Source organism: Artibeus jamaicensis, unplaced genomic scaffold, assembly GCF_021234435.1.
Source record: "Artibeus jamaicensis isolate MK-2021 breed Jamaican fruit bat unplaced genomic scaffold, CSHL_Jam_final contig_335, whole genome shotgun sequence".
Classification (NCBI taxonomy): Eukaryota; Metazoa; Chordata; class Mammalia; order Chiroptera; family Phyllostomidae; genus Artibeus; species Artibeus jamaicensis.
In genome coordinates, this window is record NW_026521800.1 from 7,276,281 (window position 1) to 7,348,369 (window position 72,089).

Below are 72,089 nucleotides of genomic sequence, written 5' to 3' on the forward strand. Positions count from 1 at the left end.
GCAGGTAATGCATTCCGTAGCAGCAATGATAATGACTTCCCAGCGCATGCTGAGCTGGAGACTCTGTAATGAAATCCATACTAAATCCAACCAAATCCATTACATGATGGAAACCTAGAAGCTTAAGATTCGTCCTCCCTGTAGGTGGCAAGTTTGTGTTTTATATTTATATATATCTCTATCGTTATCTCTATATCTATATCTATCTACCTAGATATATCTGTATCATCTAAATATAGACATACACTTTCAGATATAAACTGTATTACATAATTCAAAATATAAGTATATACATTATATATTATAAATAATATATATTATCTGAAAAGAAGCCTTCTATACATTTTTCTGTTCTATTAAATGTGTCTTCAATAAGTGTGCATTTGTAAAATAATGAGAAAAATATAGACTCAATAAATTCAAAAACAGAAGGATAATTAAAATTACATGAAAACTCAGCACATATGTTGAGAAGGCTTTTTTTTTCTAACACTCGCAAAAATTATTTCAGGGAGTTCTGGTCAAGATGGAGGAGTAGATAGACACCGTACTCAACTTCTCCCATGACCATATCAAAATTACAACTAAATTATAAACCAGTCAACCTGGAAACTGTCAGAAAACTAGCTGACAGATGTCCTACAACTAAGGTTATAAAGAAGAAGCCACAGTGAGACTAGTAAGAGGGGTGGAGACTCGACATGGGCCAGCCTTACTCCCCTGTGTAGCAGCTGAGAAACTAGCAGAATCTCAGCTGCAGAGGCCCCTCTGCAGGAGCAAGGGGGTCTCAGCCCCATGCTGGGCTCCCTAGTCTGGAGCACCAGTGCTGGAAAGAGAAGCCCCAAAACTGTGAAAATAAGTGGAGATGTCCATCTGTCTAGATAAGATGAAAGGCTACTGGAAACCTAGGCTTCCTCTTAAAGGATACTTGAACCGATTCTCACTTGCAGACATTCACCCAGGGTTCTGGAGGAGAGACATTGACTCACAGGGCAACACACACACACACACACACACACACACACACACACACACAGAGAAAATCAGAGAAAATGAGTTGTGTGGCTCCAAGGTAGGGTTGGAGGGACAACTGCCATTGCCCCTGTGTTGAGCCCTGCCTTCACATAGCCAAATCTGAATCTGCCTTAGCCTGGTGAACTCCTGTAGATCCTGAGCTCCTCATGACTCCCTGAGACCCTGCCACATTGCAATAATCCACAGGCCCTAGGCACATGGTGGCTGGTATCAGTGTATCCTGAGACTTATGCTAAAGAACCTCAGGCCCAGAACTGGCACAGAATCTGAGTCCTAAGCTGGTGAACAACATTTGCCCTCCTCATCCAACTCACATATCACCCAAAGCTCTTTTAGTGGCTGAGCCTTAAGAGGAGTTGGCAGGCAATGGCAGGTCTTCTTGGAGTGCCTGTGACTTTTTTTTTTTGCCTGTGACTTTTATCGATCTACCTCAGGCCCATTATTGGTGGCAGTGGCCTTTGTTTGCAGCATGGCCTCTCTCACATGCATCCAGGCCTAGAACAAACAGATACTAACTACAGAAAGAGAAGAGGAGAGGAGAGGAGAGGAGAGGAGAGGAGAAGAGAAGAGAAGAGAAGAGAAGAGAAGAGAAGAGAAGAGAAGAGAAGAGAAGAGAAGAGAAGAGAAGAGAAGAGAAGAGAAGAGGGAAACTATTTGAAGAAATAATCACTGAAAGCCTTCCTAACCTTGTGAAGAAGAGAGATATATAAGTCCATGGAGAGCAGAGTCTCAAACAAGATGAACCTAAAGAGGCCTACACATAGATACATTATAATTAAAATGGCAAAGGTTAAAGGCAAAGAAAGAATCTTAAAAGCAGCAAGAGAAAGACAGTTAGTGGCCTTCAAGGGAGCTTCTATAAAACTGCTACCTGATTTCTCGACTGAAACATTTCAAGCTGAAAAAGATTGGACTGAAAATACTCAAAGTAATGAAAAGCAAGGACCTACAATGAAGACCATCTATCCAGCAAAGCTATCATTTAAAAATGAAAGAGAAATAAAGAGCTTCCCAGACAAAAAAAAGAAAAGCTAAGGAACTTCATCATTACCAAACCAGTATTACAATAAATTTTAAAAGAACTGCTTTAAGAAGTAAAAAAGGAAGAACATAAATGTGAATAATAACATGGCAATAACTATGTACCCATCAATAATCACTTTAAATGTTAATAGATTAAATGCTTTAATCAAAAGATACAGGGTAACTGTATGAATAAAAAAAACAGGATTCATACATGTACTGTCTATAAGAGACCCACTTCAAATTAAAAGTAAAGGGATGGAAAAAGATATTTCATGCAAATGGAAATAAGCAAACAAAAAAGCTGGGGTAGCAATAGTTATACAGTGGTATCTTGGTACTTGTCATTAATTCATTCCAGAGCTCACGACAAATGTGGAAACTGAGGAGCACAGAACAATAAAGCATTTTTTCTTGTGGTACAGAGCTAGCATTGAGTGCTGAAACATTTATTTCTCATCAAAATGTGATGAGTACAGGGTCTGATGAGTTCTGAAGCCAACGACTACTGAGGTATGACTGTATCAGACAAAAGAGACTTTGAAACCAAGACTGTAATAAGAGACAAAAGAGGACATTACATAATGATAAAGGAATCAGTCCAACAAAAGGATATAGCCTTTGTAAACATTTAGACTACAAATAATGGGAGCACCTGAATATATAAAGCAAATACTGATGGACATAAAAGGAGATCAATAGCATTCCATTGTAGCAGGGGACTTTAACACTCCATTGACATCAATGAGATCTTCCTGACAGAAGGAACATATATACAGAACCAATGGACAAAGACAATGGGTGGTGTGTAGGGTTCAATGTGGGAGGTGAGGATCGGTATGGTGGAGGAGAGTAATGGGAAGATAATAGGGACAAAGGTAATTGAACAACAATAAAAAAAGAAAAGAAAAAGAATTCTGAAACACTTATTCAAAAGAACCTATGCACACTAATGTTCATAGCAGTGTTATTTACAATAGCCAAGTGCTTGAAACAGCCTAAGTGATCACCAGTAAATGAGTGAATTAAAAAACTGGTACATTTAAACAATGAAATACTACATATCAGAAAGAAGGAAGGAACTCCTACCCTTTGTGACAGCATGGATGAAAGTAGAGAACATTATGCTTAGAGAAATAAGCCAGTAGGTGAAAGACAAATAGGGTATGATCTCAGCTTTAAATGGAACCTAATCAACAAAACACACAAGCAAATCAAATAGAACCAGAGACATGGAAATAAAGAACAAACTGACAACCCTGGCTAGTGTAGGTCAGTGGATTAAGCATGGGAGGTGAACCAAAGGGTTGCTGGTTTGATTCTTAGTCAGGGCAATCGAGTACTGAAACCTTTATTTTTCATCAAAGTGCGATGAGTACAGGGTCAACCTTGAATTCTGCAAACTGAATTCATCAATACATTAAAAAGATCGTATATCATGATCAAGTGGGATTTATTCCTGGAATTCAAGGTTGGTTCAATGTCCACAAAGCAATGTGATATACCACGTAAACAAAATGAAGGATAAAATCATATGATCATATCAATAGATGTAGAAAAAGCATTTGATAAAATTCAGCATCCATTTATCATGAAAACTCTCAGTAAAGTGGAAATAAGGAGAACATACTTCAGTGTAATAAAGGACAGGGGTGACACAGAGCAGGACACTGGGCACTCTAGTCCCCAGATCCCTGAGCCACTGCCCCTGGCAGGACACCAGAGTGCCACCTTCTCCAACACCTGCCTGAATTGCTTGGCTGAGGCCCAGGGCATTGCTCTACATGCCGGAGGGGCATGTTGTTAGATGTCCTGGAGGGCATGAATATGTTCATCCTTGAGTGCTGCAACTGGCCCAGAGTGGGGGTACCTGATTGGGGTCGACAGGAGATGAAGAAAGACATAACACAGGTAGTTTAAGGAAAAGTGGGGACCAGGTGGCACATTGCCCTCTGATGGAGAGACAAAGACCCTGAACATGGTTTGCTGGATTTATTTTATAGGAGTTGGTTAAATAATAAAGCTCAAGGATGTTTTGCAAACTTAGGGAGATGCTTCAGGCACAGATTGTTCCATTTCCAGGTTATTTAACTGATACATATGTCTTCTGCAACAGTTATAGTCACATTTAGCTGAAGTTTGTAGTTATCTCCAGCTCACCCTCCTCGGGTTCTGGTTGTATGATGCCAGCCTTCACCATCCCACACACTTGAGTTTGATCTCTGAGGGCCCCTGAGAGGAGTCTTTTGTGTATGGAGAGCTATTCAGCCAGGTGCCCATGACTGGACACCATCAGACAAGCTGCTCCTAGGCCACTGGTCCCATTAGAGAGGGGCATAGCCTGTCCTGGTTGCTTGCACCATCTCTCCTGGGGGGGGCGGGACCACATCTCTCTTCATAGTTGATGAAGAGGGGGCTCTGAGAGGTTGATAGATGGGCCAGAGTCCCCAGGTTGGGAAGCTTTAAGACACTGAATATGCACACATTCCCATGTGGGTCCCCGGGTAACCCCCAAACCTGAGTGCTCTTCCCCATGGCTCACTGGCACAGCTTGGGGTGGTACCTGGGAGATGGGAGAGATCTCAAGTGGGGCTGCTTATGGAGATGGACATGAAACCTTTTTTTTTTTTTTTTTGAAATACAAGACAACAGAGGATACTAATGTGGAAAGTTAAAGGAAGGTGGATCTTAGTTTAATAAGAAAGCAACTCTTTGGTCCTGGGAGTGATAGTTGGTAGAAGGGTGCCCTGTGATGTGTGTGCACATGGATGGTGTGGAGCTCTGAGCTGGGCATCTGCATGTTCTGGTGTGGGGTGGGAGCCCACAGCCTCAGATCTACCCACCAGCCAGCATAGTAGCCAGGGGCCCAGTTTCCTCGTGGATTCACTGGTGTGTTCTCCCTGAATTTTCTCTTCATTGAACACATTTGCATTACCTACTCCCCACTCCATTTCTCCTGTGAGGGACCTTCTGTGATCAGACACAGGGCCTCTGATTTACAGCATCATACTGGCATGCACTTATATGAGCCATCCCCCTCATGTCACATTGGGGAGGGGGCACCAGTGGCGAGGATGCACAGCTAACTAGCTATAAAGTCAGGCCCCTGTTGGAACCTAAAACCCTGTTTCCTGCACTGGAAGCAGAAGAAATACTGGGCTGCCTCCTCTGTGTTTTTGTTTGGTAACAAATGTACATGCCTGTGCCTGTGGTGGTGCCTGAGTTTACTGTGGCTTTAAACTTGACTGTTTTTTTTCCTTTTTTAAAATTTTATTGATTATGCCATTACATTTGTTCTATTCCCCCCTTCATTCCCATCCCCCTGCATACCCCTCCCCACCATCCCCCCTTTAGTTCATGAACATGTGTCTCAAGTTCTTTAGATTCTATATTTCCCATACTATTCTTATCCCCCCATCTATTTTCTATCTACTGTCTATGCTACTTATTTTCTGTACCTTCTCCCCCCTTCTCTTTTTCCCACTCCCCTGTTGCTAACCCTCCGTGTGATCTCCATTTCTATGGTTCACTCCTGATCTAGCTGTCCTCTTAGTTTGCTTTTGTTTTAGGTGTGGTTGTTAATAACTGTGAGTTTGCTGTCCTATCACTGTTCATGTTTTTTTATCTTCTTTTTCTTAGGTAAGTCCCTTTAACATTTCATATAATAAGGGCTTGGTGATGATGAACTCCTTGAACTTGATCTTATCTGAGAAGCACTTTATCTGCCCTTCCATTCTAAATGAAAGCTTTGCTGGATAGAGCAATCTTGGTTGTAGGTTCTTGTCTTTCATGACTTGGAATACCTCTTTCCAGCCCCTTCTTGCCTGTAAGGTCTCTTTTGAGAAATCAGCTGACAGTCTGATGGGAACTTCTTTGTAGGTGACTGTCCCCTTATCTCTTGCTGCTTCTACAATTCTCTCCTTCATTTTAATCTTGGCTAATATAATTATGATGTGCCTTAATGTGTGCTTCATCTTGGGTCCAACATCTTTGGGACTCTCTGAGCTTCCTGGATTTCCTGGAAGTCTATTTCCTTTGCCAGATTGGGGAAGTTCTCCTTTATTATTTGTTCAAATAAGGTTTCCACACGTGATTGTTCCTCTTCCCCTTCTGGTACCTCTATAATTCGAGTGTGGGAGTGTTTAAAGATGTTCTGGAAGTTCCTTAGTCTCTCCTCATTTTTTTTGAATTCTTGTTTCTTCATATTTTTCTGTTTGGTCATTTTTTTCTTCCTTCTGGTCTGCTCCCTTGATTTGATTCCCAGTCTCCTTTACATCACTATTGCTTTCCTGTGCATTTCCCTTCATTTCAATTAGTTGAGCCTTCATATGTTCTTTTAATTTGTGACTAAAATCAACCAGTTCTGTGATAATCCTGATCACCAGTGTTTTGAACTGCGCCTATGTTAGGTTGGCAACTTCCTCATTGCTTAGATTTATGGTTCTGGGGCTCTGAGTTGTTCTTGAGCCATGTTTTGATCTGTTCGGGCCTGTTACATATGAGGAGGGGAGCCTTAGGTGTTCACCAAGGCAGGGCCACCCAGGTCACTGGTTTGTTTTTTTAAATTTTATTTAGTTATTTTTCAAGTACAGTTTTTTGTCTATTTCTCCCATCCCAGCTCCCCCCTGCCCCATGCTCCCCACCTTCCTCCCTCCCAGTCCTCATCCCGGTGTCCTTCATACTTGTTCTTCCAAATCCCTTCCCTTTTCCCCCCTTAAATTCCATTCTCTCTCACCTCTTGTCACTGTCCCCTTGTTCTCTATTTCAGTGTATTGGCTTTTATTCTGCTTGCTTGTTTGTTTTGTTGTTTAGCTTCCTGTTAAAGGTGAGATCATATGGTATTTGTCTTTCAACGACTGGCCTATTTTACTCAGCATAATGCTTTCCAGTTCCATCCATGTTGTTACAAAGGGTAGGAGCTCCTTCTTTCTCTCTGCTGCATAGAATTCCATTGTGTATATGTACCACAATTTTTTGATCCATTCATTTACTGATGGGCACCTAGGTTGCTTCCAGCTCTTGGCTATTGTAAATTGTGCTGTATGAGCATTGTGGTGCATAGGTTCTTTGAAATTGATGTTTTAGGATTCTTAAGATATAATCCTAGCAGTGGAATTGCTGGGTCAAAAGGCAGATTCATTTTTGGTTTTCTTAGAAAAATTCCATACTGTTTTCCATAATGGTTGTACCAGTCTGCAATCCCTGAACTAAGGTCCCCTTTTCCTCACAACCTCTCCAACATTTGTTGTTTGTTGCTTTGTTTATGATAGCCATCCTGACTGGTGTAAAGTGGTATCTCATTGTGGTTTTAATTTGCATCTCTCTGATAGCTAATGATATTGAGCATCTCTTCATGTGTCTCTGGATATTCTGTATGTCCTCCTTAGAGAAGTGTCTGTTCAAGTCCTTTTCCCATTTTTTAATTGGGTTAGATGTCTTCCTAGAGTGGAGTCGTGTAAGTTCTTTGTATATTTTGGAGATTAAACCTTTGTCTGAGGTATCATTGGCAAATATGTTTTCCCATACAGTTGGTTGTCTTTTTAATTTAATACTGTTTTCTTCAGCCACACAGAAGCTTTTTATTTTGATGAGATCCCATTTGTTTATTCTTTCCTTTATATTCCTTGCTCTAGGGGACATATCAGTAAAAAAGTTGCTGCGTGAAATATCTGAGATTTTCTTGCCAATGTTCTCCTCTAGGACTTTAATGGTGTCACGGCTTATATTTAAGTCTTTTATCCACCTTGAATTTATTTTGGTGTATGGTGTAAGTTGGTGCTCGAGTTTCATTTTTTTTTTGCACGTACCTGTCCAGTTCTCCCAACACCATTTGCTGAAGAGGCTATCTTTACTCCATTTTATGTTACTGCCCCCTTTGTCAAATATTAATTGACTTTAGAGAGTTGGGTTGATTTCTGGGCTCTCTGTTCTGTTCCATTGGTCTGTGTGCCTGTTTTTATACCAGTACTAGGCTGTTTTGATTACAGTAGCCTTGCAATACAGTTTGATATCAGGTATTATGATCCCTCCTACTTTTTCTGTCATCAAATTAGGGAAATTTTCTCTCATTACTCTTTCAAATGTTTTCTATCCCTTGTTCTTCTTCTTCTCCTTCTGGTATTCCTATTATTCGGATATTATTATGTTTCATATTGTCTTGCATCTCTCTTAATCCCTCTTCATGCTTTCTGAGCCTCTTTTCCCTTTCCTGTTCTTTCTTTGAGATGCTTTCTACTTTGTACTCCAACTCACTAATCCGATTTTCTGCCTCATCTACCCTATTTTGAATGTTTTCTACTGTGTTTTTCAATTCAGAAATTGTATTCTTCATTTCCTCTTGGCCCTTGCTAATAATTTCCATTTCCTTTTTCATGTTGATATAGTTTGTAGTGAGATCATTATAGCTCCCCTGTAGTTTCTGGTAGCTGATGTGAGCTCTTTGATAACCAGTGCTTTGAATTCAGTATCTGATAGTTGACTTGCCTCTATTTCATATAACATTCTTTCTGAGGGTTCCGCCTTTCCTTTCATTTGGGGATTGTTTCTTTGTCTTCCCATTGTTTGTGAGACTCTTCTTGTTAGCCTCAGCTTCTTAGATTGATCTGTTTTGACTCCCTGGGTTTATGGTATAAACTTCTGTGGTGGAATGCCTGTGAATTTCAGTAGTGCAGTCTCTTTTGTTTATCCTGTCGTTCTCTGCTTCCACCTACTCAAATATGCAACAACTTTTGGCTTCTCTCCTACAGCAAAGTGTGATTTGTCTCCCTGACTCTACTATTGGGAGGCCTCTTCTATGGGTCCAGCTCTGGTCTTTTCATATTTTCAAGTTGATTGTGACTCTTGTGGGTAAAAGAAAGAAAAGACAAGGAAAGAAATAAAAGGAAGAAAAAAAGGGTAGGAGAATGGAAGAAAGTGATAAGTTTAAAAAGAAAGGAAGAAGGAATAAAACAGAAAATCTGAGAAAAGAGGACAAAAGTATTGAAAGATGAAACAGTAATAAAATTTAAAAGAAATAACAAATTACTTTTAAAAAAGCAAAAAGATAAAGAAAAGGAATGGAAAAAGAAAGAAAAGTAAGAAAAAAAGAATAAAAATAAAATAAAGAGAAAAACAACAACAAAAAAGGAAACGTCACTTGTTGGTTTCAAACTAGCCGAACCGATTTTTCTGGCTGCATTTGGCTGAGGGTGGATTGTTGTGATTTTTCTGTCAGCCCTCTCTCAGGAGCCAGACACTTGACGCCTCTCCCCAGCTCCCTACAATGGGGAACTAGGACTTCCTCACAGCGCTCCCCTCCCAGGGGTTCCTGCTATGGGCTGGTTTGCTGTGCTTGCAGTGCCTGCGCTGGCCTAGTTGCCTGGTTCCCTCTGGATGGAGCACGGACCTGCCCTCATTCTGTGGGGAAACTTTAAGCCCTCTGCCCAATCTTGGGTTCGCTGCCAAGCTGGGTGTGGAGCAGACCAGGCTGTTGTGTCTATTGGATTCAGAGCCCCACGCTGTACCTCTCAGTTCTCCTGGACTGGCAACCACAGAGTCCTCAGTTGGGGCCCTTTGTCCTCAACACCCTCTCCGCAAACTCTATCAAACAAGTCTCTCCTGGCACCCCACCTTGCTTGGCCAGAAAGGGAGGGGATTGAGGGTCTCAGCTCTTTCCCCAAGACCCCTCGGCACCCGGGGCTTCCAGATAGTCTGAGGGGGATGGACTGGAAGCCGGGAGCCAATCTGAGGACTGGGCACTGACCTAGAAACTGTGCAAACGTCATGGCATGCTGCGTGGTGTGTGCTGATCCCCTGAACTGTTCGCAGGCTGAAATCCCTTCTGCTCCTGTGTTTGTCTGGGTCCCCTGGCCAACCTCGGTCGAAAAATCCTAGGAAGGGAGCAGCTCGGGGAACCTGTCTGGGCGCTGAACGCTGTCCCGGGCGCCATCAGGCACTCGCCCAGACACACTGCGTGCCAGGCGCTGGACCCCCTGAACTGTGCGCAGGCTGAAATCCCTCCCACTCCTCTTTGCCTGGGACACTAGGCCGGCCCTGTCCCTAGCCGAAAAATCCCAGGGAGGGAGCCATCTGGGTGCTGATCCTTGGCCCAGGTGCCATTGGGCACTCGCTGCCAGGTGCTATTCCCTCCCGCCATGTACCAGTGGAGATCCCTGCTGTTCCTCTTTGCTCTGTCCCCGAGACTACTGTACTGCTGCTGTCTCCCTACCGTCTGGTTCCTCCGTGACCGTCGAGGTTTCTGGTCCCTTATTTTCATATATGCTTGGCAACTGCTGGCTTGCTGGCTTCTCCTCCTCCGATCTGACAGGTTTCTCCCCCTTTTGTACTAGGAACTGGTATCTGCTCCATCCTACTCCATCGCCATCTTCAAAAAACCAGGTCGCTGGTTTTTGTGATGCTGTATGTGGGGGTGGGATCAGAGAGGGAGCAACAGAGGTCCTCTCCGCTACCCTCCACCCCCCACCCCCCGTTTATCTGTGCGCAAATGTACGACGGTGGTCATTCTGTCCCCTTGGGCCGGGGCCTGCACAGTCTGTCTCAATGCTCATCTCTTCACTGGTTTATTTGCGTGCAAATGCATGACCCCAGTCAGCCAGCCACCTGTGTCTTCACTGGGTCTGCCTGTCACTACTCCACACCTGGGATTCGAGCCCTCAGCTGCCTGCACACCTGGGTCGGGGGATCTTTTTTGCCCAACCTGCTCCGCTGCTGGCTCTGCCCCTCTCACCAGTTTAGCTGAGCGGTTCCTTATTGTCGGACTCCATATTGTTCAATTTACTGTGGCTTGGCTGCGTTTATTGTTGTTAAAATATTGTTGTTTCTAGATTTGGTTGTGCGAAGAGGCAAAGTGTTTCCACCTACGCCTCCATCTTGGCGGAAGTCCTTAACTTGATGTTTATGTGTTAAATTTAAAGCAGTTATCTCATTTCTCAGATGATATTCAGAGCTTTCAGACGAAAACACAGGAGAAGACAACTTGATTTATGTTCATCTTTATTCATGCTTTATTAAACTATTTAATTGAGGTATGATGTGTAAAAAGCTATACATGTTAAATATATATGACCCATTGGGTTTGGAAAGAAGTATATAACTGTAAAACCATCACCACCCCACAAGGCCATAAACATGTCATTTCCTCCCGGAGTTCCCTCCTGAGGCCCTCACTATTAGTATTTGTGTGTATGAACACTATGAGTATTTGGGTTAAGAACACTTAACCCAAGAGCAGACATTAGGTATACAACATGTATTATTAGCAGCAGGCACTAATCTGTATAGCGGGTCTCTAGAATTTCTTCAAACTGTTGAGATTTGCTATTTCTGTATCTAATTTTTTGAGAGTTTTATTATGAAAGGATGTTGAATTTTGTCAAGGGCTTCTTTTGAATATATTGAGATAATCATGATTTTTATCTTTTGTTCTGTTAATGTGCTGTATCACATTAATTGATTTGCACATGTTGGTCCAACCTTGCATCCTGAAAACAATTCCAGTTGGTTGTGGTGTGTGATCCTTTTAATATGTTGTAGAGTTTGGTTTGCTAGTATTTTGTTGAGGATTTCTACATCGAAATTCATCAGCAATATTAGTCTGTAATTTTCTTTTCTTGTGTCCTTGTCTGGCTGGGGTATCAGGGTGATTGATGCTGGCTTCCTATGACTTTGGGAAGGTTCTGTTCTTTCCAGTTTTGGGGGGAGGGTTTGAGAAGGATTGGTGTTCTTGTTTGGTACAAAGCCCTGGCTGGGTAGCTCAGTTGGTTAGAGCATTCATTCCAATATGCCAAGGGTTGCAGATACGATCCTTGGTCAGGACACATACAAGAATCAACTAATGAGTGCATAAATAAATGGAACAACTAATCGATCTCTCTCTTTCCCTCTCAAAATCAATCAATAAAAAAATTAAATCTTTGGTAGAATTCACCAGTGAAATCATCTGGTCCTCATTTTTTTCTTTGTTGGGAGGTTTTTGATTACTGATTCAATCTCTTTAGTCATTTACATTTTCTGTTTCTTCACTACTCAGTCATGGCAGGCTGTATATTTCTAGTAATCGCTCTATTTCTTTTAGATTATTAAGTTTTTTGCATATAGTTGTTGTTAGCAGTCTCTTATAACCCTTTGTATTTTTGTGGTATCAGTTGTAATGCATCTTTTTTCATTTGTAATTTTGAGTCTTCTCTTTTTCTTGGTTAGTGAGCTAAAGGTTTGTGAGCTTTATTTACATTTTCAGAGAATCGACTTTAATTTAATTAATATTTTGTTATTTTTCTGGTTTCTATTTTATTTATTTCTGTTCTAATCTTTAATATTTCTTTCATTCTGCTAACATTGGGCTCAGTTTGTTGTTTTTCTCGTTCTTTGAGTTTTAAAGTCAAGTTGTTTACGTGACATGTCTCTTTCTACTTAACACAGTCATTTGATATTCACCTTTGAATTCTATGTACCAATTCTCTTGTAACATAGTTGATGTTGTTACTAATTGAATAAATAAACTTAATTCCAAAAAGATCTGTACCTGATATAAAACTGTAAGAAAGTTTAAGAGAATGCAGTTAAAGAATGGAATGACAATAATTAGACATCCCTACAGCTGGTAGGTGTGCAGGGCAGAGGGTGTGCGATCTGTCACATGGGGTCATGGCCAAGTAGTAGTAAAGCTATTCCTTCAGCAGATGTATATTGGACTTCAGGTGCTATGCTAAGTACTAAGTACTAGGAGCCTTCTCCCTGGAGGGCTCACAACTTATTGTGTTTGTTTAAAACAGTGGAGGAGGATGTCAGTAAGGGCGTTTACTCCAGGGATCAGGACCTGAGTCTGGGAGCCCCATAGCCTCCCAAAACCCCTGGCAGGGGAAGCAGGAGAAGAGAGCCTGAGGTCTCTGCCTTTTGTTCCAGCTCCTCTGTCCTCCGTAGCACAGGTGACTCTCACAGCATCTTGAAGGTTCTAGGGTTGACCTTGGAGTCCAGGCCTGGGCAATTAAAACAAGCTTAGCTGCTGTGCAGCCTGAAGTGAACACAGACCTCATCTCAAGGGGGACAGTGGAGACTTAGAGGGGTCAGAGCCACTTGGCTCCGCAGCCTGGCACACTTTGTCTTCATGACAGTCAGACATCCTGCTGTGGGGATATGTCCATGTGACCTCTGTGACTCCTTGCTTAAAACCACTAACATGTGCTACTTTGGAAATATTCAACATGTTGGTTTTGATTAAACAGAAGAAAGATTAAGGTGAGCTACTATTTAAAGCTCCAGCCTGTATACTTATTAAGGGAAGGGACTCAAAGTGCTTAAAAGTCATATGGGGCCAAGAATATGTTGTAGTTCAAAACACGATATATTGTTGCAGTTCATGTGGAATCCATCATAGGTTCTGTGAGGCAGGCACCTGTTGGGATCTGGACAGGAGCCTGGCCACCTAAATCACTGCCAGGAGATAGTGATGCACCCTGACTGTCCTGGAGGCAAGCTGTGGTGGGGACTGCTGAACCAGCAACCCTTCTCTCAAGCTCTTTGAAACTGTCCTTCAGACTGTCCCCAGCCAGTAGCCAAAGTAGCTGATGACTAGCCTTCAAAGTGGAGATGTTCCATTTGACACTCTTTTTCCATCTGGCAAAATCCTTCTCTTTAAATCTCTCTTCTTATGCATAAAGCACATCTCAATTCAGAAACTGTGGTCCCCTGTGGGACAGAAGCATTCCAGAGCCAAAACCACACAAGGCACAGGCATGAAGGAGATGGAAAACTTAACAGAAAGAGAAGTGGGCTTTTGGGTCAGATTCTCCATGTCCTTGTTGTGCAATACCCCTGAGCAAGTATTTTCCTTGGCATCAGAGGATAAAACTTGCTCTGCCTACCTAGCAGGGTCATGGCGTGAGTTCAGTCCAACACCACTGTTTAGAGAGCTGGGGTCCAAGTCACACCTCTGCCTGGGTTTTGTATCTGCCACCTACTCTAAGTGTCCCTGTAAGAAAATGACTCACCTTCAGGAGTACCTCAGTTTCTTCATTGGTAAAGTAGGGATAATAGTATCTACTTAAATAATGGTGTTATCAAGCTTAATGTTATAATTTATGAGAAGAGAACAGTGTCCAGCCTAAGGCAGAACCTCAAGAAATGGTAGCTATTTAACAAGTTATTACCAGGATAGTACACTCGACCCTTGAATGGCACTGGGGCTGGAGGTGCTTACCCTCCTCAAAATCAAAAATCTTTATGTGATTTTTGACTCCCCCAAAACTTAGGTCGTCCCTTGATGTCTGGTTCCAGGGCATTGGTTTCAGGACCCCATTCTGATACCAAAATCTGTGAATGCCTAAGTTCCCTATATACACAATGCATAGAGCAATGCAGACTGTCCATCTTCCACATCAGCAGACTCCCAAAGGCAATAAAAAATAGAACAGGTATTTACTGAAAAAAAATTCCTAAATTCAAACCCACATTCTTCAAGAGTCATCCGTGTTACCATTACTCTGACTACTGCCTTCATTACCATCACTCAAGGACATGGTGGGGAGCACCCTTTGGAACCTGTGGAGGCCCTGCAGTGGGGGGTTGTTACCAAGTAATGTCCAGGTTATCCTGATGAAGGCCGGTAATACCCAGGACTTGCTGTGGAACACCCCCACCTGGAACTCTTTGCGTCACAAATCATAGGGACAACTGTTTTCTTTCTATGAGGTGGCCTTTGAGTGCAGAAGTGGAGTGCATTTCAAGGTAAACTGAGGAGGGCTCTTGTCAGTTTTTTTACCAACTGGTTTCTGCTGTGGTGGGTCAGTGTTGATTTGTATTTGGAGCTACATACACTGGCTTAGGTACCTGCAGGCCCACTGCAGGTGCATTTGGACATGGCTTTCTGTGCCTTCACATGGCCTAGTAAAATATCCCTGGCTCCTCCCACAGCGACACCACCCCACCTTTCCCTTCTAGTTTCAGGTCTCCCTACCATCGGCTTAGCTTTATTCTCCTTGACCAAGGTGGTGACGAGTTAGCACAGCCATTCCCTCACCTCAGCCACTGTTTCCTAAGTGCCTGCAGCCCCAGCCATGCCAACCTCCCAGCCCATATCTGGTGCCCATCTGGGAGGAGCTGCCTCAGGGCCAGGGACAGTGAGTGGGGCGCAAATCATAACCCCTCATGGAGGTATGGTGGGAGTCGCCAGTGCCAGCCACTGCATTTGGCTTGGGGCATGGGTACAGAAAAATGTGACATAGTTTCTGTCCTTAGGGAACTCACAGCCTAGTGACAGGAATTCTCTCCTTGACCACAATCTATGCAGTCTCCCCTCCACTTTTCAACAAGGCCTCCACTTTGGGGTTTCTGTGTTCATCTCTGCATTGTCCAGTTTTAGCAAAAATCCTGCTGAGCTGCTGAAAAATGGACTCGCCCATTTTTCGCATACGACCAACCTCCATTTCTAATTGAGTTCCTTACCCCTACCATCCCCAGGTGATGTCTGACTCCCCAGCCTGCCTTTAGCGCAGCATCCTGCTGGCCTGCTTTACCCCAATTTCCCTCAATCCCAATGTTTCTTCAGTGATTTTCCATCCGCTGACCCTACCTGCTCCTCCCTGTAAGTTCCCACTTGCCCACGCTGTGCTTGGAGTGGGGCTTGGTTCTGTCCTGATGTCTCTTTTCTCCACTTTTATTCCTGAGTAAACTCTGTTTTTATCACTTTACTGTCTGGCTCTGGTTTTTCTTAGACAGTAGATGATACAGACACTGGTGAACAGCTGGTTTAATCCCACGTAGAATTCAAATAGGTGCAAAATATGAAGGGTTTCAAAAGAGGGCATAAAGTTGATTGGCCAAGGGGCAAATGACGGCACTTGGGGAAAGCCTGGAGCCGGAAACAGGAAAAACAGGTATTGGGGCCGGAAACAGGGGTTTCTCTGGCTCAAGATGCAGCCAGGGAGGCGTAGGTCTCCTTCATCAAGGCACAAGGGGGTCTGTGTGTGCACGCCAAGCACAGGAGCATAGGTTAGAGGAACATTTTTTACCTGTTAAGATGGCAAGGGATAAACAGGACCAGCCAGGGGGCTATTGTACTACTCACAGGAAATGATTCAGTCTGTGTGGATCGGTGGGGTTGCAGGAAATCAGAGAGGGAGAGGGCAGAAGAGGGAAGGGTGGATGTGGGAGATGGAGAGACATCAGAGACTTGGCCCATCTCAGCAACCTGAGAAGACACTCATGCCAGCTGCTTCTGTCATAATAAAAATGCATCAGAATTCAATCTTCCTTAGTCGGGATTTCACCCTAGCACCTCTTGCTCCCACATGCGAAAACACTGATAATTGACACTGGTTATCATGGCCAAGACTCAGAAAAAGCAAATAAATTAGTTTCAATAAAAATTTAGTTTTACATGTGTTCATCTGCTTTCTAATTTATTGAAATCAGGAGACTGCAGTGTAGTCGAGTGAATGCTCTAAAGATTTCCAGTATCTGAACACACATCCCATAGCCATTCCAGCAGCCAAAGGGTTTCCTAACTCGCTTTTAAAATTATAACCACAAAATCATAACCCTGCATAATGTAAATTGTTCTGGTATATAAATCAAAATCTTTCTTCTTGTCCTCTCTTCTATAAGTAAGACAGAATTCTAATCTACTTACCTTTCCTCCTTTGGATAAACTAATTTTTTTCTTGTTACGAAAAAATGAATTCTAGCCCTGGCTGGTACAGCTCAGTTGGTTGGACCACTGTCCTGTGACTGAAAGGTTGTGGGATTGATTCCCGGTCAAGGTGCATATGGGAGGCAAGCAATCAATGCTTTTCTCTCACACTGAAGTTTCTCTCTTTCTCTTCCTCTTGTCCATCCTCTCCAAAAGCAATGAAAAATTGTTCTCATGTGAGGATTAAAAAAAAAAAAAAGAATTCTAAATTGCTGCCTTGGAACCGAAGAATAGACCTGAATCCACAGCAGAGTGAAGATTACAGAGTGAAGTTCAGTTGACCTCACACCACAAATTAAGCTGCAGTCTGCTTAACTGCCAGCAACAATACATTAAGCAACTGTGCTTAAAGGGCGTTGGGATGGCACTGGGCAGGATGCAGGCTCTATTAATGAAAAGTACTCAGTCCGTCACTCCTGCCGCTGTCCAGTGCAAGGCAGCTGCCTCCTGCTGTCCCTGCGATGTATCATGTTCCAGCTCCTACTGTAGTATCACCAGAGAGGTGCTTCAAGGTGACCGTTCATATTTCTCTGGTCATTTGATAGTGGGTGGGGTTGAGGGTGATAAAGTCAAAGAAATTACTGTTAAGAAGTAACATTAAAATGTTCTCAAGTAGACCTGTGTGTAGTCAGAGATGGGCTGACTTCTAAGACACATCAAGTCAGGGTACATATTAATTTTCTTTCACTCTGAGGTCATTTCAGCTGGCATTTCCTATCCCCTAGGCCAGTAATGGTTTTACTCATTAAGTGACCCAATGCATAAAGAATAGGGAACTTGCAGAGGGGGAGCAGAAGTGAGCAAACCTCAGGAGCTGAAGGCTTCCATGAGCTGGTTACAAATGCCATACTCTATAAATGCCTCAAACACAATGGAATCTGGCAGAAAGTTCTGGTCTCTCCCCCAGCAAATTCTCACTGGGGATAAGGGCAGAAAAGGGACCATATGGATGTGCAGGCATTACTTCCTACCTATAGTGTGACTCAGTGCTAAACCATCCCACGTGTCACGGAAGGGGAGGTGTCACGGAGGACTCATGGAGCCATTCCTTGAGGAGGCCTGTTACCCATACCCGTCCCCTCCTCACAATGATGACAGGAATAGAATCTCCCCCTGAGATGTCAGAATGTCAGTGAAGCCCACATGACTGAGAAGTAGGGTGCTACACCTGAATACGCGCAGAGGGGCATGGATTTGGTCCCAGTAGCTCCACATTTACCATGTGAACCAGGACTGGTGGGCCATCAGCAGGCTGACCCCACCTGACACACCCAGTTAATGGCACAAACAGAACTTTGCCTGGACTCCCAGGAGGGAGGTGGTGCTGAGGTCCGGCTGGGCTGTGCCTTCTCTGGAACTTGATGTGAATTAGCACCTCCCTCCCCCAGCCATGCTGAGGGCTGAGAGCTGCTCTTCACTTGCTTATGTTTACCTTTCAGACAAGAAATTCAGTCTTAGACACAGGATCATAAGAAAGAAACTGAAAATGCAAAAGAAAAATAGATTTGCACAAAATAAACTTGTTCTCAAAACTAGAATCCAGGGCATGGCAGGTTTGCAGGCTGGGGCTCCAGAGCTCTGGCCTTCTTATGCTTGACCTCTGCGCCCATTCAAATTCAATTGTTTTCTCCCTCAAACTTCAGGTGAAGCTAGTAATGTGTTGCCCTTAGTGGATGGGGTTTCACGGTCTGTCTTCCCACCACTTAATGGCCAAGGTTGAGGGACCACTGTTTGAGTCTGTGGGAACATTAAGATCAGACCACAGTTCCGTGTCAGCCTGTGCTGGCCTCTGGGGTGTGTTCTCTGTGGACCCAGCTCCTGTCTTCTCCTGCACCGGATCTATCGGCTAGAATCTGTTTCTCTCAGAATCTTAGATTCCTCTCCCCTCCTGCCCCATGCAGGGACTGTACTACAGCTTCCATAACTGAGTGGTTTTCAAAACAAAGTGGCAAGAGAAAAAGAGGGGGAAAATAAGCAGGATTTTTCCAAATTCTTTGGAGTACAGGATTCCTTTTCCCAGGTTCTTGCCAGAGGCAGGTTTTCATCAGCATTTTAGGAGATTATACCCCAGCATGGCTGCAACTTCAGAGTAGGAGCAGAACCAGGAAAGGAGAAGAGAAAATGGTCCCTGGCAGTCCCCCACTCTGGCTGCAACAAGCCTCTTGTCCAGTCCTCTCTGAGTCATTCCTGTCCTGCCCATGGAGCAGTGCTGAGATTCACTGTCTTTAGGACAAAGCTGATATCAAGGAGGGAAAACCTGTCAGGTCACCACTGTGCTGGTCTCTTCGCTGATGCTTCCTTGCCAGATACCGCAATTACCAGCCTTTTCTATTCTGTCCCGAGCTCATGGTTGTCATCAGTATGGGGATGGCTGGCCATGGACCTGGCCCATCTAGGTGGCTCCAGAATGATGTGGTCTCTTTTTCTGAAGAAGGAAAACAGAAAGGAAGAAAGTTGGTATGGACAGCAAGTAGACTTTCTTTAGAAATAAGTGCACAATGCTTTCTTTTTTCATAATCCTTTGAGGTGCTATGTTGGCTGCCATGACATCCTTTTATTCTTCTCTCTGATATTCTTCCTGAAGGTGGATGGAGTTGGCTGTACAGATACAGAGGCAAGAGGTTGGGTATGCTTTCCTGACTTCTGAGATGCATGGTGTTTGGACTGTCCTGCATTTCCGAGCCTCTCTTGCCTTGCAGTTCAGGTCTGGCCAGAGGAGAGAACAGCCATAAATGGCTCCTCCCAGGCCTTCCTGATACCACCCATTCATCCATCCTGCACACTGTTGCTCTGTGGTCATTGCCAACTGAATGCAGAGGGTCAGCAGGCCTCCAGAGCACTTGGTGGAGCCAGATGTTGGAGAAGCCCTGAGTCCCTGAGTAACTGTGTGGAAAGAACAAGAAGTGTGGCTCCCTGACCCACATTGTGGGACACACAGAGCAAGTAGATGTCACTGAGTTCAGACGCTCAAATGTTCATTATGACAACTTAACATAATTACCCTAAAGGACAGAGTCTTCAATGGGCAATTAGAATCTCCCAGACTTGACCACTGAGTGTCAGACTTTTGACGAGTCACTTTCTGTCTCTCATCTTTGTTTAACCCCCTAAAAATGGGGGGTGTTGATTTCACCCACCAACGTTAAATTTTCCCTGCTGAAAGATAAACTGGAGCCATCTCTGGAAAGAGAGAGCATAGAAGACAAGGTATTATTATTAGCATAATTTTGAGTACCACTCTGCCAAGTACACAGAGAAAAATTATTAATCATCCCTTAACTTTGACAGAGTATCTGAGTATCACTTCTGCAGTTGTGATCTGCAGATAATTAGGAAGGACACATTCCCACTGATTAAGCTGCCTTTCCTGATCATTGCATATCCGTGAGCAGGATCATTCATGGGCACTGTGCCTGTGACAGCCACCAGGACCCAGCCAAGGTGCCAACAAGTGGATCTGCTCCCAATAGGACCCTGGCACAGCCTTCTGCGAATGGCATACCAGGCACATCTGTGTCGCTTGTTAGATGTGGGTCGATGCAGAGAGAGGGTAACTGTTCCTGACTGCACTGCCCGCCTGCTCATTTCTGAGATGGTTAAAATGTTTGGAAACTCCTTTAAGAAACCAGGTGATAAGGTGAAGAAGCTGTTCACCCTAGCGATAACATTAGAAGTGACTGAGGCACATCAGCTTTATTAAAGGCACTGGAACCTCCTGTGATTGGAGGAGACAAAAGCTGTGGAGGCTGGTACTCTGGCTGGTGGCCCTCAGACCCACTGACCACCAGGTTCCCTGGGCAGTTACTTACACCCAGCCCAGGCCCCAGCCAAACCTCCTGGGACAGAATCTCTGGGGCAAGGCAAAAAAAATCTGGGTCCCCTGCTCCCTGGTTCCGACAAGAGTCGGAATTTCTGGTCTCACAACAGGGAAAGGCAATTAGAAACCCTAGGGAAACACTCCATAATAAATGCACAGCCCAATCTGGTTCAGGGAAAACAAGGGTTGGTCTGAATACTTAACAAGGTGTAAGAAAGAAAAACTCCTGAGTTTGGCACTAGGACCTCTCCTGTGAGTAGAAAAGTCCAACCCACAGCCAGGTCAGGCACTTGGTCCCCTGATGCAGGGGTATGGGTTGACAAGCTTCAGGAGGTTGGCCAGCAAGGGGATTTCCCACCTGGGAGGTCATGTGACCAGGTGCCACAACCCATGTGGGGACCTTGCATGGGTCCTTCGGGCAGTAGCTGAAACGGGATGACTGAGGATGGCTGTGGAACTCACAGGGCCAGGGAGGCAGAGCCTTGCATCTGGGGTCCCGTGTGGCTGCTCAGAAACCTGTTTACCTTCACAAGCAGGTACACAGGAAACAAATTATTGTGTTTGTGCCACTCTTCATTTTGGGATGTATGTTACAGTAATTAACTAGGCTAATTCAGGTTAATTGGTTTTCAACTTTTAAACTCTATACACAAAGCACCAGAGACTATAAGGACTGTCAACCTTAACAAGGGGAATTGTCTGTCATCGGCAGCGAAGTTGGGGAGAGGAGGGTGACCATGTGGCCACCTTCACGTGCATGGTGGGGCATCAAGGGAACCTCATTAGGGGAAAATGTTAGGAATTGATGGTTGTGCAGATTACCTGTAAATATGCTAGACTCTGATGTGCCTGTACTGGTGGCTGAGGCAATCCACATTCCTACCTGTCAGCAGGAAAAGCAGTGACGCTGATTAAGGTGTGTTAGGTTAATCAAAAGGTACGGAGGTGACCCCTGGAGATATGACCTCAGAGCCAACGGAAGGAGTGCCTCTGAGAAGCAGGCCTGGAGGTGGGGAGGGGGGTGAGTGGGCTCCTTCCTCCCCCTCTTCTTGCTCCCTTCCCCTCTCCTCCCCTCCGTCATCCCTTTCTCCCATCATCCATCTCTCTCCTTCCCTCCATCGCTCCCTGTCTAATCAGCCCTCTGCACGATTTTGTATGTTAAACATGTGCACTTATTACTTTCCTCAGGGGAAAAGGTCAGGTTCCACTCTCCACTTTTGACCTTTCTAGAGAAAGATATTTAACCCTCAATTTCTGCATCTGTCCAGTGGGGTAATAACTGATTACAACATAGGCTGTTTGAGGTTTAAATGAAGTCAGTTCATGGAAAGCCCATAGTATGGCACTGGACACATGGTAAACGTCAACAAGTATCCTGTCTTTCTTGCTACCATCACTGATTTGTCAATCTGCCCGATCTCCCTTTGCTACAGTGACACTGCATGTGCCTTGTGCTGTGTTGGAAACATGGTCCTACATCTGAGTCTACAACACCTGTTCTAGTAAATGCACATAAAAGGAGATAGACAGGGAGTCTGCTAGGGCAGCCTCAACACTCACATGTACATCCCTGAGGAGGGAATTAGGCTGCATCCCCCCTCCCATCAGCCAGTGGCAGGATTGGGGCTGTTTTTTCTCCTCTCATCAAAAATGCATTTCACGTGACAGAAAGGGAAAAAAGAAAATTATTCATAAAGGAGAGGTTGGAACACAAAGATTCTACAGAGCTCAGCATTTTCTTAAGAGCTCTTAATGATCCTATGAAATGTGGGTTTCATGACTTTTTGTCCCTTCCTCTTTTCTTATTTTGCAGCTGTCGTGCTGCTCGTCATCTGACAAAGAGGCCTGCCAGCCTGGGGGAGGGGCACACTGGTGCGGCTGTGGTTGAGCTGGAATGCCTGCACCAGGAAGGAGTTTAAGGAAACCCAAGCAAACTGTCGATAATGTTTCAGAAGCCGGAGATCTTGACATGGGCCAAATCTGAGAAGTGAGCAGGACACATTCCCTGGGACCAACAACAGGTGCAGAGATGCCATCGACCCCAGCCCCTCACAACAGATGGGTGTGTAAGTGGATGTGACTGCGTGTGACTATGAATGTGTGAATGTCAGTATGTATACATGACCATCAATGAGTGTGTATGAGTGTGAGTGTGTGTCTATGCACATGCCCCGGGGAAGGGACTTTTTTCATTGTAACCTCAAGGCCTTAAATTTAGACCTTTGGTCTTACCTTCAGATGAAGCTAAAGACACTGACAGCCTTGATCAATGATGCCATCTGCTTCTAATGTGTGTCCTGCAGTGGACACACACCAACACCGCTTAAGGAGTTATTACTTTAGAAAGTAAATTCTACAATTTTCTTTTGATAGAACAATTGTATGGAGTCAGTTGTTTGGGGTTAAAATATGTATTAATGTAAATGTTGAAAATAAACCACCATTTTGAGCGCCGTTTGGCACTTCTCAGCTGGCTCACGCATGGGTGACTCTGGCACTGCTGGCAGGTGCGGTTGCCATGCAGGGTCCCCACCCATCAGCTGCAAGTGGCTGTGCATCGGGTGAGCTTGCTCAGCTGTCCTCAAATGTGTGAGAAGGTAGCAGCTGGCCTGATATGCAGCTCTCTGCACCTGCACACAATGGCGACTCCCCACACCGGCACCATTTGGCTTTCTTAATGTACCCATAAGGTAGGAAGAAGAGAACCCAGGCTTGTCCAAGACTGCTCAGCGGCCCTCAGTCCCCAGACTCTTCTCACTGCTGCATGTCCATAGGCCTCATGAAAGTAGGAGTTCAGGTAGCGTGAGCACAACTCACCCCAGTTCTGTTTGTAAGGCCTGGCCTGTTTTTTCTTTTTCTTTCATAGATATTTTTATCACAGTAAAATATGCACAATGAAATTGATCATTTTAACTATTTTTCAATGCACAGTTCAGCAGTGTTAAACACATTTATATTGCTGTGTGGCTGACACCACCGTGATCTCCATCACTGCTTCCACATTCTCCAGCTGACACTTTATCCCCACAGAACAACTCCTTGTGCCCCTGCCCCACCCCCCGTGACCTCCCTCTTACCTGTCTCTAAGACACTGAAGACTCTAGGGACCTCCTACGAGTGGAACCACACACCATTTGTCTTTTCGTGATGGGCTTATTTCACTGAGCATAGTGTCTTCAAGGTCCATCAAGGTGGTAGCATGTATCACAATGTTCTTCCTTTAACAAATGGAATTTATTGGAGTGACATTGGTTAATGTAATTACACAGGTTTCAGGTAGGTGTACAATTGTGTAACACATCCTCTGTATACTATATTGTGTGTCCATCACCCCCAGTGATGCCTCCTTCCATCACCATTTATCCCCCCTTTGCCCTCTTCTACCTCCCCCAACCCCTTTCCCTCTGGTAATCACCATGCTGTAGTCTGCATCTATGAGATTTCTTCTCTGCTTAATTCCTTCACTTTTCACCTAGCCCCCCAACCCTCCTCTGACATCTGTCAGTTTTCTGTATCTATAAGTTTGAATTTATATTGTTTATAGTTTTGTTCTTCAGATTCGATCCACATAAAAGTGAAATCATATGGTTACTTGTCTTCCTCTGACTGGCTTATTTTACCTAAACAATACTCACCAGGTTCATCCATGCTGCCACAAAGGGTAAGATTGTCTTTTTTTGGCCTAGTAGTATTCCATTGTGTAAAGGTATCACTGCTGTTCCATTGCTCATCTAATAATGGGCACTTGGGCTGCTTCCAAATCTTGGCTATTGTACAATAAATAACACTGCAGTGAACATAGGGGAGCATATATCCTTTCAAATGAGTGTTCTATACGTTATTAGCATCTTTATTTGTAAGAATTGTTTTTTGACTCCCCCAGACAAATGTATACACAGAAAAATCAAGCCCTCATGAGTGAGGGTTTGATTCAGTAGGATCAGCATGTTTGCCATTCTCTATAAAATTTTTCCTAGTAAATATCACATTTTTATTATTTGATTTAGAAACTGCCACCCTTCTGCCTCTACCCTGAGTTACTGCAAAGACACAGAATGGAAAGCAGGACATACCTGTAAGGAAGAGGGAATACAGATGAGGTTCAGGTTCTCTTGTTTCACTCTTTCAGCTGTGGAGACAAAAGCTGTGTTGGTGGATTTTCACTCTCCTCACTTTATTCTTCCTGTCATGTACACATTTGCTCAAATCCAACAGAAAACAAACGCATTACCCCTGATGGCTGCCTTTCATTCTGTGTCCCCACTCTTGGTGAAAAAGTTGGTGAACTTAACATCTCACATCACAAGAATGGGGCATTATAAAGCCTAAGGAAGTGAGTACTAACTACAGAAAGAACAATGCCAGTGGTTGCTATTATTATTATGTGCCTGGCAGCATTCAAAGAACTGTGTACAAATGAACTCTTTCAATCTTAAAGATTAAGTTACAACTAATTATCTCCATTTTACAGGTGAGCAAACTGAGCCTCAGAGAGGTAAAGTACAATGATGGGGTAGTCACACAGCTAACAAGTGGCAGAACTGGAACATGATCCCAGGCGGTCTAGCTTCCCAGTCTTAAGTATTTCCCTATACTCCCTTTTCTAGGGAAAAGCTGGAACTCAACTTTTACATTAAGTAAAAATATATAATCATTTGTAGACCCCAGAGAGTTGTTAGAGTGGGTTTATTTATTCATCTGGGGGATTGCACATCTCAGGAAAACATGATTTTTAAAAAAGTTTTAAGAAAAACACTGTCTTATTAAAATTTAAGTCTTTTCATCACTGGGTATGATGTATCTTGTGAGGTTTGATATCAGTATTATGAAATCCACAGTTAATTCCTGTGCTTAAAATTCTTCACATGCTCGGTGCTAAGGCAGCAGTGCATGAAGACCACATCAGGCCAATGAGAAGGCTCCCAGGAGCCAAAACACGAGCACCACAACCACCCCTGAAAGACAAAGCACTACTGGGCTTTGTCTCCTGAACACTGTCCCCCTGGGACCTAGAAGAGGTCAGCATTTGGGAAAGGCTCTCCTCTGGGCTTTGTTCTTACACACAAGAGTAGAGCAGTAAAAACCTGGTGAGCAGCCACAGGGGCTGACAACTCTTGAGTCTTTTATTTTAACTTTTTTATTGATTATGCCATTACATTTGTTCTATTCCCCCCTCCCTTCCCCTCCACCCTGCATACCCCTCCCCCACCATTTCCCCCTTTAGTTCATGAACACATGTCTCAAATTCTTTAGATTCTGTATTTCCTCTACTATTCTTACCCTCCCCCCATTTTCTATCTACTGTCTATGCTACTTATTTGCTGTACCTTCTCCCCCCTTCTCCTTCTCCCACTTCCCTGTTGCTAATCCTCCACGTGATCTTCATTTCTATGGTTCACTCCTGATCCAGCTGTCCTCTTAATTTGCTTTTGTTTTAGGTGTGGTTGTTGATAACTGTGAGTTTGCTGTCCTTTCACTGTTCAACTTTTTTATCTTCTTTTTCTTAGGTAAGTCCCTTTAACATTTCATATAATAAGGGCTTGGTGATGATGAACTCCTTGAATTTGGTCTTATCTGAGAAGCACTTTATCTGTCCTTCTATTCTAAATGAAAACTTTGCTGGATAGAGCAATCTTGGTTGTAGGTCTTTGGATTTCATGACTTGGAATACCTCTTTCCAGCCCCTTGTTGCCTGTAAGGTCTCTTTTGAGAAATTCGCTGACAGTCTGATGGGAACTCCTTTGTAGTCATCTACAAAGGAGTTCCTGAGTCTTTCTAAGCACAGAGACACCGTAATCCAAGTAAAGTCAGCGCCTGCGGGAACCAGCTGCCAACTGCAGGCACCTTATATTCTTTCTAGGGTCAAGCCTGCAATGATCTGGATTTGTTAACCTGAGATTGCCTGAAAAACCCACAGACTTCAAAGCTTGCCTGAGGGTCCCCGAGACCACACACACACTGGGTGATGATTAAAATTCTGTTGAGATCTCACCATGTGTTTCCTCCTCCCATCTAGCTGAGCAGAGTAAACAAAGCAAGGGCAACTCCGAAAGGTGGCTGAAGAAGCCCAAGAACCCCTGTCCAAGGGAAGTGCAGGAACACTCGGCTGACCTCAGACCAGCCCCCACTTCCTCCCAGCCTCATATCGTTGGGGTATAGGTTTGGCACTCCCCCACCGCTTCTACCTCCCCACATCCACCACGCCACACAAAACATCTAGAAGACATCTCAAGAACATATCTATTCACTCACAGCATGGAACAAAACTTATTAATACCATCTTTTATTCCTCTTCAGCCCACTTCTGAGAGCTATAAAATTATTATGAACACTAATTTGCCACCCTGGGTGCAAGGCAGGTACTGTGCCCATTTTACAGAAACAGCCACTGAATTTCAAAGCTGTGCTTTATTATAGTGCCCAGTGGCAATTTACCAGCAGAGCCCTCCTCCTTTCGCTTCTGACACTGACTTCACCAATTTCTCCTGTTGAAAGATAAACTAAGCAATATATAAAATGTTAAGTGTTTATTTAAGCAAAAACTGGTTTGAATTGGGCAGCATCCAATCTAGCAGAGAGAAAGAAGCTCCAAGGAACTGGCCCAAATCAAAAACTTTTACAAACTTTCTAAGAGATGGAGGGTCTATCAGCAGATTACTGACCTAGCAGGTGATTCCTGACTGACTAACTTAAGATTCTATTTCTGGGAGAGCCAAACTGTAATTAAGAGAGTGTGGTGAGCTGGGCTTAGCATAAGTGACTCTGTTTTGGGCCTTTTGTCTAATATTTAACATTTCCTACATCATACCAGACAAAAAGCTTGGTTTGCTTACAATGTACAGCAACTTAAGCCAGCCTTCCAAAAATAGCCAGCAGGTGAGCACTGGGTGATCAGAAAGGAAAGACGGTTGGTGGCAGGGGGTGGGAGTGGGGGGGTGGAGCGGGGACGAATATAGCCTAGGTGCATCCAAATAACAGAAAACCAAGGTTTCTGGCTTCAGTGTCTTTTCTGTTCCTTTTTAAATTTTGTTTATTGCTTTTACAGGGAGAGAAAAGGGGAGTGAGAGAAACACCGGTTTGTTGCACCACCCATCCACGCATTCACTGGTTGATTCCTGTATGCGCCCTGACTGGGGATCAAACCTGAAACCTTGCTGCTTTGGGACGATGCTCTAACCAGCTGGGCTACCTGGCCATGGCTTCAGTGCACTTGCACAAAACCTTAACATCTAGAAGTCAGGGGACTGACCACAGATACCTTCACGTCTGTGGCCTCACAGAGAACATGAGGGACACATCCAGCCCACCATCTACCGCTTCCTCCCCCAGAGTTAACAGAAGAGGGTAGAGTCTGAAATAACCTAAAAATAGCAAATCACACTAGCATCTGCCCAGCTGATGCCAAGGAGTCCACATTTTACATAAGCCTGTTTGAAAGAATATGGAAAGGGGGCAAAAACTTAGAAACATGAGAAAGTCTTCGTCTGCAATAGGAAGGACTTACAAAGATGTACAACACTTCCTGAGTGCAACAGACAAGAAACAGACATTGCTACTGAGCCTGTCTTCTTAAAATAAGGGGGAAGGACCTATGAGTAGACTAGGGGCAGACAGGGACCAAGCTGAGGTTAGTTGGAACACAACACAACATGGTCAGGTTACAAACAGTCAGGAACTAATGTGGAGCTCAGTTCCCAAGAAACTTCCTGGAAGCAGTCCCCTGCCAGTCCAAAGCAAAATGGCTAAAAACCAGAGCAGCAGCTACCATTTATTAAGCAATGTCAAGAATATTTATAAATGTTATTATAAGGCATATCTCACAACAGCCCGTTGTGATCTCAAGACCCATTATCCCTACTTTAGAGATGAATTCGATGCTCTAAGAAAAAAACTTAAGACTTGAAAATAGACAAAGGAGATCACTGGATATCCATTCAATGACAGGCTGGAGCCTGTAGGTACTGTTTTATCTGACCCTGCAGGGGTGTGTGCTTTTACCTTTGAGACAGCAGAGGCACCTCTTCCCAGGACCCCAAGGGCACCAGATGGCCAAAATGAATGCAGGATTCCAAAATATTACTATCCCTCCACTTTCTACTCAAAAACACAGAAATAGCTGATTTTATCTTCCTTCTGTCTTCTTCAACTGCTGACCCATCTGCACAGTGGATGAAGGTTTGTTGGCCATCTTGCTCCCACGACTAAGGAGCCAATCACCAAACAACAGAGCTGGAAAAGGACATCACCCAAACCTGAAATGGGAAATTCTGCGAGCCTGCCTTTTCCAAAATGCCCTCCTTTTCAGGCAAGCCCAATTTGTCCCCAGCTTATAAAAACAGCCAAGCAGGGCCAGCCCCTGAGCCATTTCAGAGGATTGTCCTTTTCTCTGTACTGGAGCATAAGCTTAATAAAATCTGCCTAGAACGTTCTATGGGGTTTCCTCTCAATTTCTATCTTGGGGAACCCAAGAACCCCAAAGCCAATAATATCTTGACTAAGCCATTTTACAACTCTAGAGATGGACTTAACTTGAAGAAAAACATTAACAGTGCAAACAATTCTTTGCCAAATTCATTTATTAGATTTAGTAGTTTTTTTCAAGCCTTCAGGGTTTTCTATGTACAGTATCATGTCATATGCAAAAAAATGACAATTTTACTTCCTCTTTTCCAATTTGCATGCCTTTTATTTCTTATATAATTGCTCTGGCTAGGACTTCCAGTACTATGATGAATAAGAGTGGTGAAAGCAAACAACCCTGTCTTGTTTCTGATCTTAAGGCAAATGCTTTTAGTTTTTGCCCATTGAGGATGATGTTGGCTGTAGGTTTTTCATATATGGTCTTTATCATATTGAGGTATGATCCCTCTATTCCCACTTTGTTGAGAGTTCTTATATAAATGAATGGTAGATTTTATCTAATACTTTTTCTGCATCTATTGATATGACCATGTAATTTTTACCTTTCATTTTGTTCATGTAATTTATAACATTTATTGATTTGCAGATATTGTACCAACTTTCAATCCCTGGAATACACTGCACTTGGTCAAGATGTATGATATTTTTAATACATTGCTGGATCTGGTCTGCTAACATTTTGTTGAAGATTTTAGCATCTGTGTTATCAGGGATATTGGTCTATAATTTTCTTTCTTTGTAGTGTCTTTATCTGGTTTTGGAAAGAGGATACTGCTGACCTTGTAAAAAGAGCTTGAAAGTCTTTCCTTCTTTTGAATTTTATGGAATAGCTTGAAGACGATAGGTATTCTTCTTTGAATGTTTAGTGAAATTTGCCTGGGAAGGCATCTGGTACAGGACTTTTATTTGCTGGGAGTTATTTGATTACTGCTTCAATTTCATTATTTGTTATTGCTCAAGTTTTCTGATTCTTCCTAGCTCAGTTTTGGTCAGTTATATGTTTCTAGAAATTTGTCTGTTTTTCGCAGGTTTTCCAATTTATTGGTATCTAATTGTTCATAGTATCTTTTTTAACAATCTTTTGCATTTCTTTAATGCTGCCAAAATAGCAGGATATGAAATTAATAATCAGAAATATGTGGCACTTTTATACATTGACAACTTTCAGAAAGAGAAATTAAGAAAACAATCCCATTTACTATTGCAACAACAAAAAATAAGGTACCTAGGAATAAGCTTAACCAGGGAGGTAAAAGACCTATACTTGGAAAACTTTAATACATTGAATAAAAAAAAGGAGAAAGATACGAACAAGTGGAAGTGTATACCGTGTTCTTGGATTGGAAGAATTAACATCATTAAAATGTCCATACTACCAAAAGCAATCTATAGATTCAATGCAATTCCTATCAAAATTCCAATGACATATTTCACAGATCTAGAACAAATATTCTAAAAATTTATACGGAACCAAAAAGACCTCGAAAGGTATCAGCACTCTTGAGAAAAAAAGAACAAAGTTGGAGGAATCACAATACCAGACACCAATCTATAATACAAAGCTATTGTAATCAAAACAGCTGGGTATTGACACAAGAATGAACATACACATCAATGCAACAGAACAGACAGCTCAAAAACAATCCCATGACTTTTCAGTCAATTAATATTTGATGAAGGTGAGCATACAATCGAGTAAAAACAGTCTCTTCAATAAAAATGGTGTTAGGAAAATTGGACAGGTACATTAAAAACAGTGCGACTAGACAAACTCAAAATTGATAGATGTAAATGTTAAGTCATGAAACCATACAAAATCTAGAAGAAAACACAGGCAGTAAAATCTCAGACATATTGTAGCAATATTTTGCTGATATGTCTCTTTGGGTACGGGAAAAATGGGAAAATAAACAAACGGGACTACATCAAGCTAAAAGCTTCTGCGCAGCAAAAGAAACCATAAGTAAAATAAAAAGGAAACTCGCCATATGGGAAAACATATTTGCCAGTGATACATCTGATATGGGGTTAATCTCCAAAATATAAAAGAAGTTGTACAACTCAACACCAGGAAAACAAACGATCCAATAAAAAATGGGTAAAGGACCTTAACAGACACTTCTCCAAAGAGGACATACAGATGGCCAATAGCCATAGGAAAAAATGCTCGACATCACTAATCATCAGAGAGATTTAAATTAAAACTACAATGGGCTATCACCTCACACCTGTCAGAATGGCTACCATCAATAAATCAACAAACAACAGAGCTGGCATGGATGTGCAGAAAAGGGAACCCCAGTACATAGTTGGTGGGAATGCAGATTGGTGTGACCACTGTGGAAAACAGTATGGAGTTCCCTCAAAATATTAAAAGTGGCACTGTCTTTTAACCCAGTGATCTACTTGTGGATATATTTCCTAAGAATCCTAAAACACCAACCAGAAAGAATCTATATACCCCTATGTTCGTAGCAATGTTATTTACAATAGCCAAGATCTGAAAACAGCTCAAATGCTTATCAGTAAATGAGTGGATAAAAAAAGCTATGGTACATCTACACAATGGAATACTGTGCAGCTATAAAAAAGAAGGAGCTCTTACTCTTTGCCATAGCATGGATGGACCTGGAGATTACTATGCTAAGCAAAATAAGTCAGTCAGAGAAAGACAAATACCATAAGATGTCACTAATATGTGGAATCTAATGCACAAAATAAGCTAACATACAAAATAGAACCAGAGGCATAGATACATGGAACAGACTGAGAAATGTCAGTGGGGAGGGGATGGGGGAATAGATAAAATAAGATGAAGGGATTAGCTAAAGAACACAAAGAACTGTCTAGAAAGTAGCCAGCCATGTTAATATGAAAAACAGAGACATTTATTGAAGATCCAAAATACAAGAAACATTGTACATAGAACAATGACACCTCAGTCCCTTTCAAAGTAAGCACTTTGGGACTTCACACAGTTCTCTCAGCGTCTCTTCCACTGTTCAAAACACTCTGCAAAATCCTTTATCAGAATCGCCATCAGCTGCCCTGTCATATTTTCCTATATCTCATCAATGGTCTGAAATCTTTCCTTTCAAAGGTGATCTTAGTTTTGGGAAAAGCCTGAAGTTGCAGGACACCAAATCTGGGCTGTCAGGGACCTGAGTTGCCTGAGTGATTGGATGTTTGCCAAAAAACTGTGCATGGGACATGATACATGATTGGACATGTTGTTGTGATGAGGCTGCCAATCACCAGTTGTTCATGGCTGCAGCCATTTTCATTGTATTGCATCTCTTAACTTATGTAGAACATTGAGGTAGTACTCCTTATTAATTATTTGGCCTCAGGTGTGTACTCATGATGGACAACCAAAAACAAAGTTAACGTGGTCTTACTGTGATTTTTCCACACCTTTTTCAGACATGGAGAACAAGGCAACTTCCATTGGGACAACTGGGCCTTTGTTTCCAGATCACAGCCATAGACACACGATTCATTTCAGGTTATGACCTTCTTGAGGAAACCTGGTTCATTGGTAGTGGTGTGAATCAAGTCATTAGCAACTGCAGCACAAAGTTCCTTTTGCTCTGGAAGCAGAAGCTGTGGAACAAATTTTGCAATGACATGTTTCAAGCGAAGATCCTGCATGAAAATCTCAGACTCAAGTTTTTGAATCCCCAGATCAGCTTCTAGTTCTTGTACTGTCAGTTGCCAATCTTGGTTGACTGAAGCCTGTATACATGCAACATTCTCAGGTGTTCTGCTTGTTGCAGGTCTTCCAGACTGTTGATCACTTTCAACAGATTCTCGACTATCTTTAAAGTGTTTGTGCCACACTTTTATTTGCACTGCATTCATTGCATTGTCCCTGAAAGCCTTCTGAATCATCTGAATACTTTCTGTGGAAGAATGTTCAAGCTTAACACAAAATTTAATGCAGATGCATTGCTCTAGTCACCCAGCCATGTTGCATGGCATGGTCACACAGTACATTCGCTCACTCAATAGCATCTACCACCCCCACTGACTAGTACAATTCATGCACATTCCAGTCCACTCTCCATGGCTGCCAGATTATATGTTGCCCAAACCATTCTCAACAATGGCTGGACTTTTTCCGGACAGACCCCATATATACATAGGCCATGGACACAGATAATAGTGTGGTGAAGGCCAGGGGATGGGAGGTGGGGGGTTGGGTAGAGGTGGGCAAAGGGGAAGAAAATGGGGGATATCTGTAATGGTATCAATAAAAAACTAAAAAAAAATATAAATAATTCTCGTCCATAGCAATGCAAACCAAAGAACTTCTGTTTTTTTTTCCTTCTGGAGGACAGTACTTCTGACTGGCATGCTCTGAGACTGGCCTGACAGGGCAAAGGTGGGGAGGGCAGGACTGTGTCCTTGCGGGTGTATCTTCGTTTCTAAAGGGAGTGAGATTTAAGAGTAGAATTCCACCATTTTTCTAAACCTATGTAACTTTTAATTAAATTGTTTCTTTCCTTTTTATCAAACTCTGGCACCGTGAGCCACACTTCCTACCAGTGGCAGGCACAGAAGAACCATGGTATGAAAAGACTTCAGGTGGGATGTGTTTCTGTTACAAGGGGACGAGATAATGTTACAGGGTGCAGCGAAGAGGGGGGCCCCAAGAGGGGATTTGTAATGGGGTCCAGAACTCAAGGTGTCCAGAAAATATTAGAAAGTTGTAAGATGTCCTCACCCCTGCCCCCCACAGGTGTGAGTTGGGGGAAGGGACGCATGGAGCAGGAACAGGCAGAGCTGTTTTGTACAGCCACAGGTTTGCAGCTAACCTCTGGCATGGCCATTTATCATATCTATAACCTTTAACTAGTTGCATAGACATGTTAAATAGCTGTGGCCATGCTTTGAGCCAGAATGATGGAAGGGACATCCCCCCAAGATGTAACTGGAAGGCAGGTCCCCAGGTTATGGCACCTATATGAGAGCGCGGAAAAGAGTGGCTCCACGCCATGGGGCCACACCTGCCCAGACTCACAATGGCAGCCCAGTAAAGCTGGAAGGATATGGGAGTGCTGGCAAGTGTAGCCGATTGTGGGAGGAGTTGGAAATGGGGCTGCAGAGGAGGACTGGCGCGAGGATTTATGCCAGGATTTAAACCCTGGGGGTGGCAGCCACTGAGGGGAGAGCCACATGCAGCTTTGAGAGGGGAGAGGACCTTGTGGCTGTGGCAGTGCAGGGGGAGAGCCACGCACTTCTGGCAGAGTGCAGACCCCCTCAGCCATATGAGAAGAGAGATGTGCTTTTGGCCAGAGTGGTGACCCCCCCACTCCCCACAGCTTTGGTGGAGAGAAGAAGACCATTCGGTATTGGCCAGAGTGGGGACTTCCGCAGCTTTGGGAGAGGAGAGGACCACGTGGCTTTGGGGTGCTCCCTTTGGCCATGTGGCCTGGGAAGCAGGGGAGACTTTGCCTAGAAGAAGGGTGAAAGAACTCTTGCCAGTAGGCCATGAGAAGGTGCCACCTGGCTTTGGATTAATTAGAGATCCTGCCTGGATGGCAGCACCGCTGACGGTGCAGGCAACCTGAGTCATGGAGATCTATTTCTTTTCCTGAGTTACAGTACCCCAAATTAGGGCAGGGGGAGAAGGAAGCACTGTGGGTGTCTGTGGGTATCCAAAAGAACTTTTGATGTTTTAATGAAGACATCAGGTCACTACTTTAAGTCTGTATAGCATTAAAAAACATTTCCTTTCCTTTTCACAAATCTCTGGCATTGAGAGACGTCTTTCCTATCTGGTGGCGGACATAATGAACCTGGTAGGGGGTCCTTTTGGTAATAGTATATCATGACCCTCCTTGGCCCTGTATGTGTGGTCTGTTCTGTAACAATAAGGGCAACTGCTATCATCTGTTCCTGGGGAGAGCCAAAACTGGGTGAGCTGGTAAACCAAAGTGAAGGGTCAGCTCTAAGAACATTCCAAAGATGGCATCAACAGCATATATCCAACCCCAATAATCTTATACAAGTGAGTAAAACAAATCCAAGTCACAAAATACTACAGGAAAACATAGCCTTCAATGGAGCAAAGGATACCCCCTGTAGAGAGCAACTAAGTACATGACAATTTAGTACAATATGCTCAACAAGTGTGTGGATCTGAATTAGTTATCCCACATGAAAACTACCCAGGACCAGAATCTTCTTCCTCTAGCCACATTTCTGGTGACCATACCAACTGCCTGACAATGCTGGACACTCAAAAAAAAAAAACATGGCAAGCAAATAAAATGAATAAATCTGTATTAAAGAGCAGAAAATACAAAATTCAAGTAGTGTTGGCATCTCAGGAAAGAACGTTGGCAGGGAAAGTGAGTGCTACTCAGATTGGGTGAGATGCCCCCAAAGGCCAGTGGCGATCTCCCAGGATCACCTAGTTACTTCATGGAATAATGTTTTGGAGGTTCTAGCCTGAGGTGAGGACTTGTAGATTTTTATTTAAACTAATCACAATTATGAAACAAAGGTCAGGGAGACATGCACAACCAAATATTAATGTAAATAGGTTAATAGAGAAACTAAGATATGGGGCTTTTTAAAATTATATTGATTTCGTGTGCCGTCCATTAGCTATTTACTTGATTCAGACATTTTGAAACCTTGGCTTATTGTCCCAATTTTGCAGCTGAAACACTGAATCCCAAAAGTAGAGCCAGATTACACATTTTACATCAACAATGAATTCCCATAGGAAATCCTATTGCTAACAGGCTTGGAACAAGTTACACCAGGACAGGGCAGCCGTGGAACTGGTGGAAGGATGAAGGAACAGGAGTCACTCCTTTTGGGTTCTGGAGGACCCTTCCCTATTCCATCTACAGAATATGCTGAGCCAGTTTGCCTCACAGTGGCCCCTCCCACTTAACCAGGGTGTTTTGGGGGGTCAAACGTCATCTATGCAAAATAACTTTGTAAACGAATGCATTATAAATAAAAGGAACTATCATTAGAAAATGATACCATTTTCTAAGCAGAAAAGAAATGCAAAAAGCCAATAAAGCCAAAAGAACTCCACCAAAGGACAGAGCTACTCCACTCGGGTTCCAAAGGTTCCCCTTGGACTCTGTCTCCCCTTCCTTCTTGGCGGGTGCGCGCCAAACTAAAACCTACTTGGAGAGAAATTTTAAGGCAGTTTACAAGCCAGCTTTCCACTGGCTTCCCAAGAATGTGAGACTACCTTCTAGGCAGCTCAGAACTCTTCAGTGTCCATTTGTTAAGGAAACCTAAGGCAAGTCCCTTCCTTAGGGACTTGAGTCCCACTCAATGCCAGAGACCACCAAGCTTCACTTTGCAAACCTGTTGTCGTGCCAGACTGTAGTCTTTAGAAAGCTCGCTCCCAGTAGATCCCACATCACAACGGCCTTCAAGGAACAGGGAAGTAAACCCGGAGAAAATGCACCCCCCTCCCTCTCACGCAGCTCAAGCCCTTCTAGGTAGTAGGGCGCCCTAGCAGAGCCCAACACAAGCCTATCGCACAGCCCAGAGCTGCTCACCTTCACGTGAGTCTCCCCTGCCGCCAGGCTGCAAACTTCTTTACCTCCTCAGGAAGAGGCCACCGTTCCCAGTTCGGTCCCGGGAGCCCGAGATGCCACAACTGTTCCAGCCTTCTCCAGAGACCGCGCCCCCGACTGCCAGAGGAGTGAGGCCAGCACCCGCCCACTGAAGGTGTTGAAGGACAGAAGGCGCTGCACACTAGTGCATGGGTCCAGTCTGGGCAAAGATCCTACCCCGGGTTCTTTCTGGAGTCTGGTCCTGATGCGCACAGCACGCCCAGTCGCTGGACTACCAGCCCCACAGTGCTTTGTGACGGACGTTGTAATCTCGGGCAGCCGACTAGGTGCCTGGACCAAACCGTGGGGAGTAACGCTGTTTGGACGAACCCTATTTTTTTCTGTCTTCCCACACTGCGGAAGACGGAGTGTTAGGCCTGACCCTGTTGTTTCTTGCCGGCAGTAAGAATGCGGCAGTGGACGAGACCTTAGGGTAGGGCAGTCGCTCTTGTGGAGATACATCCATGTGGGAGCGACTTCATATTTTATGAATGCCTTTAATTTTTATCCCAGATGTCTTTGAAACAAGTGAGCTTATCCCAGATCCCATTATCCACTAAGGAGAGAAGTCGCCATCTGCTCTTCTTAATTATATTCAACTGCTTAGACTGGCAGCCACCAGCAATGGAAGGGGCCCCAAATGCCAGCATCCCACGAAATTTAACACAAATTCTTTCCCATTATCAAGGTAACTTTTCCCTCTATTTAAAGAAGTCTGCCCTCCTTTGCCCTCATTGAGAATACATCTCTCCCTTATCCATCTGTTTTAGCTTAAGCAGATTTTCAGCCAATTGCCTCAAATGTTCACTCAATAAATATTGATGGAGAATTTACTATCTGCTGAGTGCTGTCCTAGTTACCAGGAATACAAGGATGGGCCCCACAGGCAAACGCCTGTCGTTTTGAAGCTCACATGGAAGTCCAGGTTTCTGTCTCCAGTGCCAAGGCGCCAGGGCATCTTCCAGTGGAAATGATTCCATTCCTTCAAAGGTGGACAATGCAGTTAAAAGAATATTCTCCAAAAAAAGGTAAAGTTTGACTCTCCTACAGGCTAAAAGTGAACATGCTAATTATTTCATTTAATTCATTAACGAGGAAACTGGTGAGGTGTTACAACCAGTTTAATAGAGAAGTCAGAATAATCAAACACACATGGAGCAAAGAAATGTTGAAACGAATGTGCCAATGGAAACAAAGCAAAACTTGTTTTATGGTGGGAGAGGGAAGTCAGTTGCATCTCTGCCTGTATTGCTGTGGGTTAGCTATAATTTATAGACCTGCAAAATAACTTTTATAAAACGAGACTCAAAACCTGGAAGGGATCCTCTACAGTAGACAGTACACAGTTTTCCACTGAAGCACAAAATTTTCCCTACACTGCCAACGGCAAGGCTTCTGTTTATTCTCTCTCTCCAAAGCTACAGGGAGCTGTCACAAGTGTCTCAAACTCAGCACTTTTGAGCCAAGTAATTTTTTACTGTAGGGACTGCAGCATCCCTGGCCTTCACCCACTAGATGCCAGTTGCAATTTCTAATCCTGCACTGGTGATGACCAGTGGTATCTCCAGACATTGCCTAATGTCCCCTAGGGGCCAGAGCCATCCCAGGTTGAGAACTGCTGTGTTAGCGGTAGAGGTTGACATAAATACCGCAGCACCAACCCCACGGATTGTAGAATACACAAGCAACCCTAGAACAATTATTTTCTGTTCTTCTCCATCTACAAAATTTTCTCTGAAAACACAAATTTTTATGAGAAATTTTAATTTTTGAATTGTTGTTCAAGTAGAGTTGTCTCCATTTTTACCCCCCATTCCCCCCTGCCCCATCCATCCCCACCCTCCAACCTGCACCCTTCGGCTTTGTCCATGTGTCTTTTATGATGTTCTTTGATGGTCCTTCCCCTATTTTCCCCCATTATCCCTCTCCCCTTTCTCCTCTGGTTACTGTCAGTTTGTTCTTTATTTCAATATTTCTGCTAATATTTTGCTTGCATATTTGTTTTGTTGATTAGGTTCCACTTACAGGTGAGAGCATTTGGTATTTGTCTTTCACCACCTGGCTTATTTCACTCAGCATAATGCTCTCCAGTTCCATCCATGATATTGCTAAAGGTAGGAGCTCCTTTCTTTCTGCTGTGTAGTATTCCACTGTATAAATGTACCAGTTTTTTTATCCACTCACTTTCTGGTGGGCATTTAGGTTGTTTCCATAATTTGGCTATTGTAAATTGTGCTGCTCTGAACATTGGGGTGCATAGATTCTTTTGAATTTAAATACCAATTCTTTTATACAGTTGCACTTCTCTAGCAACAGTTAGGGTTCTAGTACCCAACATTTGTACTAGAAATCTGAACCCTTTGTATGTCCTTCTTGGAGAAGTGTCTGTTCAAGTCCTTTGCCCATTTTTTACTTGGGTTGTTTGTCTTCCTAGAGTGGATTCATGTGAGTTCTTTATATATTTAGGAGATCAAACCCTTGTCCGAGGTATCATTGGCAAATTTGTTTTCCCATATAGTTGGTTCTCTTTTCATTTTAATGCTCTTTAGCCATACAGAAGCTTTTCATTTTGATGAGATCCCATTTGTTTATTCTTTCCTTTATGTCCTTTGCTCTAGGGGACATATCAGTAAAAATATTGCTGAGTGGAATATCTGAGATTTTCCTGCCTATGTTCTCCTGAAGGACTTTTATGGTGTCACAACTTATATTTAAGTCTTTTATCCACCTTGAACTTATTTTTGTGTATGGTGTAAGATGGTGGTCAAGTTTCATTTTTTGCACGTAGCTGTCCAGCTTTCCCAACACCATTTGTTGAAGGGGCTATTTTTATTCCATTTTATGCTCATGCTCCCTTGTCAAGTATTAATTGACCATAGAGACTTGGGTTTATTTCTGGGCCCCCTATTCTGTTCCGGTGGTCTATGTATCCATTATTATGCCAGTACCAAGCTGTTTTGAGTACAATGGAATTGTAATACAGTTTGATATCAGGTATTATTCTTTATTCTTCCTCCTACTTGATTCTTCCTTCTCAAAATTGCTGCAGCTATTTGGAGTCGTTTATGGTTCCATGTAAATTTTTGAAGTGTTTGTTCTATGCCATTGGTACTTTAATAGATATTGCATTGAATCTGTAAATGGCTTTGGGTAATATGGACATTTTGATGATGTTAATTCTTTGGATCAATGAACACTGTATATGTTTTCATTTGTTTGTGTATTTCTTGATGTCTTTCTTCCGTGTTGTGTAGTTTTCTGAGTACAGGTCTTTTACCTCCTTGGTTAGGTTTATTCCTAGGTATTTTATTTTTCTTATTGCTATATCAAATGAGATTTTTTTCCCCGATTTCTGTTCCTGATGTTTCATTGTTGGTATACAAAAATGCCTTTGATTTCAGAATATCGAGTTTGCAGCCCACCGTTTTGCCAAAACTGTTTATTAGGTTAAGCAGTTTTTGGGTGGAGTATATAGGATTTTTAATGTACACTATCATGTCATCTGCAAACAATGACAGTTTTGCTTTCTTCTTACCAATTTGAATGCCTTTTATCTCTTTTCCTTGTCTGATTTCTGTGGCTAGGACTTCCAATACTATGTTGAATAGAAGTGGTGAAAGTGGACAACCTTGTCTTGTTCCTGATCTTAGTGGGAAAGCTTTTAGTTTTTGCCCATTGAGTATGATGTTGGCTGTAGGTCTCTCATATATGGCCTTTCTTATGTTGAGGAATGTTCCCTCTATTCCACTTTTCAGAGTGTTTTTATCATAAATGAGTGCTGTACCTTATCAAATGATTTTTTCCTGTGGGGGCGACTTCTTTGAGAGTCCCCTGGACTCTCAAAGTGCCACGGACACGAGTGAATGAATATGACCGAGACATGCTGGATCTGCTTGGGGAGGAGGAGGAGTGGGCTGTGGCCAGTTTCTCAGGGGAGACAAAGGCCAGCAGTGGCCAGTTTCTCTGAGGAGAAAAAGGCCTCGAGCCCCCTCATCCATAGCCTTTTATTGGGTTGTAATACACAGGAATACAGGGCGGCAAGGATCAAACAGTAGATAACATTACAAAGAAATCTGAGGGCTTCAGAGTCTGAATCAGTGTCTGTCAGGAAGAGAGTTGCAGAAACGTTGGGAGACATACTCATTTCCTCTCGGACCCTTATCATATGAATGAAAGCACTCTTAGCAGAGCAGATTTCACAGGTTTATCAGGAAGTCTTTGTGGTGCCAGATTTTCCCCAGGACACGCTTTAGCAAGGCAAGGAGCTGCACCTCTCCCCAACAGGTATTCAGGCTTAAGGGGATTAGAGCCAGGAAGCACTTCTCCCAGAGAACATGGGGACTCGGGCTTTGACAAAGCTGGGGGGGCGGCGCGAGGGGCGAGAGTTCATTGCTCTTTGTTGTAGTCCCCCTCCCCCAGTCCTTCCATGAAGGCCTCCCAAGTGATTGAGTCTGGCTTAGGTTGCCCCCGGTTGTGAGGGGTCTTACCCGTCATTGACTTCCAACCAAGCTTTGGGGGCAGAGAGAGGAACTGAGGCAGCGTTTGCTACCAGAGACAGGCTTTGTCTCCTGTGGCTGGCATTCCAAAGGTTGTCTCTCTCCCTTAGCCACAAGGGGTAGAGATACAATTCCTAAAATCAGGCAGAGCAGTCTATAACATTTTCCACATCTATTGATATGATCATGTGATTTTTGTCTGCACTTTTGTTTATGTGATGTATTATATTTACTGATTTGTAAATATTGTACTATCCTTGCATCCCTAGGGTGCATCCCACTTGATCATGGTTGATGATCTTCTTAACCATTAGCTCTTCCTTAAATACTTTGTAGAATTCTTCTGTGAAAACAGCTGGTCCAGGGCATTTGTGTGTTGGGAGTTTTTTGATTACTGCTTCAATTTCATCAGCTGTTACTGGTCTGTTAACGCTTTCTGCTTCTTCTCCATTCCATTTTGGAAGATCATATTTTTCTAGAATTTTGTACATTTCACCTAGGTTCCATTTTTGTTTTTTAGGAACTTCCATACTCTAATCCATAGTGACTGCACCAATCTGCAATCCCACCTATAGTGCATGGGGTTTCCCTTTTCTCTACATTCTTGCCAACACTTATTATTTCTTGAGTTATTAATGATAGCCAACTGACAAATGTGAGGTGGTTTTAATTTGCATTTCTCTATGACCAGTGACATCCAGCATCTTTTTATGTGTCTATTGGCCGTCTGATGTCCTCTTTGGAGAAGTCTCTATTTAGGTCCTTTGGCCATATTTTAATTGTTTTTTGTTTTTCAGTATTGAGTTATATGAGTTCTTTATAAATTTTGGATATTACTAACTCCATATTGGATGTGTCATTGGCAAATATCATCTTCCATTCAGTAGGTTGTCTTTTCCTTTTGTCTATGTTTTCCTTCGCTGTGCACAGCCTTTTAAAGGTGGATATAAACCCATTTGTTTGTTTTTTCTTTTGTTTCCCTTGCCTGGGACGATATATCAGAAAAGTATTACTAAGAGAAGTGTCAGAGAGATTATTGCCTATGTTTTATTCTAGTTTTATGGTTTAGGGTGTTACATTTAAGTCTTTAATGCATTTTGAGTTCATTCTTTTATATGGTATAAGATGGTCTAGTTTAATTTTTTTGCCTGTACATATCCAATTTTCCTATTACTGTTTACTGAATAAAATGTCTTTACCCATTGTATGTTCTTGTTTCCTTTGTTATGTATTAATTAATTGATCTGGGCTCTCTATTCTGTTTCATTGATCTATGTATCGGTATCTATACCAGTACCATTCTGTTTTTGATTACTATAGCCTTGTAGTATAGATATCAGATAGTAGTGATACCTCTATCTTTGTTCTTTTTAAAAATATTTTTTATTGACTATGTTATTACAGTTGTCCCATTTCCCCCCTTCACTCCTCTCTACCCCCCACCCACATTCCCCCCTTTAGTTCATTTACATGTGTCATACTTATAAGTTCTTTAGCTTCTACACTTCCCATACTATTCTTACCCTCCCCCTGTCTATTTTCTACCTACCATCTATGCTACTTATTCTCTGTACCTTTTGCCCATCTCTCCTACTCCAATTGCCCTGTTGCTAACCCTCCATGTGATCTCCATTTCTGTGGTTTTGTTCCTGTTGTAGTTGTTTGCTTAGTTTGTTTTTTAGTTTTAGGTGTGGATGTTAATAATTGTGAGTTTACTGTCATTTTACTGTTCATCTTTTTTATCTTCTTTTTCTTAGATAAGTCCCTTTGACACAAAGGGCTTGGTGATGATGAACTCCTTGAACTTGACCTTATCTGAGAAGCACTTTATCTGCCCTTCCATTCTAAATGAAAGCTTTGCTGGATAGAGCAATCTTGGGTGTCGGTATGTGTCTTTCATAACTTAGAATACTTCTTTCCAGCCCCTTCTTGCCTGTAAGGTCTCTTTTGAGAAATCAGCTGACAGTCTGATGGGAACTCTTTTGTAGATAACTATCTCCTTTTCTCTTGCTGCTTTTTAAGATTCTCTCCTTATCTTTAATCTTGGGTACTGTAATTATGATGTGCTTTGGTGTGTTCCTCCTTGGGTCCAGCTTGTTTGGGTCCCTGAGTTTCCTGGACTTCCTGGAAGTTTATTTCCTTTGCCAGAATGGGGAAGTTCTCCTTTATTATTTGTTCAAATAACCTTTCCACTTGTTGGTCTTTGTCATCTCCTTCTGGTGTCCCTATAATGCAGATGTTGGAATGTGGGATATTTAAATACCCCTCTTAAATATTTTGAAATAGTTTGAGAAAGATAGGTGTTAATTCTTCTTTAAATGTTTGATAAAATTTACTTGTGAAGCCACCTGGACCAAGAATTTTGTTTCTTGGGAGTTTTTTGATTACTGCTTCGATTTCCTTGGTTTTAATAGGTCTGTTCAGATTTTCAACTATTTCATGATTCAGTCTTGGATGATTATATTTTTCTAAGAATTTGTCCATTTCTTCCAGATTGTCCAATTTGTTGGCAAATAGTGGTTTACAGTATCATTTTATAATCCTTTATATTTCTGTGGTGTCAGTTGTTATTTCTTCCTTTTTAATTTCTGAATTTATTTATATGGGTCCCCTGGTTTTCTTGATGAGGCTGGTTAAAGGTTTATCAACCTTGTCTAACTTTTCAAAGAACCACTCCTGGTTTCATTGATTTTTCTATTGATTTTTATACACTTTTTTGGTTTATTTCTGCTTTGTTTTTTATTATTACCTTCTTCCTACTCATGTTGGATTTGTTTGTTGTTGTTTTTCTAGTTTCTTTAGTTGTAGGGTTGGATTTTTTATTGAGATTTTTTTATTTACTGTGGAGGGCCTCTGTATTGTTATGGATTTCCCTCTTAGGACTATTTTTCCTGAGTCCCATGGGTTTTGGGTTGTTGTGTTTTTATTTTCATTTGTTTCAAGGTACCTTTTGAGTTCTTCTTTTTCTCATTGTTAACCCATTCATTGATTAGTAACATACATATTTAAACTCCATGTGTTTGTGTGATTTTCAGGGTGTCTTTTTTGTTATAATTGACCTCTAGTTTCATACCATTGTGGTTGGAGAAGATCTTGATATTATTTCAGTATTCTTAAATTTATTGAGACTTGCTGTGTTGTCTAACCTGAAAACGTTTCATGTGCACTTGAAAAGAATGTGTATTTTGCTGTTTTGGGATAAAATGCTCTAAAACTTTCTATTAAATCTATCTAGTCAAATGTGCCATTTAAGGCCACTGTTAGCTTGTTGATTTCCTCTTTAGAAGATTTATCCATTGATGTCAATGAAGTGTTAAATGCTCTTACTATGACTTTATTACTGTTGATCTCTCCCTTTATGTCCATTGAGAATTGCTTTATATATTAGGCAGTCCTATGTTGGCAGCATAAATGTTTATAAGGGTTATAGCTCCTTGTTAAATTGATCTGTTTATCATTATGGAGTATCCTTATTACAGTCTTTTTAAAAGTACTATTTTCTCTGACATAAAGATTGCTATCTCAGTTTTTTTTTCATTCCCATCTGCATAAAATATCTTTTCAGTCTTCATGGGTCTTTTGATCTGAGGTGGGTTTTTTGTAGGCAGTATATATTTGGGTCTTGTTTTCTTGTCTATTTAGCTACCGTAGGCATTTTGATTATAGCATTTACATTTAAAGTGCTTATTGATAGGCACATAGTTATTGACATTTTATTATTCATATTTATGTTCCTCTTCCTTCTTCTTAAAGAATTCCCTTTAACATTTCTTGTAATACTGCTGTAGTGGTGATAACCTTTCTTAGCTTTTTCTTATATGGAAAGCTCTTTATTTTTCCCACAATTACAAATGATAGCTTTCCTAAGTAGAGTAGTCTTGCTAGTTTATCCTTGCCTTTCATCAATTTGAATATTTTGTGCCAACACCTCCTGGCATGAAAAGTTTCTGTTGAGAAATCAGCTGATGGTCTTATGGGAGTTCCCTTCTAGTTAACTGCTTTTCTCTGGCTGCTTTTAAGATTCTTTCTTTGTCTTTAACCTTTGTCAGTTTAATTGCGATGTGTCTTGGTGTGGGCCTCTTTGGGTTCATCTATTTGGCCCTCTCTGTCCTTTCTGAATTTGTGGGTCTATTTCGCTCCCCAGGTCAGTGATGTTTTCAGGCGTACTTCTTCAAATAAGTCCTCAGTGTTTTGCTGTTTTTCTTCTCCTTCTGGTATCTCTTTGATTCGGATGATGTTATGCTTGATATTATGTCTGGGATCTTAAACTATCCTCATTTTTAATTTTGTTTCTGCTCTGATTTGGTGTTTTCTGCTACTTTGTCTTCCAAATTCCTGATTCAAGCCTTTGCTTCATTTAATCTACTGTAGATTCCTTCTAACGTATTCTTCATTTCAATTATTGCATTCTTCATTTCTGACTGGTTCTTTTATATGGTTTATTATGTCTTTTTTCATGCTGGTTAAGTTGTCATTAAGTTCCTTGAGCATCATTATAACCATTGTTTTGAACATTGTATCAGGTAGTTTGCTTGCCTCCATTTAAAATCTTTTCCTGGAGATTTCTCCTGTTCTTTCATTTTGGACATGTTTCATTGTCTCCCCACTTTGGCTGCCTCTCTGTATTTGTTTCTATGTATTAGGTAGATCTGCAATGATTCCCAGGCTTGCTAAGGTACCTTAATGCAGTTTGTGTTCTGTGGGGCCTACTGGCTCAGTCTTCCTGATCCCTGCGCCAGGTGTTATAGAAGTGTTTCTTTTCTGTTTGTTTTTAGAAGTGTTTTCTGTGTGGGTTTTTTGTGTCCTTCTGTTGTAGCTGAGACTTGATTGCTGTTGGCCCATCCATGTGTGGGGATGACCCTCAGGCAGGTGTCAGGATAGGCCATGACCACAGATTATGAGCTGCTCTTCGGGGGCTGATCTCATGAAGCCAAATTTGCCCCAGCAGTGTCTAGTGCCTGTTGAGATCTTCCTTAGGGTGTCCCACTTGTGGAACCAATAAGGTCATGCTTTGACATGCTCTGAAGTCAGCCTTCTGGGTGTGTTGGTTATGGGGCCTCTTGGGAGGGACTCCATTTCATACTCAGATGACTGACCAGCTCTGGGCTACCTATTAGGAGCTACAAAGCCATCCAGTTTTGGCTGCCTGTGCTGGGCCTGTGTGCCTGTGAGAGGAGCCAAGCTGCTTACTGAGGCCAGTGGCTACCAGCACTAGGACCTGAGAAGGACCAAGGCACCTCATCCGTTAGCTGCCAGCCACTGAAAAAGCCTCAGGTGGTATGCAGCTCCAATGAGCACATTCTTAGGGAGTCACCTGAGTAGAGTGAGTGGTGTTCACCACGTTAAGATAGATTCAGACTTGGTGCCAGTCTGAGGTGGCTTGGTGCCACCTCAGCAAATGTCTCAGGGTACACCTCGGCCAGCTACCACATGCCTGGGGCTTGTGGATTTTTGCAGTGGGTGGGGACTCAGAGAGTTAGTTCCATTTGAGGCTACAGCAGTTAAGGTTTGGCTGTGTGGAGGGATGGCTTAGCACATGAAAGGTGGTACCTGCTGGTCTTACAGGGAGATGGCCTCTGCCCTAAGGCTGTCACAAGACTGCATCTGAGCTGGCAGCCGGCCCTGCCCCAGCACAGTCTGGGACCTTTCATCAGTCAGTCGACCTCCAGGTTGTTGATTCATGCAGGAAAAAAATTAAGACACACATCTAGGTGAAAGTGAGAGTAACTTTTATTTGGGTAGAGAAAAAAAAAAGACCCTAGGGCAAAGTGGCAACATGAAAGAAGCAAAAAAGTATGCATCTAAGGGGACCAGGCCAACTCAAGAGTGAGTTTGCACAAGTGGCCAGTGAGTTTTTTTGGATTTTATGTGTTTCCAAAGGCGAGGAAATTGTCTTTAACCTTCGTAGTGCCAAATTCTGATGCTGCCTTCTGTTTCAGAGGTGGTCTTGTAATTTATTAGCTGGTCATTGTTAATTGCTCAGCTGTTCCAGCTGTTGTTCAGTCATCTGACTCAATTCCCTCCATCTGCTTTTGGGAATCTTTGGTTGGGGGGAGGTTAGGTCTTGTGATATATTAGCTGGTTGTTAATTGCTCAGCTATTTTGGCCATTTGTTCAAGTATTTGTCTCAGTGTCCTTGTTCCATTTGCCAGGGAATTTTCCAGTGTTTTATGTGCCTCACAGCCACACAACTCACTTTCTCTCTGCAATTCACTGGCACCCCCTGGGCTTGCCTGGAATTCCTCGAGAGTTTTTAAAAGAAAGACTGCAACATGGGCCCAGGCTAGTTGCCGCTGGCAAAGCTCACAGTAGTAAGTTGGGTGGGGTGGGGTTTCTGGAAGTTGTCAGGGTGGGGCTTGTGTAGTTCCCCAAACTAATGGCATCCTTGGGGAGAGATGCTCAACCTAGGAAAGGTGGCATTCATGAGCCCTGAAGGAGAGGCACTCAGCACAGGGACCTCAGCAACTGTCCCTCCAGCCCTCTCCCCAAAGTTACACAACTCAGTCTCCCCTGTGTGACTCTGGCACCCTCTGAGCTACTGTCCCTTTGCTGGAGCCTAGAGTGAGTGCCTGCTAATAAGAGTTTTTTTCCTGGCCCTTTAAGTGGATGCCTGGGTTTCCAGCAGCCTTCTCTCTCCTCAAGGCAGGAGTAGTCCCTGGTGACGTTTAACAGCCAGATGTTATGTGGGCTTCTCTTTCTGGCACTGGTGCTCTTGGTTGCGGAGCCAAGGATGGGGCTGAGACCCCTCTCTCCTGGGGGCAACCTCTGCAGCTCGGGTACCCCTCTGGATTTTCAACCACCACATGCGGGTGCAGGGCCAGCCTGTTTTGTGTCTGCACCCCTCCTACCAGTCTTGATGGGGCTTCTTCTGTATGTGCTTAATTATAAGACTTCTGTTCAGCTAATCTTCAAATGTTTGTCCAGGTTGACTGTTTTATAATTTAATTGTAATTTATGTGGTCGTGAGAGGAGGTGGATGCGGCTTACACCTAATCCATCATCTTGGACTGGATTCTTCAGCCTTACTTTCAGGGGCGTCCAACCTGTGGCCCATGGGCCACGTGAAGCCAAGGATGGCTATGAATGCAGCCCAACACAAAATTGTAAATTTACTTAAATTTTAGGAGATTTTTTTTGTGACTCTGTGCCACAACGTATTTAATGTGTGGCCCAAGACAACTGTTCTCCCAGTGTGGCCCAGAGATGCCAAAAGTTTGGATAACCCCTGCAAGTTTAATTAGACTGATTTAGTAATATTCCCACTCAGAACCAACTGTGGGGGAAGGAGAGTTGGATGTTCATTACTCTAAGATAGAGTTAGCTTTCTCAAAAGGCCATGTACTGTAGAAACGAGTGGAATAAAAATTTGGGTTGAATCAAGAAAAAAATCCCATTTGATATAGCAAAAAGGAAAATAAAGTATCTGGGGATAAACCTCACCAAAAAGGTAAAAGACCTGTATGCAGAAAACTACACAGCACTGAAGAAAGAAATCAGGGAAGACAAACAAATGGAAACATATACTGTGTTCATGGATTGGAAGAATTAACATCATCAAAATAACCATAATACCCAAAGCAATATACAGATTCAATGCAATACCTATTAAAGTACCAATGGCATATTTCACAGACATAGAACAAACACTTCAAAAATTTATATGGAACCATAAACGAGCCCGAATAGCAGCTGCACTTTTGAGAAAGAAGAACAAAGTAGGAGGGATCACAATACCTGATATCAAGCTGTATTACAAGGCCACTGTAATCAAAACAGCCTGGTACTGGCATAAAAACAGGCGCATAGACCAACAGAACAGAACAGAGAGTCCAGAAATGAACCCAAGTCTCTATGGGCCATTAATATTTGATAAAGGGGGCAGTACCATATAACGAAGTAAAGATAGCCTCTTCAACAAATGGTGTTGGGAGAACTGGACAGCTATGTGCAAAAAAATGAAACTTGAGCATGAACTTACACCATACACCAAAATAAATTCAAGGTGGATAAAAGACTTAAATATAAGCCGTGACACCATTAAAGTCCTAGAGGAGAACATTGGCAAGAAAATCTCGGATATTCCACGCAGCAACATTTTTACAGATATGTCCCCTAGAGCAAGGAATATAAAGGAAAGAATAAACAAATGGGATCTCATCAAAATAAAAAGCTTCTGTGTGGCTAAAGAAAACAGTATTAAATTAAAAAGACAACCAATTGTATGGGAAAACATATTTGCCAATGATACCTCAGACAAAGGTTTAATCTCCAAAGTATACAAAGAACTTACACGATTCCTCTCTAAGAAGACATCTAACCCAATTAAAAAATGGGAAAAGGACTTGAACAGACACTTCTCCAAGGAGGACATACAGAATATCCATAGACACATGAAGAGATGCTCAATATCGTTAGCTATCAGAGAGATGCAAATTAAAACCACAATGAGATACCACTTTACACCGGTCAGGATGGCTATCATAAACAAAGCAACAAACAACAAATGTTGGAGAGGGTGTGGGGAAAAGGGGTCCTTAGTTCACTGTTGGTGGGATTGCAGACTGGTACAACCATTATGGAAAACAGTATTGAATTTTCTCAGAAAAATAAAAATCGACCTGCCTTTTGACCCAGCAATTCCACTGCTAGGATTATATCCTAGGAATTTTAAAACATCAATTTCAAAGAACCTATATGCACCACAATGTTCATACAGCACAATTTACAATAGCCAAGAGTTGGAAACAACCATCAGTAAATGAATGGATCAGAAAATTGTGGTACATATGCACAATGGAATTCTATGCAGCAGAGAGAAAGAAGGAGCTCCTACCCTTTGTAACAACATGGATGGAACTGGAAAGCATTATGCTGAGTGAAATAGGCCAGGTATTGAAAGACAAATACCATATGATCTCACCTTTAACAGGAAGCTAAACAACAAAACAAACAAGCAAGCAGAATAAAAACCAAGACACTGAAACAGAGAACAAGGGGACAGTGACCAGAGCGGAGAGGGAAGGGAATTTAAGGGGGAGAAAGGGGAGGGATTTGGAGGAACAAGTATAAAGGACACAGGGACAATAACTAAGGGGGGTGGAAATGGGGAGCATGGGGCCGGGGGGGGGCTGGGATGGGAGAAATAGACAAAAAACTACTTGAAAAATAACTAAATAAAATTATTTTAAAAAAATTTGGGTTGAAGAAAAAAATGATACTAGGAAGTGGAAAATAGTACATGGCCCCTTGTGGGCTCAGAGTTCCAACTCTCTAATCACAAGGTTAGTTCCCCTGGCAACCAGCTCCCTCATCCTTAGAGGCTTTCCGAGTCATATCATTATCATCAACTTAGATGTGGTTGAAAGGAGCTTGTGATGAATATACAACACTCCTCTCACCTTTGCGCTCTAGAGCCACTAGAAGCTGGAAACAAAAACTAAATATTGTAACAAATGATGCTCCTTAGCACTTATCACTCAGGAAATTACAGGGTTTTAGAAGCTGTGTGCCAGGAGGAATCATGGATAAAGGTCAAAATATATTTCTTATATATTTAAAGTCCAAAATACACTACCACACGTACATAGGAGAATTCAGAATTTATGGTGTGGTGAAGAGTTCTTAAACATGACAAAACATGATTCATAAAAGAAAAATTGAAAAGTGGGACTCTATGAAATTAAAAACTTTTGCTCTGTGAAGATCTATTAATAATGAAAAGAGGAAAAGGCCAACTACAAACTAGGAGAAAATATCTGCAAACTACAGGGAAGAACCAACTCAAAATGGTCCTACCCTATTTAGTGAGATATTGGGTTGCTATTCAGAGTTAACATACCAAGGCAGCAAGTCATGCGGCCAAGGCATGTGCAGCAGAGAGAAGACTGCCTCTAGCTGCACCTGGAGCCGGAGCCTTTTCCTCTCACCCCCAAGGACATGATCGACACCTGAACATCAGAATTCTTTCAGTGTAAAGGGTTTGTTGTCCAGGAAGATTTGATGCTGAACTCCCTTACCATACATGGCCAAGCTCCAAGATTCTTCAATTAAAACTTGTCCCAGCAGCACTTCCACCTTAAACTCTGGATCAGAGAGACATATTTGAGCCATGCCTCCTTTTGCCTGTGTGCAAACTCAGCAATAAATAAATTGCTTTAAAAATTATTTTTTAAATTTTCTTTATTTTTTTTAATTGTTCAAGTACAGTTTTCTGCCTTTTCCCCCAACCCCAGCCTAGCACCCCAGCCCACCCCCTCCCTCCCATTTCCACCCCTACCCCTGTTATTGTCCATGTGTCCTTTATAATTGTTCCTGCAAACCCTTTACCCTTCTCCCCTGAAATCCCCTCCCCTCTCCCCTCTGATCACTGTCAGCCTGTTCTCTATTTCAGTCTCACCTTTAACAGGAACCTAATCAACAAAAGAAACAAACAAGCAAAATATAACCAAAGACACTGAAATTAACTGCTTTTTCTTATCTTAAAAGCCAATGTCATAGTACTGGCTTCTACATGCATTGGGAAAGAAACCCTTGTTTGGACTCAGATTCTTATTTGTAACAGAAGGACTCATATTTAGAATATATATAAAGTATGCTAAAATATTAAAAAATTTAACTTAAAAAAGCCTGCTCAAAACTTAATGAAAAAAAAAGCCCTTCAAAAGCAAACAATTGAATTACAAAAAGGGCAAAAGACATGAAAAGTCATTTAAGTGAAGAGGCTATGCTAAAGTCAAATAAGTAAATAAAAATATATTCAACATTGCTCACCATTAGGGAAATGCAAATTAAGACCACATTGAGGTACCACTTCATCCCTACTAAAACAACTAAAATAAAAATGGGAGAAAATACCAAACGCTAGCAAGGATGTGAAGAAAGTGGATCCCTCTTACATTGCTGCTGGAAATGTCAAATGGTACATATCACTTTGGAAGGTACTTTGGTAAACTACTTCAGTTAAAAACTGGGCATGAAACTACAATATGACTCAGGAAAGTGGAAACTTATTTCTATACAATATTCCTTTTGTAAATGTTTCTAGAAGCGTTATTTGTAATAATGAAAACTAGAAATGACTAAACTATCCTTCCATGGGTAAATGGTTAAACAAATTGCACTGCATCCAATCCATGGAACTTGACTCACCAGTAAAAAGAGAATGAACTGTTGATACACAGCCGCAATGATGGACCTCAGAGCACTGTACTGAATGAGATGAAAAGCAATCTCAAAAGGTCATGTACTGTAAGGTTCCGATTATATAACACTGTCAAATAACATTGTAGAGACGAAGAACAGTTTAATGGTTGCCCATGTGTAGGAACGGTGGGAGAGAGAGAAGAGACAGGTGTAGGTGTGCGTAAGTGCCTGGCAAGTAGCTTTTTAAATTTTAATGTAAGTGGCTGGCATTAAGCTTTTTATTGCTGAGGCATCCACTCCAAGTCTGGGATGAACACACTGCCAGCTACACAACTAGATGAGGAGCCAGGCCTCCCCACCCATGAAGTTCCCCTTTGAGAAAGCTCTGGGTGACCTAAATAACCGACCATCTGAGTGACCCTGCTTTTCCCTTCATCACATTAATTCCTGAAAGAGTGAACCTGAGGAAACCTTGGCACCACACCTGGGTGTGCCGTGTACCCTTCAAGAGTAGTGAATAATAAACCTTGTCTTTTCAGAGTTTCCTGATGGCTGTTGCTCATGTGTGTCCTATAATCATAACAAGAACCAAAGGGCCAGTTCAGCCACAACACTGGCTGTGAAGGCAAAAGCATCTGTGGGTTCACCACAAATACTACAAGCCCCAGTGAGTGTCCCCAGGTATTTCCAGCTGACAGCATCACTGTCCTGAGCTTGAGACCAACACAAGACAGTGTGACTATAAAGAGGGTCTTTGTGGTGTTAGAACACTTCTGTCTCTTGATTATAGCAGTGGTTACATGAATTTATACCTGTGTAGGTGTCTAGACTGTACCAATATTAATTTCCTGTTTTGATACTGTGCTATAGTTGGGTAAGATATAAGATGTTTATAACTTCCTATTAAATAAGGAAGTTATTAAATAAGTTATATTGTATGTAAACTATGCTGCAATAAAGTTAATTTTTTAAAGTGATTTGTTAAATGTTTGGCAAAATGCAGTATAACAGCCTGAGTTCATGCTTTGGAGACAGAAAGAATTGTCATACCCTTTTATTTTCTTGTTTAATGTCAAAGGATGTCTTAACCTCTGAGTATGCATTTTATCATTTGTAAAATAAATATAATACTATCCATATCACAAGGTTGTCGTGAGGGGAATAACACAGAATGTTTAGTTCAAGTAAGTTTTCCACAGATTTTACCTTTCTTTTTTTCCCCTTACCTCATTAGGAGATTTCTCATATAAAAGAATTCAAAAATTATTTAAAATCTCCATGTTTCTCTATACTAGTAGTCAGAAATATAGTTACAACATGTGGACTCTCCCAGCCCTTGTCTTTGATGATTGTACACCCAGCCCAGTAAATTCATCCAACACAGGAATTATTGGTAATTGTGGTTTACCAGGGCGCAGTGCTAAAAGGTACCACCAGGTGGCAGGCCACCCTTTTAATTGAAGGATCAATTTGGTCACAGAGGTAATGGTAACCAGCCATTTTTAGATTATGAAGCCTTTCTCTGTTCTCTGCTGTGAGGAATTTCTGGAACACCCAAGTTTCTTCAGATTGTCTGGCCCTGAGGTTTTGGATGTGATCCAATAATGTACTCAGTTAAACTTGGTTCAGGAGTTTATCAAATATTTATCAAGCTCACATGAGAGATAACTGTGTAAAGGGCTGGGACCAGAGCCATGTTAAGTGTCCAAGATGTCTGGCCCATTTGCTTTTAGGCCGAGTGTGTGTGTGTACTGCAGGGTTACCGAATCCACCTATGGAAATTTATACAAGATGCTATAATACAAGGCACTGCAAACACTGTTTGTTCTTTGGTACCTAACTTATTTGACCTGGGGAAAACTAATATAAACAAACAAATGAACAAACAAACAGATAAATCCAAGTGTACAAAAGTGATTTTGCTGGATTTCAAGCCAACTGTTTCACCTTCTCAAGACATCTTGGGTCATAGGGTAACTAACCTGTCTTAGTTTTCCTGAGACTTTCCTAGTTTTAGATCTAAAGGTCCCATATCTCATGAAAACTCTCAGTCCTGTGGTGTGGACCCTGGATGACCCTTCAAAGATAGAAAGCTAGCACCTAAGAAACATAGCTGCCCACTCAAGACAGGCAGAATAAGGAGAGGTGAGTGAGGAGATGAAGGAAAATGAGAGAAATGGGAAAATGATTAACACTGTTTAGTGCTCTTAGTCCTGAAAGGTGCACTCACTGCTGAGCCCATGAGCTTTCCTTTCTGACCAGCCTGATGCTTTCCTGTCATCTTTCCCAGAGGTCCTCACCCCCGCTGCTTTCCCGGGAATTTCCTCCTGTGCTCCATACTCAGGAGCACTCAAAGGAGGTACCAGCAGCTATCAGTTTCTCGGTTTCTGCAGAAAGAAGGATGTGGCCTTTCACAGCCTGTTCTGAGCTCTGTCCAAAAAAGAGCCCTTCCCTCCACCCCATACTAGCAGACTGCACTCCACTGGGGTCAGGCCACCAGCTCTGCCTGGGCTCTAGTTCTTTACCACTTGCACCACCTTCTTAAAACACTCCTTGTCACAAAGAGTAAGTACAGAGCAGCTGGGCATAATCCTTAAACAGAGGGGAGAGAGGTAAATGTAGGTTCTGAGCAGTTCAAATATTGTCCTAACCTCAAATACTGAGGGACAGGTGTGGGGTCTGAGGCCCTCAGGAACTGAGGTTAAGGTGATATTCAAACTGCTTGTTTAACTGGTTTTACAGGGATGCTACTCAAAGGGAACAGTGGTGGGTGGGAAATAAAAGAAAAATAAAGTGAGGTGCAGCATAACAAGGTCACCTTATCACCTTATCAGGCTCCTGCCTCCCTGTGAATGTGCTGCTGCCCCTCTGCCAGACACCTGCCATCCTTCACCAGGTTTAATCCCTCTATGGATTATCTACGACAGGTCTTCATTACACCCATTTGAGGACTAAGGGTGGTTAACAAGCACAGGCTCCCACCTGGGTTTGAGTGGAGCTTCAAGGACCCAAGTTCTCCGACTCTCGCCACCCCTGAGGAAGACAAGTTCTGTTCATTCTAATGCTTAAGTAACAAATATGCTCAGACATCTTTCTAATGTAACTGTAGGGTTTGGGGCACTTTAACATTTCTATACTTCATTCTAACTCTTCCACTGTTGAAAATGCATAGTCACCTATAAAAGTAGTTACATTTCCAGCTGATTTACACAAATTACCAAAACTAAACAAATTTTTAAAAAAAAGGAAATCTCAGGCCCTGATGGTTACACTCCCAAAGTCTATCAATTTTTTCAAACATCAACTGTACACAAACTTTCAGGAAGCAGGGGAGGAAGGGAAACTTCCAGACTCATCCTTTGAAGTCAGTTTTAACCTGCTGCCAACAAGTTGCTAGTGGCTGAGCATAGAGAACTGCAGAGTGAGGGAAGCCCTAGGGCTACAGGGTGGGGGTGGAGGGGGGTCCTCCCAGACCTCCTGGGTGCTCCCTTCCAGAGTGACTTTGGCAGTGACAGGGAGCCTGCAGGGCTTGACTTCCTGTCCCCTTCAGGCAGTGGGACCCAATTTCACTCTGGCAGCAGAGACATGGAAGGATGCACTTGAAGTCCAGGCTTGATTCCACTTATGAGAGCCCTGACCCAGGCAGGTCAGACCCTGGCCCTTCACCACACACCCACAGTCACTAAGAGTCTGAGGACACCCAGCCCCGTCTGTGACCCCCTCTCAGCACTGGCCCAGTGCAGAGGCCTTGTGGAACCCTGCTGCTCTGACAAGCCCAGGCTTCCTCCCTGCTGGGGTGGGGCAGCCGTGGCGGTGGGGAGCAGCTCCAAAGCCAGCAGTTCGTAGCAGAGTGATTAGAAACTAACTGGGGACATATCAGTAAAAATGTTGCTGTGTGAAATATCTGAGATTTTCCTGCCTATGTTCTCTAGGACTTTAATGGTGTCATGGCTTATATTTAAATCTTTTATCCACCTTGAATTTATTTTGGTGTATGGTGTAAGTTGATGCTCGAGTTTCATTTTTTTGCATGTAGCTGTCCAATCTCCCTCCACCATTTGTTGAAGAGGCTATTTTTACTCCATTTTATGTTACTGCCCCATTTGTTGAATGGTGGAGAGGATGTGGAGAAAAGGGGACCTTAGTGCACTGTTGGTGGGATTGCAGACTGGTACAACCACTATGGAAAACAGTACAGAATTTTCTAAGAAAATGAAAAATGGAACTGCCTTTTGACCCAGCAATTCCACTGTTAGGATTATATCCTCAGAACCCTGAAACACTAATCCAAAAGAACCTATGCACCAACTCAGCCCCCAAAAAAAAAGACCCCCCGAGAACAAACACCCCAGGGACCCACAAAACCAGCGGTTTCAGCAGAGTGAGGACCCCCTGTTGGTGGGGTGAAAGAGGGAGCCACGTGGTTTTGGCGGAGTGTGGACCCCCCTCTTTCCCAGGTGAAAGGGAAAAACCACGCAGCTTTGCCAGAATGGAGATCCCTGCAGCCAGGTGAAGAAGACAGCCACATGCTTTTGGTGGAGTGTGGACTCCTGCAGCTTTGGTAGAAGAGGCCCACACGGCTTTGGGGTGCCCCCTTTGGCCGCGGGGCCTGAAAAGCAACAGAGACTTTGACTGGAACTGGGTACAAAGGACTCTTGCCAGTGGACCATGAGAGGGTACCACAGTACTTTGGATTAACTCGAGATCCTGCACAGTGACCCAGCTGACGGTGCCAGCAGCCTGCAACACAGACGTGTGCTCTTTTCCTGATTTACGGTACCCGGAGTTGGGACAAGTGGGAGAAAGGAGCGCTGTGTGGGTGTAGGTGTATACCCTAAAGGACTTTGATATTTTAGTGGAGGCATTAGGCCTGAATAGCATTAAATAAACATTTTTTCTTTTAAACTCTGGGTGCCGGAGGGTTGGGGGCCTGCCCGTCCCCTCGGCTCCAATGTTCATAGCAGCACAATTTACAACAGCCAAGTGCTGGAAGCAATCTAAGTGCCCATCAGTAAATGAATGGATTCAAAAACTATGGTACATTTACACAATGGAATTCTATGCAGCAGAAAGAAAGAAGGAGCTCCTACCCTTTGCAACAGCATGGATGGAACTGGAAATCATTATGCTGAGTGAAATAAGCCAGGTGGTGAAAGACAAAAATCATATGATCTCACCTTTAACAGGAAGCTAAACAACAAAACAAACAAGCAAGCAAAATATACCAAAGACACTGAAATAGAGAACAGGCTGACAGAGGGCAGAGGGTAGGGAACTTCAGGGGAAAAGGGGAAGGGTTTACAGGAACAAGTATAAAGGACACATGGACAAGAACTAAGGGGGGTGGAAATGGGAGGGAGGTGGGGAGAACTGGGGGTGTGGGCTGGGTTGGTAGTAAAAGAGAGAAAACTGTACTTGAACAACAATTAAAATAAATTAAAAAAAAACAACTAATTGGCACCATGAAGTGCACTTGGACTTTGGCATCATACCAACTTGTGTTCTACTTAGTATGGAGAAGTTACTGAAATGAAGGCTTAGCTTCTGGTAAGATACTTTATAGTTTGAGTGGGTAAACCCAGGACCCCACCTCCCGGCAAGGTATTCCAAGTACCTGGTCTTTGTCTCCATCGCCAGTAGGCCCGGGCTATGTTCCTGTGTGCCCGGGGCTCAGGGGCCTCTCTGCACCCTTTCTCCTGGACACTCAGTGTGACTTTTCTTTACTCTGCAGAATCCCAGGGGCAAGCATTGGCTGAGTGTGCTCCCCAGGGGCCCCTCACCAAGATTCTGATCTGGCTGCAGAGTCAGCCATGGAAAACCTGCTTCTGAACTCACTGCATGGCAGTGGCCAGAATGCGCCATCTCAGGACCTCCACAATGTCCTCTCAGAGGACAGGAGGCCCAGAGTGTGCCGTCCCCACCATCACCCTCATGAAGGGGCTCAGTGAGGGGCAGGACCTCCAGGGTGAGGGCTCCCTCCAGCCAAACCCACTTCCAGAACCTAAACAGGAAGTGCCTCTGGGCTGGGCCAGGCTCTGGCCAAGTGGGCTTTGGCATGCCTTGGGGCTGGATGAGCACTAAGCTGTTCCTGCTCTTCAATGTGGTGCTCAGCTGTTTCTTCAGTGACATAGAAGCAGACATTTCTCTAGAGTCCCTGACTATTGATGCCTGATGACCTGGAGGCTGGGGTGTAGATTGGTTCAACAGTTGTTTAAAATTAAAAAAAAATGCACCCTGGCCAGGTAGCTCACTTGGTTGGAGTGCTGTCCCAGTACACCAGGGTTCCAGGTTCGGTCCCGGGTCGGGGCACACGCAGAAGTCAGCCAGGGAGTGCACGGGGAGGTGGAACAGTGGCCGATGTTCCTCTCTCTCTTCCTTTCTGTCTCTCTCAAATAAAAAAGAAGCACAAAATTTGGGAAAAAAAGTAAAAATAAAACAATGCTGCATTTACTCAATGTGGAAGCCATATTTTAAAAGACATTCTTAGTTTTCTAACATCTGTGTTTATCAGGAAGAAAGTGAATTCAAAAGGGGCTCAGTACAATGTTTTTACTCTTGTTGAATGGTAATGTTGATAAGTTTATGAGTTTAAGTAGCTTTTAAGGAAATTCTTTAGTATTCTTTAGGAAGTTTTATGGAAACTAATAAAAATTAATTTTAATGGCAATAAATGTAAAATCGGTCTAGGAAAATTTTAAATCTTTGGCTGTTTCAGTGGTGCTCTGGCAGGGAGCCAGGGTGGGACCACGTTCCTGCTGCCGTGACCTAAGCTACTTGAGCCACCTGGCACTGGGTTGTCCTTCATGCTCCCAACTGTGTGACACAAAACCTGCTCAGTAAGCCTGGGAGGTCAGCCAGGGACTTGAAGGTGTCTCCTGGTGAACACACAGGGCTGCCGGCCTGAGATGACCACCTGGGGAAGTCAGGGGAGCAACTGTGCTAGGCAACAGTCCACCAGCACCTCAGAACGTGACTTCATGTGGAGGTGGGTCTCTGCAGATATCCCTAGGGACCTGGACATGAGATCATCCTGGATTATCTGGTGGCCCCAAATCCTTGAGAGTGCTGTTAGAAGAGACACAGGGAGGAAAGCAAATGCAGGTGGGGTGGCCCTTGAAGATGGAGGAAGAGTTTAAGGTGATACAGCCACAAGCCCAGGGACACCTGGAGCACCAAAAGCCAGAGAAGGCAGGAAGGTTTCCCCTAGAGCTTCTGGAAGGAGGATGACCTGCTGACACCTAAACCTAGGACTTCTGTCCCAAGAACTGAGAGGGTTTCTGTTAAGCTGCCATTGTGTAGTCTTTTGTCCCCTGGGACCCAGAAACAAGTGGTGTTTGTCCTACAAATGCAGACGATTCCAGCTTACAAGCAAAGCCTCTGTGTGGCCAACCGTGAGTGGGGTTTCAGTCACTGGAAGGTAGACAGCAGTTGTCCCGGTCTCAGCAGATCAAGCGCCAAGCTGCAGTGCTCAGCAGGAGGGGCTGTCTGACTCCCAGACCCGGATAAAACACCCAATTCTATTGTTAAAGGGGACTTTCTCAGCTTGGTAAGACCCTAGGACACTATGTTAGATGAATTTCTAAGTGTGAACTGAGCTGACCCCTTATGAAACAACTCGCCCTTGAACTCAAAACTTAATTCTGTGAAGAAATGTACACATCTATCTATCCACCCATCCATCTATCTAGGACTTTTGAAAATGGTCATTCTCTTTGACCTCGTAATGCCCTTCTAGTATTAAAAAACTGGTAACAGATCTTAAATATATTTATCTTAGTAGTAATAAGAAGAATAAAATTAAAAATATCTAAATATCCAGCAATAGGGAAAAAGTTGGAAACACTATGACACTCTAGAAGTGAACCAATCACCATTTCAAAAATGGTTATTATTTTTACTATGAGCCAGACACTGTACTAAAAAATTTATGTGCATGATTTTAGTTCTCTATGAGGTAAGTACTATTATCTCCATCCATTACAGATGAGGAAGTAGAGGTAAATTAACTTGCCCAAAAGTAAAAATTTACTAAATGATAGGCAAAAATCAGATCAGTTTTTTGATGCTCTTAAAAACATTGCCTTAAAAAACACTGAGAAAAATCCGTATAATTTAATAAGAAAAACATAGTCAAGATATACAATTATATATTTAGTCTCATCTGAAATATATAAAAATGTGCATTTTTAAAAAATGAAAAGGAAATAAATGTGTTTTTGCATGATAGGCTTATGAATGTTTTATTCTTTTTAATTTATTTTCTTTTTTTAATTTCTTATTTTTTAAGTTTCAACAATTAACTAATATCTTTGTAATCAGTATAAGGCAGTAGTGTATTAGCTAACAAAATAAAAAATAAAATAGAATTTTAGGAAGAATTTGTCTCCTTTGGTAGAGCTAGCACCTTCTTTCCTCACTAATGAAACCTTCAAATTATAATCCACGATTTTAATAATATTAATACTAGGCTAAAATATAGTATTTAAGACTGAAAATATTTAGCTTAGATGTTAGAATATTTAATTTCTATATTACCTCAAACGATTGAGATTTGACTTTAGGTTTTATACCCTTAAGAAGCAAATATGAAGAACTAAATTATAAACCATGCACGTGTCACAGTTACCTCATTAGACACTGAAGCATGTTTACCTTAAGCCGAGCAAGGCCTGCCCTGGTGGCTCAGTCGGTGGGAACACCGCATCTCATCTTCTGCTGTTCCATCGGCGCTGCCTTCAGCCGCTTGATGAGAGCAAGGTCCGACAGTGCTCCCCTTCTCTTCTTCTTCATACCACACATATGATGAGTGGTCTAAAAGTCATCTCCGATCCCAGAGGGACCTGTTCTTTCTCTTATTTTCTTGTCTCCCAACCTGTGTGAATGTCTTTATGAAACCCGGAGCCTCACCAGGATCTGGTAAATTTCCTCAAATTCTAATAAAATACAATTTAAATATAATTTAAAAAATTTTCAAAATAACAAAAGGTCAACATTTTCATCCTTTTTATTACTTTGATTTGTAATCCCAGCTGACATCTATGCAATGAAACAACTCCTCTATTGTAATAGAAACATCTATTTCTAAACAACTCCTCTTGATAGTCAATTGCATTAAATGTCAACCTGACTAGAACTGGTTTTATTATCCCCTTGAGATTGCTGCAGACAACATTCTGTTGTAATTCACAGCAAGAGATAAATAGATCTCTCTTTTTTAAAATTTTATTTAGTTATTTTTCAAGTACAGTTTTTTGTCTATTTCTCCCATCCTAGCCCCCCCACCCCACACTCCCCACCTCCCTCCCATTTCCACCCCCCTTAGTTCTTGTCCCTGTGTCCTTCCTATTTGTTCCTCCAAATCCCTCCCCTTTTTTCCCCTTAAAATCCCTTTCCTCTCCCCTCTGGTCACTGTCCCCCTGTTCTCTATTTCAGTGTCTTTGTTTTTATTCTGCTTGCTTGTTTGTTTTGTTGTTTAGCTTCCTGTTAAAGGTGAGATCATATGGTATAATCTCCAAAATATACAAAGAACTTACATGACTCCACTCTAGGAGGACAACCAACCCAATTAAAAAATGGGAAAAGGACTTGAACAGACACTTCTCCAAGGAGGACATACAGAACATCCAGAGACACATGAAAAGATGCTCAATATTGTTACCTATCAGATATATGCAAATTAAAACCACAATGAGATACCACTTTACATCAGTCAGGATGGCTATCATAAACAAAGCAACAAACAACAAATGTTGGAGAGGTTGTGGGGAAAAGGGGTCCTTAGTTCACTGTTGGTGAGAGTGCAGACCGGTACAACCACTATGGAAAACAGTGTTGAATTTTCTCAGAAAAATAAAAATCGACCTGCCTTTTGACCTAGCAATTCCACTGCTAGGATTATATCCTAAGAATCCTAAAACATCAATTTCAAAGAACCTATGCACCACAATGTTCATACAGCACAATTTACAATAGTCAAGAGCTGGAAGCAACCTAGGTGCCCATCAGTAAATGAATGGATCAAAAAATTGTGGTACATATACACAATGGAATTCTATGCAGCAGAGAGAAAGAAGGAGCTCCTACCCTTTGTAACAACATGGATGGAACTGGAAAGCATTATGCTGAGTGAAATAGGCCAGGTGTTGAAAGACAAATACCATAGATCTTTTTCTTTAAGGAATAGTTTTCTCGTATAGTGGAGTTTGTTGTTAATTCGCCAGGAGGTAGTTCGCACACCCGTGTCCGGCACTAACACCTTCTGAGCAGTGTCTTCCAGGCCTTACTGCTGGATGCACCCTTAGCACCTGAGAAAGAACAGGTTCCTCTGGAATCAGAGATGACTTTTATACCACTCTTCACATGTGTTCGTGAGTCAAAAACACTTATAATAGCTAATAAAGTGTTAATCTTATTATCTTATAAAAAGCTTTTACAGGGAAACACATACGATACTTTTAACAGAAATTATAATATGGAACTAAGGACTGTAATAAATGTAGTATTCAACTGAATACCAAAACATAAACACAGTAAGTGTAGACTTCAAGTTCATATACAACTTTGAAATTCCTCTTTAAGTCTCGGCTAGATCACCGAATATAATAAGAACAAATTTTCCCCCTGAATACTTGACTGATAACTTTCATAGCTCTCTAATACAAAAATATTTACTGTACTGTTATCAAATAATTTTGGAAAATGTCACTACCCTCCTTAAAGGGTAGGCATCACATTGCAGGCTACAGTAAGGCCTACCATTGAAGAAACAGAACCAAAAGAGAGATTGATGGGGTGGGAAGGGGGGAGAAGACGGAAACGGGAGACAGAGTGGGGAAAGGAGAAGGAGGGAGGGAGAGAACAGTAACAAAAAAACCCTCTAACTCAGCATTCCACAAATGTGTTTGCCCAGGGAACCCTTTTGTCTAGCAATGCTGTTAATACCTGCAGGATATTACCTGCAGCATCCTCGGAACAGAATTTGGGAAATACTGAAATTGTTGGAAGAAAATGGGCTGGGGGAGAAAATGGAATACATAAAAGAAATGATGTCCTTGCGGAGAAGTGTGCACACCCAAACTGCTGAAGAGAGAGTTACAAAAGAGCAATAGCACATCATTTGCTTGAAGTTATCCAAAGGGACTGAAAATAAATTTATGTTTAACTGCCCAGGACGAAAATATATTTTGGTCTTTCAGCCCTACTTATGCTAAAACTCCCATTGCCTAGCCTAAAACCCAGTGCATTTTGTTACTGTTCCCTTCATCGTCTTAGCATTTCTTCCATACACATCTTAGAATATCTGTTAACATCCCAGAAATCCTTCTAACCCCTCCTCGTTACTACCCAGTAGAAGCTTGGGAGAAGTGCTCCTCTAGGTGTCCCTTATTTCCCCTGCCCCTCTGCGATCTAGCCTGGTCTCCGAGGTGAGAGAAAGCGCCAACATACTGCAAAAACAGCCACTGTTTGCTCTTCTGCACTGAGCAAAGGAGAGGTGCTACACAATCTTGTCTTTACTGATCATGCAATTTAGTAACATTTTATTTGAAGTCACTGAAAGCAAAAGAGCAAATTAATATTTTTTTCAGAGAAGCTGCTTATAATTTTTGGTATGTCCTTCACTATAAATTTTGGTTAGAAATGAAATTAGCTTCAGGTAGATATCACATTAGAGCAAGCAACACCCAAGGCACGGTTTTAACATAAAGGTTATGAAATGAAGTGAATTAATTCTCAAAAAAAATTTATGTAAATCCTTCATCAGTTCTTGTTCATATCAAAACACAAAAGAAAAAGAAAATTATGTGTTGTATGCAAAGTAAATAAATTTTTAAAAGGGAGGAATCTGAGGCTTAGCTTGTAAAAAGTCAGTCAAAAATATTTTAAATTTCCATCATGTAAATGTACAATAGTTTTTTGATCCATTCATTTACTGGGGTGGAGGGAAGCAGTGGGGGGAAAATGCAGACAACTGTACTTGAACAACAATAAAATAAAATAAATATATTTTAATCTTTCCTAGATTATCATAACCTAAAATGGAACTTCATGAAAAACTTCAAATTATTATAAATGTTTTAACTAAACCTTAAATTTTATATATAATATTTGAAATAACACTTATGATAACCATCACTTTGAAAATATGTCCTTGACACTGGCGTCTGCCCATAAATCACACAAACAATACAAAACTAAAACTTTTTAACAATAACCTTTATTATACTCTTCAGGAAAGTAGACAAGCATAACCTACAAGTGCTCCAGGCATATGCCCTTACCACCACCTATTGTTCTTTTTTAGCTATATTTAAACCCCAGAAGAACGCAATGAAAAGTGGAGGTGAACTCATACTTCACAGCTTTACCTCTTCCCTCACCCTGTTAGGTCAGCCTCCACACAAGAAACAAATGAACCAACAAACAAATATAAAAAACAGACTGCTGCACCAACCTGTAGGACAGGAAGATATTTTGGTTTTATTTATTGCTAAAAGGACAAAGCAACTACATTTACAAAAGAAAAAAAAGCAACCTGGAAATTTTGGTTCTAAGTTTTCAGCTTTATCTCAAAAAGAAGTTGAAAATTAAGTGTACAATTCTGATTGACTTGTATTCCCAAAATTTTTAAGCCTGAGGATTATAAGGCATAGTCATGAAGCTTATGGGAAAGAGTTTGGATAAACACAGTTTAAAATGAATTAAAAAATTTGGCTGGCCAAGATGGAGGTGTAGGTAGAAACGCTTTGCTTCCTTGCACAACCAAAAGAAGGATAATGACCAATTTAAAAACAATAAACAACCAGAACTGCCAGCAAATCAAATTGCATAGAACTCCAGCAACCAAGGAGTTAAGGAAACATTCACCCAGATAAGTGGGAGGGATGAGGATGGGCAGCCAGTGGAGAGGACCCACAGAAAGTCTGTGGCTGGAGGAACAGGCAGGCAAGGCTGGGACTGGCTGACCAGGAAATTGAAGCCTCAAAACCTCTGCCTGCAAAATCCTCTGGAGGTTGTGAAGGTGGAGGAAACTCACAGTCTCACAGGAGAGTTGGTTGGAGAGACCACAGGATCTTAGAACATACACAAACTCACCCACCTGGGAATCAACACCTGAAAGGGCACAATCAGCTTAAGGAAAGCAAGAAAGTAATGGAAAGTAGAACTAGAGCAGAGTGAGTGAGCAACATTGTTCCCTCTTTCACCCCTCCCCCACATACAGCACCACAACACAGAAAAGAAGGTTGTTCCATCCCAGCGAATATCTAAGGTTCTACCCCTTACAATGTAACAGGTGTGCCAAGACAAAGAAATATGGCCCAAATGAAAGAACAGATCAAAATGCCAAAAAAAGAAGTATGCAATGAGAAGATATACAACCTATCAGATGTAGAGTTCAAAACACTGGTAATCAGGATGTTCACAGAATCAATTGAGCTCAGTCACAAAATGAAGGAAGAAATGGCTATACAAAATAAAATAAAGGAAAATATACAGTGAACCAACAGTGAAGGGAAGGAAACTTAGACTCAAATCAATGATGTGGAACAAAAGGAAGAAATAAACATCCAACCAGAAGAGAATAAAGAAACAAGAATTCAAAAATATGAGAGCATTAGGAACCTCTGGGACACCTTTAAATGTTCCAACATCTGAGTCATAGGGGTGCCAGAGGAAAAAAGGAAGAGCAAGAAATTGAAAACGTATTTGAACAAATAATGAAGGAAAATGACCCCAGTGTGACAAAGGAAATAGACTTCCAGGAAGTCTAGGAAGCCCAAAGAGTCCCAAAGAAATTGGATCCAAGGAGGAACACACCAAGGCACATCATCATTAAGTTACCCAAGATTAAAGATAAGGAGAGAATCATAAAAGCAGCAAGAGGAAAAGAGTTACCTACAAAGGAGAAATATCAGCTGATTTCTCCAAAGAGACCTTGCAGGTAAGAAGGGGCTGGAAAGAAGTATTCCAAGTCATGAAATACAAGGACCTACATCCAACATTACTCTATCCAGCAAAGATATCACATAGAATGGAAGGACAGATAAAGTGCTTCCCAGATAAGCTTAAGTTAAAGGAATTCATCATTACCAAGCCCTTATTACATGAAATGTTAAATGGACTTATTTAAGAAAGAGAAGAGGATCAAAAACTATGAAGAGTAAAATGACAACAAACTCACAATTATCAATATCTGAATCTAAAAAAAAAACAAAAACAAAAACTAAGCAAACAACTAGAACAGGATCAGAATCACAGAAATGGATATCACATGGCGGGCTATCAATGGGTAGGGGGCTGGGGGAAGAGGTACAGAGAATAAGAAGCATAATTTGTAGGCGCAAAATAGACAAGGGAGATTAAGAATAGTATAGGAAATGGAGAAGCCAAAGAACTCATATGTACAACCCATGGATGTGAACTAAGGGTGGGGAATGCTGGAGGGTGCAGGCAGAGGGACGATAAAGGGGAGAAAAATTGGGACAACTGTAATAGAATAATCTTTTTTTTTAAAGACAGTTTAAAATGATGTCGTTGGCCCTGTCTGGTGTGGCTTAGTGGACTGAGTGATGGCCTGAGAACCGAAGCATTACTTGTTCGTTTCCCAGTCAGGGTACATGCCTGGTTTGCAGACCCGGTCCCCAGTAGCCGGCATGTGAGAGGCAACCATACACTGATGTTTCTTTCCCTGTCTTTCTCCCTCTGTTCCCCTCTCTGTAAAAATAAATAAATAAAATCTTTAAAGAATAAATAAAATGATGTAATTGATGTGCACAGTATTCCCAAGAGTGCTGGTTGTTGCTGTAGTATTATTCCAGCCAATGAATGTGTTCACCACACTGTACTGAAGGTAATACACTGTAAAGTCACATGTATAGAAGATATCTTTTAAGAGTGCTAGTTATTTGTTATATCAGGTTAGTATATTAAAATAGAAGATTTCACTGAACAACTGTGTAAAATACAGAACTGGAAACACACTGGAGTGAAGGAAACAAGTCAAGTAAATAAGCAAATAAACACACCATCTCTATTAAGAAGATGCTTGCTAAGAGGAAGTGAGAGACAAAGCATAACAGAATAGAAGAGTTAATTCCTAAATATCTGGAATTTATAGTATTTTAACAAATCTGTGTAAAAACATGTATCTGTGGTTTAATTTAGGAGAAGAGAGGTGGTATGGGCCTTCCAGAAGTTGGCCACGTGAAAAAGAAATGGCATCAGTGAAAGTCCAGTCCTGGAAATTACACAGTCACTCTGAGACACACTTGGCCAATCAGTTTAGTTAATAAAGGACTCATTGCTGAGCCAAGAAATAATAAAAACTATCTTAATCAGACCAAATAATGAAGAAAAAAAATATCTATATACTTCCTGGTGAAAGAAGGGATGTAACACCCAAAAGTGAAACACAGCTTTGTATTGTTTTTAATGGTAACTCTATAATGTCTATGATAAATTTTGCTATAACATGAATATTAACTAATTACTGCATTTATAATGAAAGGGTTACTGTAAATGAGAGGGTTACTATAAACCACTTAAACATCCAGTGTTAAGTAAGCTCATTGATTTTTTTTAATGGCAAATGGCCAAATTTACCCCTAGGAAAACTGGAAATTTTCTGGCCTCAGATGACACAACTCTGCTCCATTGACCTCTGATCGTGAAATGTACATTATTATTCAGGGGCAGGAGTTTCCACTATGAACTGAAAAAGAAAATAACAGTATACTGTGTTCCCTATGTGCCATTTAAAAAATTACCCAGTGCTATCTCATTGTGAATTTAATTTGCATCTCTCTGATGGCTGTGATGCTGAGCATCCTTTCATATGCCTCTGGGCCCTCTGTATGTCCACCTTTGAGAAGTTGTATGTTTAGGTCCTTTGCCCATTTTTTAAATTGTATTGTTTGTCTTTCTGATGTTGAGTAGTGTAAGTTCGTTATATATTTTGGAAATCAAACCCTTGTCTGATGTATCATTGGTAAATATGCTCTCCTATACAGCCAGTTCCCTTTTCACTTTGATGATGGTTTCTTTAGCTGTGCAGAAGCTTTTTAGTTTGATGTAGTCCCATTTGTTTATTTTTTTCTGTTTCCTTTGCCCAAGGAGATATATCAGCAAAAATATTGCTATCAGAGATATTTGAAATTTTACTGCTTATGCTTTTCTCTAGGATTTTTATGGTATGATGACTTACATTTAAGTCTTTTATCCATTTTCAGTTCATAAGGCATGGAAACATGGAACAGACTGACAGCTGTAAGAGGGGATGGGGAAACTGCAGGCTGGTTGAAGTGAATGGATCAGACAAATAACATACAATATATGCATGACCCATAGACATGGACAGTGTTGTGGGGATTGCCTGAGGGAGTGGAGGGTGCTGGGTGGGAAGGAGTAAAGGGGAAATATCAGATCAACTGCAATAGCATAAACAATAAAATATTTTTTAAAAGTTAAGATTATAAAAGGAAATGACAGAGATGAGGTAAAATTCACGGGACTAAGCAACTCATGATGTATGGAGGGAAAGAGAGACATGAAAGAGAACATTTGAGAAGATAGCTACATTAAAAGAAAGAGATTAGGAGTGGTGACTTTTTCTTTAGTTATAAAAATAAGAAAAATCAATCATTAACTGAAGTATGCTGGTAGGCTAGCATGTAGAAATTAACTGCCGAGATTATAAACTTGAAAAAAAAGAAATATTTGATGGAGTAAGGTTCTGGGGTAGTAGGCAGGATGAAAAAGAATCAAAGACACAAACAGAAAAGAGTTAGCCCTGAGAGAATGGGAATATTTTTTCCTAAAACAGAAATTGTATATTTAGACTTCCGCCAAGATGGAAACGGAGGTGGAGGAACCACCTTGCCTCTGTGCACCACCAAATCTAAGAACAACTATTTTTAACAACAATCACAACCAAGCCACACGGAAAATCGACAATACGGAGTCCAAAGACAACTAAATGCTCAGCTAAACCAGTAAGAGAAGCGAAGCCAGCAGCGGAGCAGGTTAGCAAGAAAAAATTCCCGGGTGCTGCGCGGTGTGCAAGCAGCCGAAGGCGGCTAGCTACGGGAGCGCACAGGGAAGAGGCGCGGCGGGCTGTCTGCGGTAGGTCGGTCGCGCATCTGCGTGCGGAGAAACCAGTGAGAAGGGAAGCCAGCGCGGGGCAGCAGGCTCGCACAATTCTGATCGGATAAACAAGCCTGGGGCGAGTGGTGTGACTGGACCGGCTGGGCTAGCGGAGAGGACCGCCATTGCTCCCTCTCTGACCACGCCCCCACACGCAGCCTCACAAACCAGCGACCTGGGTCGCCCCGTCCTGGTAAACAACTAAGGCTTTGCTCCGCTTACTTAACAGCACAAATAGACCAAAAATGGCTCTAGGACAACTCAGAGCCCCAGAACCGATAGATCTAAGTGATGAAGAAATAGTCAGTCTTTCAGAAGCACAGTTCAAAACACTGGTTATCAGGATCCTTACAGAACTGGTTGATTTTAGTCACAAATTAGAGAAACATATGGAAGCTAAACTAATTGAAATGAATAGTAATACAAAGGAAACCAATAGTAATGGAAAGAAAATTGGGACTCAAATCAAGGGAGTGGACCAGAAGGAAGGAAAAAATGATCAAACAGAAAAGAATGAAGAAATAAGAATTCAGAAAAATGAGGAGAAGCTTAGGAACCTCCAGGACATCTTTAAACAGTCCAACATCCGAATTATAGGGGTACCAGAAGGGGGAAAGGCACAGCCACCAGTGGAAAACTTATTTGAACAAATAATAAAGGAAAATTTCCCCAATCTGGCAAAGGAAATAGACTTCCAGGAAATCCAGGAAGCTCAGAGAGTCCCAAAGAAGTTGGACCCAAGAAAGAACACACCAAGGCACATCATAATTACATTACCCAAGATTAAAATGAAGGAGAGAATCCTAGAAGCAGCAAGAGATAAGGGGACAGTCACCTACAAAGGAGTTCCCATCAGACTGTCAGCTGATTTCTCAAAAGAGACCTTACAGGCAAGAAGGGACTGGAAAGAGGTATTCCAAGTCATGAAAACCAAAGACCTACAACCAAGATTGCTCTACCCAGCAAAGTTTTCATTTAGAATGGAAGGACAGATAAAGTGCTTCTCAGATAAGACCAAATTCAAGGAGTTCATCATCACCAAGCCCTTATTATATGAAATGTTAAAGGGACTTGCCTAAGAAAAAGAAGATAAAAAAGATGAACAGTGAAAGGACAGCAAACTCACAGTTAGTAACAACCACACCTAAAACAAAAGCAAACTAAGAGGACAGCTAGATCAGGAGCAGAGCCATAGAAATGAAGATCTCATGGAGGGTTAGCAACAGGGGAGTGGGAGGAGGAGAAGGGGGGAGAAGGTACAGAAAATAAGTAGCATAGACAGTAGATAGAAAATAGATAGGGGGAGGGTAAGAATAGTAGGGGAAATACAGAATCTAAAGAATTTGAGACATGTGTTCATGAACTAAAGGGGGAAATGGTGGGGGAGGGGTATGCAGGGTGGAGGGGAATGGAGGGGGGAAATAGAACAAATGTAATGGCATAATCAATAAAAAAAAGAAATTGTATATTTACTATATTAAATAATTTTATATACTGATATTTAAATAATACTATATTATTTAAAGTGAATATTCTTTTCATATCACAAAAATGTTTATGTCCTCTTAATATGTTTTGTGTTCTTAGGCAGAAATTTAAAAGATATTATACAGGTACTCAGAAAATTTATGTAAAATCACAGAAAGTAGTTAATGTTACTGAAATATTGTTATAAAATATCAAAACCACACATATTTGAGAATTTAAAAAGGCAATTTTTCAAAATTTTAATTATCTACACTTCTATTGACCTCCATTAGCACACATGAGAAGCACTGCTATAAAACAGTAGTATAACACAGAAGCATTTAAAACTACCATTTTCTTTTGATAGATAAGATTATTATAAATTGGTTGACACTTTTATTCTCTTCCTACATTGTTTTAAAAATACCTTTGGGCCCTGGCTGGGAGGCTCAGCTGGTTAGAACATTGTCCATACACCAACAGGTTGCAGGTTTGACCCCCAGTCAGGGTGTGAATGAGAAGGAACCAGTCAATGTCTCTCTCTCTCCTTCCTTCCTCTCTCTCTAAAATCAATAAATATATCCTTGAGTGAGGATAAAAATACCTTCGAATTTTTTAAATAAGGTAAATTAATTCAAATTTGGATACTTAAATTCTTTAATAGTAGTCATTTCAAAATGCTACTGGCAAAGTAATAGTGCATTTTCATCTTAGAAGTCAAATTTAAAATAGCTATATTTTTCTGTTTTCAAATTACTGAAGTTCCATGAAAAGTATAATTGGCACACTTTAAGAATGTAAGCTTTAGCCCTGGCTCCTGTAGCTCAGTGGATCCAGTGCGGGCCTGTGAACCAAACAACCACGGTTTGATTCCCAGTCTGGGCACATGCCTGGGTTGCAGGCTGGTTCCCAGCAGGGAATGCAGAAAGGCAACCATACATTGATATTTCTCTCCTTCTCTCCTTCCCTTTCCCTCTAAAGATAAGTAACATAAAATCTTAAAAAAAAAGAATGTAAGCTTTAAGAAAAATGACTATATCCAGAGAACTTTAAAAATGTAACACATAAGTAAGACTTAAGTAATGAAAGTATTTTTAAAGAAGCAAGAGTAGTCGCCTGTGAATACCTATGAGCTTCAAAGTCAGTGAATTCTCTGTCTTCTCACACACTTTGTCATTACTTAAACTTCTGAAAGCCCTGGATTCTAAAACTTGCTTTCACTTGAAATAAAGCAGAAATTATTTTATTTATTATGAGTACCTATTAATTTA

At 42.0% G+C, this 72,089-nt stretch overlaps 1 long non-coding RNA gene across 1 annotated transcript; it reads right to left on the reverse strand.

The window, feature by feature from the left end:
* Window positions 1–16,431: 16,431 nt before the first annotated feature.
* On the reverse strand, window positions 16,432–24,950 carry LOC128627222 (uncharacterized). The gene is made up of 4 exons (XR_008391373.1): window positions 24,632–24,950; window positions 24,194–24,325; window positions 23,636–23,776; window positions 16,432–19,166 (listed from the first exon to the last, which is right to left on the reverse strand). It is a non-coding gene; the product is annotated as an uncharacterized LOC128627222 (long non-coding RNA).
* Between the last annotated feature and the right edge of the window lie 47,139 nt (window positions 24,951–72,089).